The sequence below is a fragment of the Canis lupus genome, chromosome 36 (assembly GCF_048164855.1).
Source record: "Canis lupus baileyi chromosome 36, mCanLup2.hap1, whole genome shotgun sequence".
NCBI classification, from domain to species: Eukaryota; Metazoa; Chordata; class Mammalia; order Carnivora; family Canidae; genus Canis; species Canis lupus.
The window spans coordinates 4,666,183-4,737,732 of record NC_132873.1 but is presented as its reverse complement, the minus strand read 5'-3'; the positions used below and the strand labels follow the sequence as shown (position 1 = coordinate 4,737,732).

Below are 71,550 nucleotides of genomic sequence, written 5' to 3'. Positions count from 1 at the left end.
TCCGAGACTCTTCATATCAACTACAGCCAGGGCACCAGAGCCCTCCTCAGCTCCTTGGTGGCAGAGAATTAGTCATTGTATCATGTTCTGTGCAGAGCAGAGTTCTTTGCAAAAGCTAGGATCCCAGGCCGTCTGGCATCATTTCATAAGCCGTCCAGTAGGTACCCAAAGGATACCATCTTGCCCAGGAGTATTTTCCCAGCTTGGAGACTGCTTTGGTTCCCATGACATTTGGGCACTCTGCCCTACTCTTTCAGCCTTGATGGAAAATTCCAGGGGACCTTTTCCTCTTACAGTTATATTTAGTCTCTAAGCAGCAAGCTCCAGCACCCCATCCTCAGGGTTTGCCAATTAGGTGGAAGATTTGATCTCTGTACCTTTCCTCCTCCCGTCAACTTGTTCATCTCCTAGTCAGTGAATGTGGTACCGGGTTTAGACCATTGAAGCCAGTTAATCAACAAACTGGTCACTACTCTTCGTAAGGGTGTGTCCAAAAAAAATTAAGGACATTATGACTCTCCAGAGCTGATAATTTATTTGGGGAAATAAGACACAAATATGGAAAGTGAAATAGCCCAAAGATGATAATATTTCCAGCATTTAAATAGCATGTTTGCCTATGAGAATGGGTACCAGGCAGTCTTGTTCTTTGTGAGTCTATGGAACCCAGGATCCTCCCCCCCAACCCGCCAACCTTTTTTTAAAAAAGATTTTATTTATTTATTTTAGAAATAGAGCGTGGGAGTGCTTGAGCAGCGGGGAGGAGCAGAAAGAGGACAAGCAGACTCTGCTCTGAGCACAGAGCCCAATGTGGGGTTCGATCCCATGACCCTGAGATCATGACCTGAGTGGAAATCAAGAAGTCAGACGTTTAAGCTTAGCCGACTGCACCCCCAGGTGCCCCCCCAGGGTCCCCTTTTATAGTACATCGGATTACAAAGGAAACCAAACGCACTGAAATGGCCATCCAAACACTAAAAGCCAAAACCAAGTTGTGAATGTAGTTACAGTTAATCTTCTGAACTAGCCCATTATGCGACAAGATCCAAATTTGGCCTTATAACCACCATAATTTTGAAGAAAGGAGGAGTATAGACTACCTCTTGGGGCCCAGGAGATGCATGAAACAACTGAGACGTGGTACAAAGCATCTGTGATTTCTACTGGGGACAGAGTTCCCAGGTACTGTTAATACTTCTGGGGCGGGGGGTGCCTATATTTGTAGTCGAGGCAAGTGCCAAATTCTAGTTAGAGGTTAGGCAGGCAAAAAGGGTATATGGCCAGAAGCAAATTTTGAAGACAATAGTGAAAGTGAAGTTGTTCTTGCTTTTATTAGCACCACCAGTTTTAAACAATGCCAGTGATACACTACATCCCCCCCGGGGGCCAGAGACTCCCACTGCCCTGCCCTCATCCCCAGTATGCCATGAAATAAAGGTATAATTTTGTCCCCAGCCGGGTTCACAGACCCCGGGAAGTCACCCACGGATCCCTTGGCAGTCTCTGACTGCAGGTTACTCCCGCGGTGTGGTGTGTCCTGGTACAGGGCACGGGCTTGGAGTCAGATGGGGCTTGGCTTGAGTCCGCCAAGCTGCTGATTAGTTATACGACCTTGACAGAAGTGCTTAGACTCTTTTTTTCTTTTCTTTTTTTTATTTTTAAAAATATTTTATTTATGACACACACACACACACACACACACACACACACACACAGAGGCAGAGACACAGGCAGAGGGAGAAGCAGGCTCCATGCAGGGAGCCTGACGTGGGACTTGATCCCAGGACCCCAGGATCATGCCCTGGGCAGAAGGTGGGCGCTAAACCACTGAGCCACCCAGGGAACCCCTCCTTTTTTCTTTTAAAGATTTATTTATTTTAGAGCTAGAGAGTGCAGGAGTCGGTGGGAGGGGCAAAGGGGGAGAGAGAGAGAGAGAGAGAGACTCCCCAAGGGGTGGGGAGCCCAACATGGGACTGAATCCCAGGACCCTGAGATCATGACCTGACCTGACCAAGAGTCGGCTGCTTAACCGACTGAGCCACTCAGGTGCCCCTGCTTAGACTCTGAGTATGAGTTTCGTTCTCTGGAAAATGGGGCACGATAACAGGGCCTTTCCCATCGTCAGTGGGTGGATTCACTGGGGTCAGGAAGTGGGTAAAGTGGTGAACGCAGTGCCTGGCGCCTGGTCAGGCTCTATCAACGGTACAGGAGCTGGTGGTGGTTGTAATGGTTGATTTTCCCAATAACTCTGGGAGGAAGGTTCTGTTATCCTGGTTTATCAGGTAAGAAAACTGGGTCTTTGCTTTTGCTGACGGGGTTCTGATGGAGCAGGGGATGGCTGCTACCTTGGGATCACCCACCTGCCCGGACCGTCAGCCTTTCTGATTGGTGGGTGTCCCTCCCACGATCAGCGCCCTCCTGCCCAGGGTGGGGACGGGGTCACGGACTCCACAATGAGCTACCCACCCTCTTCTGGCTGGAACCCACCCGGGATGGGCTGGAGAATCCAGTGCCAGCTGGTACATCCAGGTTCTGCGGCCCCAGTGAAGCTCTGCTCAGGTCCCTCCTCTTGCACGAAGCCACTCGCCCTTGGGAATCAATCCCTGGTCCGGGCCACTCACCTGGCACTGGCTAGCTATGTGGCTGTCATTTCTCTCCTGCCAGCTGCTCTCCTCAGTTAGATCACCGATGATTAAGGGCGGGGAAGTGGGTGAGAACTCCTCGGGATGGAAGGCGGCGTTTACCTTCCTCCCCGTCCAGCTGACAGCCTGGCACATAATATGTTCTCACTTATTCGATGTTTGCCGAATGAATAGACAAGTCAGTGGGTGAAGCGACCAGCCCGGAATCCGGCTCTCGGCGCACTTCGCCTCCCCCCCTGCTGCCCCGAGCCCACATGCGTCTGTGTCATGTATATACGGCGCCCTTCGCCCAGTGGCCCCCCTCCCTGCCCGTGAGCGTGGCAGGCGGGCTGGTCATACCCTCAAGGTAGACAGCGAGTCCGGTGCTGTGCCAGAGTGTGTGACTCTGGAGGTCTGACCGTATAAAGGGTTCCTTTCCCCCTTTACCTCCAGGGCAGCCGAGACCTAAAGTCCCGGTCGCATGGACCCCCAAACCCAGACAACCAGATCTAACTGGCCTGGGTCGAGGTCTCTAAAATTGCCACCACCCCTGGCTGAGCCCTGCAGCCCAACACTAACACGGGGGAACCCAGGCAGCCTGGGGGCTTTCATGTGTCTGAGGGGGGATCCCCCCACCGCTAGCTGAGGGGTGCTGGGTAAATGACTTAACCTGTATGAGCCTCCACTGTCTCCTCTGTAAAATGGGGTTAATGACAGTCCCTAGGCTCGAGGGAGCTCAAGAGGATCGAACGAGACCACGCGAATAATGCTCCTGGCATATCTCACCTGCGCAATCACTGGTAACAGCCACTATTATTATTAGTAATTATTCAACGGCACGTATGAGTGAAGGCAGAGGAGAGGGCTCGGGCCACGAACACGTCCCTGTCTTGACTCACTCCTGGGCTGTGTTTCTGTGTAGACCTGACTCCAACCCAGCGCGCACAGACGCCCTTGTGCTGGGCCGTGCTCGGGAAAGGCGGGCCCAGCGCCCTTACGCGGTGGGTAACACGCCGTGCGTGGTGCGGGCAGGGCGAATGAGAGGGGACGGGCTGTACTTAAAGCACTTTTACTTTATGAAGAGGCTTTCTAATGCAAAAAAAAATGCTCACACAGTCACTTTCCACGGCAGCTGCATTACCATTATTTTCAACCCTCTGAGGACAAAATGAGATTAGGTGTGGGGAAGGGGAGAGGCAGGGTGAGCATTCAAGGGCTGGATTTAAATCCAATTCTGCAGGTTGAGCCCGTGTTAATGCAATATTATAGGATTTGGAGGCGAGGGCCTCCGGGGCTTAATACAAGGTCTCTTCAACATCTGGGTCATTGGCAATGTCACCGCTGCCTTTATTCTAACTGTATCAAGGGGATAGTCAGAGAGCACTGATTTTTAATTCCCACAGTTGCCTGCCTTCAAGGCACCACACAGACACTCCTGCCAGGGAGCCTTTCTCCATCACGAGACCTGAAAGAGAAATGATTTAACCCATTCTGATGATTAGACAAGGCCCAGGGACGCACATCATACCTGGTAACTTTCCACTCTGAACCTCAAACAGGATCCTCAGGGAGCAGAGAAGGATGCACGGCTAATCCCCCCGGGCAGCCCCACACACGTGCTCCGCCTGCCAGGAGGCCCCAAGAGCTGGCGGCGGCGCCCGCATCCACCGGGCCCGTACTTATCAAAGTGGGGTGTGCTGGCGCCCGTGGGGAGTACAGAGCCTGACAACCCAGTCCCTTCCCAGAGGGACTTCAGGGTTTGGCATGTGACACAGGATAGAGGAAGATGCAAGTGTGACCAGAGCCCGCAGATGCGGCGGGGCAGAATTAACACCTTTCCCCTTTCCCTCCCCTGCTCTAGAGACGGGGGAGGTCTATTCTCACTTCCCATCCTCTACTGCAGCTAGGAGAGGTGGGTGACAGAGTTTGGGGGCACGAACTGTCTGCTGGTGGGTTTTAGGAAGACTTTTGTTCACCTAAGAAGAGAGGTGAAACCGCTGGAAAGCAAGTAATGGTTTCCCTGGAAGCAAATATGACGTCTGGATGTTCAGCAGCCCTCTTGCGAGTGTGAGGCAACCAGCCTAAGACAAAGGCCCTGTAGAGGTGCTGTCCCTCGCAGGGTGAGGCCTTCGGATCTAAGTCGGCAGATGCCTTTCTTGAGGCCCTTCATACGTATCCATCAGGCTGCAGCAAGAGCACCGTTGTCCTTACTTGGGCTGCTCCTGACTGATGCAGCACAGGAGGGAATCTAAAAGGAGGGATCTCTGCAAGGGCCACCTGAGCAGGGCCCCCCCTGTGATGTCCCGCCACGTGTGTGACAGCCCAAGGGGACCGCAGGGAGTGAGGGCTGAGTTCCCCGAGGAACCAAGAGATGGTGGGTAGACAAAACCCACAGTGACCACAGGCCCCAGTGAGCTGTTTGCGTGGCTTCAAGTAGGTTGGGGAGCAGCAGGGCACAGATCTGTTCTTGAGCGTATGTCTTGGGGCCGCCTTCCCTATGTGACTGAAATTGTGAAGAATATGGACGAAGGCAGGGCTTGCCCCGCTGGGCAGCCAGCAGGGGCTCTAGGGGACACCCCCCCCCCCGAGGCCCACCTGTGCCAGAGCTTTCTCTCACATTCATCTTGTCTCTTTTCTTCATCTGCCTTCCAGTTGGATGCATGACCATTTCCCTACTGTTAAAGACACAGCTCTGCTCTCTCTCTCTCTCTCTCTCTCTCTCTCTCTCTCTTTCAGAGGCAAAGAAAGTAGCAGGAGAGCTGGCAAAGCAGCAAGTGCCCGGCTGGTTCCATTATCTCTGGGCCGGAATGGAACCCAATGTGGCTGGGGAAGCGTGGCGCCCAGCTGTGCACGGGTCCGGCGCCCTGGGAGGCCCCAGTCATTCCCCCGTCCCTGGGAGGCTCAGGACCCCTGCCCGGCCCGGCCTCCAGCACGGCCGGCAGCCCCTCCCCGGGCTGAGCATCGCCAGCGGACCCCAACTGTGCCCGAAGAACAGAGCTTTGTGCAGCTCAGGAAAGAAACTTGATTTGAATGCTCTGGACTTGGGGGTCTCTGCTCCGTTCCCAGAAGCCCCGACTCCCACGGGAGTCCTTTGCCTTTAAACTGGTTGAGGACTCGGCCTTCTTCTTGCACCTGCTGGGACAGTTAGGCCGGGCCTGCCGGGCTGACCCTCCGCAGGGATCCCGCCCTTCAGATTCCCCCTCTGGGCTGCGTGGACAGGACCGGGCCGAGCGAGGCCCACGGTGCGCTTGCCGGGGCCTGATGTGTGCGCCGTGACCGTCCAAAGCGTCCCCTCCCAAGCTGGGACAAGCTGGGTCTGACTGTGCTGCGGGTCACCCTGCGAGCCACTCGAAGACCGCTCTGGGAGCACAGAGGCAGAAAAGGAGCAGAAAAGACAAGAGACAAACACCCAGGGGCACCCGGGGGCTCAGTGGCTGAGCATCTGCCTTTGGCTCAGTGCGTGATGTGATCCCAGGGTCCCGGAATCGAGTCCCGCATCAGGCTCCCCGCAGGGAGCCTGCTTCTCCCTCTGCCTGTGTCTCTGCCTCTCTCTCTGTGTCTCTAGTGAATAAATAAAATCTTTTTTTTTATAAATAAAATCTTAAAAAAATATATAGATATATACAGATCTCTTACTCTCGATGTAGCCAAGAGCTCTTGGCTCTTGGAGGAATACGTGTATGTGGCGGCAGCAAATGTAGCAGAAAGAGCAGGCAATTCTGGAGTGAGAAGAGTTTCAGGCTCAAGTCCCGGGGCCGTCACTCAGTGTCATGACCTTGGGTAAGTTACTTTAGCTCTGCCTCTCCGTAAGGCTTTTATAGAAGGGGAATTAAATGAAAGGACTTAGAAAGCAGGACGTGCCTGTTCCTCTTCTTCACTCTACAGGAGGTCACTTCAGTGCGGCCTGCAGCAAAGGGATGTCACAAGCACCAGGGGATCTGTCCTTCAAGCCCAGACATCCAGGCCTGGGAGGGCCCCCCCACCCCCGCCTCCAGGGCTCCTTGCTCTTGCCCAGAGGCAGATGTTAGAAGCTGACTGGGATGTTTTCTAAATTAATCGCCCCCAAACATTTAGGGTTTTCTGTTGCCCAGTGTCTGAACGGGTTGTGGTTGGAACGTCAGTCTCTCTCCTGCCACTCCCAGGCTTATTCTGGAAATGAATTTAAAGTCACATTTTTGAGATTCTGAATGTCTCATACCTCCCACCCCCGGCGCCCCGCCCCGAGCTATTTGGAGCATCCATTTGCTGCTGTTTATAGTTTATAACCCTGGGCTCTTGACCCGGCTTCGCCTGCAGCTTGGAACTCACTGGAAAGACCCCAGGGCTCTCTCATGTCATCTGGGTTCTCCGGTCTCTGGTTTTGTGTGTCGTGGTTTCTTGGTTTCTGATTTGAATTTGGCATCTCTCGGATTCCTTGGCTACTGACTGTGTACATCCCCCGGGTCTGGTCCTGTTTGTCCTTCCACGAGCCCGTCAGTGGCCACTCCACCTCTCAGGTGGTCCAAGCCCTTTGTGGAACTTTCTGGTGGGAAGGCTCTCATATAGCTATTCTTCCCTTAACATTAAGCAGGACTGCTCTCCTTTTAATTTAAATCTGTGAATTCAGGCAGCCTGGGTGGCTCAGCGGTTTAGCGCTGCCTGCAGTGGGGGGCGTGATCCTGGAGACCCTGGGTCGAGTCCCACGTCGAGCTCCTTGCAGGGAGCCTGCTTCTCCCTCTGCCTGCGTCTCTGCCTCTCTCTCTCATTCTCTCTGGATGAATGAATTAAAAAAAAAAAAAAAATCTGTGAATTCCAACTGAATCCTCTGTGCTCCAGGGAGACTTCTTTCCCCCGGCATAGGAGACACTCTTCTCTTTCTCCAAATTGTACATCATAGATATGCTACATCACATGATTATATTGTACCTAATGTACAATGTTATGCGATATATAGAATAATACAACATATAATATTGTATGCACAAGCTTTCTTGTGAATCTAACACATTGGTTTTCTTTTTTACATTTTTTAAAATTTAAATTCAATGTGCCAACATATAGTATAACACCCAGTGTTTATCCGATCACATGCCCTCCTCAGTGCCTGTCACCCAGTCACCCCATCCTCCCACCCACTCCCCTTCCGCAGCCCTTTGTTTCCCAGAATTAGGCACATTGGTTTCAAGGATGCTTGGAGGGCAGCCCGGGGGGCTCAGTGGTTTAGTGTTGCCTGCGGCCCAGGGCGTGACCCCGGGGTCCTGGGATCGAGTCCCGCGTTGGGCTCCCTGCAGGGAGCCTGCTTCTCCCTCTGCCTGGGTCTCTGCCTCTCTCTCTGTGTCTCTCAAGAATGAATAAAATCTTAAAAAAAAAAGATACTTGGAAAGCTGGAAAAAAAAAATGAGGTAAAATAGTGGCTCATGCTACCCCCTAGTGGCAGAGCGTGACTACACACATCTCAGCCCGGGTCAAAATTGTCTCTCCTCCTACCAAAACCAGAACGTTAGAGGCCGCACAGATGGACATAGGATTTGGGTTATTTCCCTTATGTTATAGGTTTATGCGTATTTTCACTGCAACCTGTATCTACAGATACCATGACCTTTCTCTTGAGCTCTGTGATTTTAGTCCTCTTTTTAGGGATAACAGACTATCACAGCCTATCAAAAACGTGTTATTTATTATTTTTTTATGGAATCACACAATACTGTGTGCTATATTTACATGAAGAAGATATTTTTTTTCCTCTTACAATCTATATATTTTTTTTCCCCAAAAACTTTCTGTAAAATTGAGATAGATGTGTCTCACACCCCGGGACATTTCAGATGCTGACAAGGCATGCTCCCGGCGGCGGGCACAGCCAGCTATGCGCCTCGCCAAATGCTGCCATGGAGTCAAGGATTCTGAGCATCTGGTTCCAGATCCTTAGGGGACGTCTCGGGGAGCCCGACAGGTGGCTGGGCAGCCCGACTGGGGTCTGCGGCGGCGTGTGGTCCTCTCTGTGGCTGCGTGGGCTTCCCTCGGCCCCTTTACCTTCATTCCTTAGAGGGTGGCCACCTGGTGCCCCCCACCCCGGGCCTGCCGACCCCCAACCCCAGGGGCCCAGGCCCTGGACTCGGGCCGCAGGCCTAACGATCCTCCAGCTGCAGACCAGACGCTGCGGCACCTGACGTCTGTCCGGGGCCTCGGCCACATGGACAGCCAGGGTGGCCGGGGAAGGAGTGCGTGTGGCTGTGTTCCAATAAGACTTCCTGCACACAAAAATGGAATTTCATATAATTTCCATGTGTCACCAAATATTATTCCTCTTTTGATTTCTTCCAGGCTTTTTAAAATGTGAGAATCATTCTTCGCTGATGGTATGAAAGCAGGAACCTGGCTGGAATTGGCCGGCGGGCCCTAGTGCGCTGACCCTTGTGCTGGGGTGAGTAATCCTTCACCCTTTCCTAGCTGATGGCGACTTTTCTGACAATGATAAAGGCCCGGATTCAGGACTCAGTTCCATCCGGTTGTCTGGATGGAATACAATTCATGGTTAACGTGGTTAACATTTTTTGTCCACTCCAAATGGGCACGTATTCATGTAGGTGTTTCGAACCGCTTGACTGAGTCAGCCTTTAATTTCCTCCAAAGAATTGGTTGATCCATGGAAAATTCCGTTTGAAAAGCAACCTCAGGGATGTCTCATGAGAGTCTGATTAAAAACCTTCGCGTCCTCAGTCTGCCACCTGTGGATCCTTCTCTTTCCCTGTCCACACTTCCCTTCGTCTCCTTCTTTCTTCTTCCTAATTAGCTGATTGTCTCATTAAATGTTGCCTCATGTAGAGGTTGGGAGCCCTCACTGACGTCCGGTCACCCTGTGGTCCTCCTGTGGCCTCTTCTATTTCCTTTGAGATGAAGCGGCCAGGCCCGAATGGCAGTTAGGGTCACGCCCCCGCGGCTCTACTAGGCTCCACTGGGGGGTCGGCGCCTCCTTCCTGCCGAGACGCCCCACTTTCCTTCCTGACCTCTAGCCAACACTGAGCAGCCAGCGTCAGGACGCTCTTCGTGATGACTTCAAGATTCTTAGGAAGTTATAACTGATTCAGGGCCCATCAGCGATCATTAATAGTTTAAATTGCCCTTGCGAGCATGAGCTGCCTCCCCTGGGCTGTTTAATTTACCAGGTGTCCCCTGGCTGTGCTTGTCCCGTGACCAGACGTTGTCTCTGCCCTTTTTTAATTTTTATTTTATTTATAAAAGTGTTTCTTTTTTACTGTGTGCATATTACATATAATAGTTTATTTTGCTTTTTGTTATTGAAATTTGTCATCTTCTTTTTAAAAATAAATTTATTTTTTATTGGTGTTCAATTTGTCAACATACAGAATAACACCCAGTGCTCAGCCCGTCAAGTGCCCCCCTCAGTGCCTGCCACCCAGTCACCCCCACCCCCCGCCCACCTCCCCTTCCACCACCCCTAGTTCATTTCCCAGAGTTAGGAGTCTCTCATGTTCTGTCTCCCTTTCTGATATTTCCCACTTATTTTTTCTCCTTTCCCTTTTATTTCCTTTCACTATTTTTTATATTCCCCAAATGAATGAGACCATATAACGTTTGTCCTTCTCTGATTGCCTTCCTTCACTCAGCATAATCCCCTCCAGGTCCATCCACGTCGAAGCAAATGGTGGGTATTTGTCATTTCTAATGGCTGAGGAATAGTCTCTGCCCTTTTGGTTTCCATGTCTTTCTTCAGGCAGGAAAGGCAGCCCTTACATTCGGGAATGAGCTGGTGCTCTGGGACTGACCTGCCCGGCAAGGCACTCAGGATGGATTTGATGGGATCGCAAGTGTTTTGAGCCCAGGGAAGTTGTCCCTGGAGGATTTTTGAGAGGCCAAACTGATCCTGGACTTGTGCTTAGAGTCGGTTTGCTTCTGTTCAGGCAAAACTCAGGCGTTTCACTTTGCCTAAAATTTTCCAAATTTTGGGGTCTTCTTGGGTTTTCATAGATTGCCGCTCTGGAGAACCTCTGAGACAAGGTTGACGAGACAAAGTGTTTAGCCACTCTCATTTGGTGGTTGTTGAAGGTCCTTAAATACTCAAATTAAATTGGTAAAATTTGAATATGGATTAATTAGACAGTGATAGTGTATCAATGATACATTTCCTGAATTGGATAATTGCCACCGTGATTACGGAAGCGGGATGTCCTCGTTACTTGGGAGTTGCATGCTGGGGGATCTAGGGGTGAAGGTTCATGATGTTGCACCCGATTTCAAATGGTACAGAAAATATGTATCTAGACTTTACATTTGGGAATATATATACACACACTGTGTATGATAGTGCCTACGTAAGCACACACGTGTATATAGAAAGACAACGTGGAAATGGCAAAATGTTAATGATGAATTAGGTAAATGGAAGACGATGAAGGAGGAACCGAGGTAAAGAGCACACGGGAGTTCATTTGTAGTATTTTCACAAGTTTTTACATTGATCTGAAGTTCTTTGGGAATAAACAGTTTAATTCACTGAGATGGTGGGTCAATGGTAATAACAGCACCTGAGACATTCATAGACTGCTGGCCTTCCCACCGTGCTCCTTGGGTGTTCTTGGATTTGTGTGCCTGCCCCAGTACATGCTCCTACTCTTCCGTTCACTGTCCCTGCTGGTCTGCCCTGGGTCTGCTAAGGATCATCAAACATGGGCTGCGCTCCAGAATGTGCCAGGTGCTGGCAGGGACAGGGGAGTGGAGAGTGAGCAGGTGTGTCCCCATCCTCAAAGAGCTACTGTCAAAGAGGGACTCACAACAGGCTGTAAAGGGGATGTGTAGGTTGCCAAAGGAAGCGTGTCATAGGGTCTAACCCATTTAGGGTCTCAGGGAAGCCTTCCTGGGGAAGTGGTATTTGAGCCCAGAGCCATAGGATAGTGGGAATTAGCTTGGCAAAGAGAGCGTGACAGAGGGACCAGTGTGTGCCAGGGCCACTGGATGCCTGTGTTTCAGGTGTTCAGAGAAGCCCAGCCTGGCTGGAGCACAGGGCAAGGGGGAAGAGGAGGTGGGAGAGGCAGGTAGAGTATTGTAGACCACTTTGATAACTTATTTTTCTTTATTCCGAGAGCTGTGGGAAGGAAGTAGGCAGTAACGTCATAATTAGAAGGAAAAATAAAATAAAATAAATTGCAGTAGTCTGGTGAGCAGCAATGTCTTCCTAGAGCAGATGGAGAGAACTGGGTGGGTATTGGATATATGTGGGAGGCGAACTTGGCAGGACTTGGTGATCAATTGGACTGTCCCATTTGGATATCCCTTTATTGAAAAATTCCTCTTTTTTTTCCTTTTGGTTTATAGACCTGGTTAGGAAGTGCGGTTTTTTTCCTTCTTTTTTTTTTCTTTTCAAAAAGCATTTGCAAATATTCCCCCCCTATGGCATTGACTAATTGCCTTGCTTGTGTGCGCCAGTGGTGAATATTCCTTGCACAAAGATGACGGTTTATCTCATTCAATAAGATCATGCTAATTAAGAATTGGGACCTACCTAGCTCACACATTCTGGAAACTTTAGGTATGGGAGACAGAAATTAATGTAGTTTTAAAACAATCTATTGCACTTAAGAAATTGCACATTAGACAATAGGGTTTATATTGGAAGATAATAATTTTGACAGGGAAGAGGACTTGCATGATGCAATCACAATTCTGACAAATAAATGCCATTGTACTTTTTCATGCCAAGGGGGATTTGCAATTATAGTAATATATGGTTCTTTTTGATTTATGGCATCATGTTAACCACGGAATTACTTAGCAAAATCAGCTTGGCTTGATGTAAGATATTTTCCTTGCCTAGAAAAAAATTTGGCCTGAAGAAAAGATGACATTAATTTAGCAATAGTGGAGTTATCATTGAGTTATCAAAATAAATCTGAGGACATAAATCAATTCTACTGCACGCAGAATGCTAAATCGATAAGTCCAGAAAGACTTTATTGATTCCACGGCCATCACTCGGGCCTTCTTCATTAGATTCCTCAGCCATATGTTTAATTGAAATGATAATGCAGATAACTTTGGGTAAATCCACAAATCCTGACTTTGATATGGGATTGTTCAAGGTAATGAAAACAGTTTGGCAAGGCTGGCGTTCTCCTTCATATTCGGGGGGTGGTATACTCGGGAAGACTTGACCTGTTCCTGTCTCCTAGAGCTTCTAGTCTGGCCAGATGATGAATGACAGTTTTAAGTCACTCTTTTTAAATTTTAAAAATTTATAGTAACAGATGATCATAATATAAGGGGACATTAAAAAAATTACTCAATTACTCATAGTTAGCACCACCCTAACATATTGTCAGTTGGTGTACTGCATTGTAGTATCTATTTCTGTGGCTTGTCTCTCTCACTTAAAAAATGATGAGCAGGGGGGTCTGGGGGGTTCAGTTGGTTGAACAGCTGACTCTTGGTTTCAGCTCAGGTCATAATCTCATGGTCGTGGGATCAAGCCCCTTGTTGGGCTCTGTGCTCTGTGTGGAGTCTGCTTCAGATTCTCTCTCTCTCCAGATCACACACACACTCTCTCTATCAAATAAATGAATAAAATCTTTAAATTTTAAAGATTTTATTTATTTATGATAGACATAGAGAGAGGGAGAGGCAGAGACGCGGGCAGAGGGAGAAGCAGGCTCCATGCCGGGAGCCCAACATGGGACTCAATCCCTGGACTCCAGGATTGCGCCCTGGGCCAAAGGCAGGCGCCAAACCACTGAGCCACCCAGGGATCCCCTAAATTTTTTTTTTAAATGATGAGCAATTGAAGGCAAGAATCTTTTATCTTAGTATCACTACATCTCGTTTAAATGTATGAGTGTATGGACATTAAGGAGGGCACTTGATGTAATGAGCGCTAGGTGTTATATGCAACTCATGAATCACTAAACTACCTCTGGGACTGATAATACACCATATGTTAATTAATTGATTTTATTTTATTTTTTTAAAAGATTTTATTTATTTATTCATAAAGACACACACAGAGAGAGAGAGAGAGAGAGAGAGAGGCAGAGACACAGGCAGAGGGAGAAGCAGGCTCCATGCAGGGAACCCGACATGGGGCTCGACCCCGGGTCTCCAGGATCACACCCCGGGCTGCAGGTGGTGCTAAACTGCTATGCCACTGGGGCTGCCCTAATTAATTGATTTTAAATTAAAAAAAATAAATACCTGAATGTTTTCATATAGCTGTAATTAGAACTTTATCAGTTAGCTTTTGTTGATTAACAAATAACCTTAGAATTTTGTAACTTAAAAAATCAAAGATTTTATCTCCTCCTGATTCTGTGGGTCAGATAGGTGGTTCTTCTGTTCTTAGCTAGGACTGGCTAGTCTAGGATGGCTTCACTCACATGTCTGGCAGTCGATATGACCTTGGGATGATGGTCTCCTGTCTCTCATTATTCAGTAGGCATTTTACGTGATGGCAAAAGAATTCCTATCAGCAAGAGGGGAAGTAATTCTCAAGAACTTATGCAAGTACTTACCAAGCCTTTGCTTGTGTCACATTTGCTAATTGTGCCTTGACCAAAGCCAGTTACATGCTGAGCCTGTATTGAGAGGTAAAGAGATTATCTCTATATCTTGATAAGAGGAGCTACAAAATATTGTGGCCATTTTTTCAATATATTGCAGAAATAAATAAAATTGTATTTTATATGTTTTCTCCTTAACTAAAGATATGCTTCCACTTGTTACATTTCTTAAAGAGATTTTCTTTATTTATTTTAGAGAGAGAGAGAGGGTAAGAGTGGAAGTGTGGGAGGGGAGAAAGAGAGGGAGAAGCAGACTCCCCACTAATCAGGGAGCCTGAGGCTGGGCTCGATCCCAGGACTCTGAGATCATGACCTGAGCAGAAGGCAGACTCTCAACTGACTGAGCCCTGCAGGTGCCCCTTGTCATATTTTTTAAAAAGCTAATATACTGATACTTACTATGTGCTAATTGTTTTAGATTAAGACATTTAATCTTCAGGTAACCCTAAAAAGTGGGAAAAATTATTATCCCCATGTTACTAATGAGGAAGTGGAGGCTCAGAGATATTAAGCCACTCACTCACGGTCACACAGCTAGTAAGTGGGAGAGCAGAGATTTTAACCTTAATGTCTCTGGCTCTACGGCCTTAAGCTTAGCAAATTTTTGACGATGACTACTACTTGCCCTTCATTGGGTGTTTAGACACTCTTAATTTTTTGAAATTGTAGGACACATGCACAGGAAGATTTTCTAAACTCTGTGTGAGATTGGACCTCTTTACCCAGGGTTGACTTCGGCCTTATCAAAGAGTCATGCCATCTCCCAAGCCTACCAAATAAGACTGCTTCTGACTTATATTAATTCTGATATTCATGTTTCTCCTGAACCATGGGAGTGAAGGGGTGCTAGCCAGATTCTGTCAAAACCTAAATTAAGGGTCTGGGCAGTATTCTGTGACCATACATTGATTACAGATACAAGAATTTGGCAAAAATCTATAAAACATTGTGTGTGGGGTGCTTGGGTGGCTCAGTTGGTTAAGCAACCAACTCTTGATTTTGGTTCAGGTCATGATCTCAGGGTGGTTAAGACTGAGCTCCATGTAGGGCTCTGCACTGGGTGTGGACCCTGCTTGGGAATCTCTCCCTTCCTCTCCCTCTGCTCCTCCCTCATGCACACTCTCTCTCTAAAAACAAAACAAAACAAAACAAAAAAGAGAGAGAAAAAAACATTGTGCGAGTCCATTGGCTATATAGAATTTAGAATAAAGAATATTGTATAATTTTTATTATTTATAACTGAGTGCTATATATCCTGTATCTCTCTCTCTCTATCATGTACCCTCTCTCTCTAAAAACAAAACAAAACAACAAAAAAGGAAAAAAACATTGTGGGGTGCCTGGGTAGCTCAGTGGTTGAGTGTCTGCCTTCAGCTCAGGTCATGATCCCGGGGTCCTGGGATCGAGTCCCGCATCAGGGCTCCACATGGAGTCTACTTCTCTCTCTGCCTGTGTCTCTGCCTCTCCCTGTGTCTCTCATGAATAAATAAATAAGATCTTAAAAAAAAAAAACTAAAAAAGGAAAAGAACATTGTGTGAGCCCATTGGCTATATAGCATTCATAATAAAGAATATTATATAAGTTTTGTTCTTGATAATTGCTATAGGTCCTGTATATGAGTGGAGCTTCTATTAGACTATATATGTGGTATAGCCATATAGGCACACACCTTTTTTCCCAGCATGCCATAGATATATTTCCACCACTCTTACCTGTCACATATAAGACTTTGGGGGATTTTCTGGAGTCTGAGTGCTTGAGAACACCACCTTTCCACTTATCTTTGGTTTGCTCACAGGAAGCCCTGGAATCATTAAATTCAGCGATTTGAGGAAGTCCAAAAGGCAAAAACAAAAAACAAAAAACAACCGAAAAACCCCAACCCTACTCTCCTACGATCTGAGGCCCTTCCTAGGAAGAACTATATAGCAGAGGACAGAGTTAGCAGTTCTTGGGTCTCCTGCAAGTAGAAGGTCTTATCTTTTACATAGGAGTATTTTAGGATTTTTGTATTTACATTTATCAAAGTGACAATAACAACAAGCATTTATATGCTTTCACATTTATGAAGAACACTCACATTTATTAGCTTATTTAATACTTCTTTTTAAAAAGATTTTACTTATTTGATAGAGAGAGCGCAACAGGGGGAGTGGCAGACAGAGGGAGAAATAGGCTCCTCACTGAGCAGGGAGCCTGATGTGGGGCTCAATCCCAGGACCCTGAGATCATGACCTGAGCCACCCAGGTGCCCCTTGTTTCTTACTTCTAAACAGTTCTCTGTTTCTAGCACTTTACGTGCAGCTGGAGAGGGGGAATAATTAGTAGAGCTTTAGACACTAGCTAGCTCATTCTCTCTAGGATGTTGTTGTCTCTCGGACACGGCATTAAAGGCGTTTACTTGCTATTTCCTACACTCTTTACTATACCCTATCTGTAGTGACTTCAGGGCAGGAAATAAAACCTCTTAAGGGATTATTAATGGTTGGAGTGGAAAGAGTAATCCCACTTGTTAAAGTAAGTATGATGTGGTTGTCTTTGAATCTGTTTCTGTCCCTGGGGTAGAGGGTGGAGAAGGGTATTGGGAATATGAGGGGAGTAGAGGCAACAAGCAGCTGCCTCAAGGATTATGGGGAGAGTTCCTGACCATTTTCTAGTACTGCACCTGTTTTAGCTTTCATTACGATGGAGGAAAACACCCTCCGAATGAACTATTTTCTTTTGTTGATGTGATCAACATCACAGCTTGAAGGGTTTGACTCTGGAAAATTCTGCATAGAGTAAGGTATGAATTAATCCAAAAGCACTTGGAGACTCATTTGTAATAGTTCATGCCTGTTAGCAGCAATTAGGTGAGTTCTCTGCAGCACACAGGGCTTTGGGAGTGTGGCTCTTACCCAGTTAACATGACTGATATGTAGGGCCACATGGGATCTCTTGGACAGAAAATGGGTGTTTGGGATCAAAAGAACTGATGGAATGTTCTCTGATGATCAAAGTAAATAAGATTGTTATCAAATCTGAACTCTGCTCTATGGTGTGTGAGCTTGGATTGTCTACAGTAGCATCCTCGGTATGCTTGGGAATGAAAAAATTCAATTTCAAAAGTAAACACAGTTTGAGAACAAAAATAGTTCAGAGGACAGCTTATCCATAGAACAAAGCCCAACTAATTAGGGCCGACAAATACAACGGAAGGTTGCAGAGCTGAAGCAAGTATTTTGTATAGCCAAAGATTGCCAAATATATTTCTTCACCAAGATTTACTTTTTTTCTCCTTAGCTATTGATTACCTTTGTGAAGGAGAGAATATTGACATGTGCAGAAAACCGTAACAAGTTGAAATAGTTTTAGATAGAGTATCTTTGGCAGGTCTTCGTGTTCTGATTTAAGTGGGAACCACAGCGGGTTCTGAAATAGCTTCTATAACCAGTTTCATCACAGACCTAATCATCCCAAACATCATTCCCTGTAATTTGACTGAAAAGCAGTGAGACAGCAAAAGCTCCAATTCTTGAAAAGGATTTGGCAGCCAGCCAGCTTATGCTTATTAGAGACGCTCTTACACCATCTCCTCCCCTCTCTCTCCACCCTGACCACGACTAAATAAATCCAGAGGCTTGCATTGAGTATGGAGGTGAGAGGGGCAAGGGAGAAGACCAGAATTGACTTCTGTGGAAAAACAGTTTAGTTAAAAAAATATTAAACAAGGCTTTACTGTCCTATAGAACTTCTGTCAAAATATTGAGAACTTGAAAACTAAGTCATTTTCTTTTTCTTTCTTTCTTTCTTTCTTTCTTTCTTTCTTTCTTTCTTTCTTTCTTTCTTTCTTTCTTTCTTTCTTTCTTCCTTCCTTCCTTCCTTCCTTCCTTCCTTCCTTCCTTCCTTCCTTCCTTCTTCTTCTTCTTTCTTTCTTTCTTTCTTTCTTTCTTTCTTTCTTTCTTTCTTTCTTTCTTTCTTTCTTTCTTTTTCTTCTTTCTTTTCTTCTTTCTTTCTTTTTTTTTTTTTTTTCCAGAGGACAAGCAAGGACACACCTTCAGGGCCAGATTATAGTGATCTGGAAAGAATCCAGCACTTGGTGGGTGGAGACCGGGCTCCTAGAACTTCTCCACAGTGTGAACTTTGACAAGACTCTTAACCTCGCTGAGCCTTGGTCCCTTTATTAAGGCTTTATTCCCCAGCCCTACCTTCCTCCCCCCTCCTGGTAAAGCTTTCTACTTTTAAGATTGAGATCCTTTGAAAACTTTGCTCTAACATCAGGCTGTCTGAATTTTATATTTTGGATTTTTTAGCAAACATTATGGGATTTAGATATTGGGGATATCTGGGAAGGCCAGACGTTTTGGGAATTATAAGAAAAGTACCATCTTTTGGGTAACCAGCCCCCATTCTAATTATGTATGCTCTAGCATTAAATTAAAAGAGATACAGAATTAAATGTATACAAGTCACCTGAGTGTAACAAGTGCCTTCTTCTTCTGCATGTATTAGAAGTATATTAGATATAAAATAGAGGTCGCCTTCCTTGACACCTCCATTTGTCTTCCCTGTTCTCTCTCCATCTTTGTGCTATCTCCTGGGACTGCCACCTCCCACTGGCTGCACCTTCTGCTGGAAACCACCCTTCGTCCTTCATTCCTTCAATATATCAGTGAAAAAGACCAGATGGAACAGATCTGCACTATGCATTTGCAGGTATCTGGGGGTGATTGTGGTGCAGGGCAGGGGAGAAGTTCAGTTCAGACATCAGTGTTCTTAAAGAAATTTATCACTAATAAATTTACCCCCTGTGGTGGGTGTGTGGTGACAGGGAGGAGGATGACTCCATGGAACAAGTTAACAGCTACCTTTTCTTCCCTTCCCCCTTGTTAGGTCCTGGAATGTTTGTTTTTTAAAGATTTTATTTATTTATTCATGAGAGACACACAGAGAAAGAGAGACAGAGACCCGGCAGAGGGAGAAGCAGGCTCCCTGTGGGGAGCCTGATGTGGGCGTTGATCCCTGGGGCCCGGGATCATGCCCTGAGCCAAAGGCAGATGCTCAACCCCTGAGCCCCCCAGGCGCCCCTGGTCCTGGAATGTTAGAACAGAGGAGGGAGGAGGGCATTTCAGGACATGAAAAGGGAAGGGAGGGGGCTGCAGAGAGCAGGTTGCCTTATTCGTGGTTTGCCTGGAGTTGGCTCTGTTAGCAATAATCCCCCAACTAGAAGAAGACCTTTAAAAATTCCTTTGGCTTCCAACATCTGCTTAAGCCAACTGCACTGCAGCACGAAGTCTGCTTGATGAGCTTGGCCTGAGCCCCACATTTTTCATTTGTTAGTTTTCTTTGTGAAAGCTCTTTGGGGTGTTTAACCACCTAGTGACAGATGTGGAGATTTCACAACTTTTAGGCCCCTTGATTTTCTTGATGGCACAGAGACTCTTCTGCTGTCACTCATCTGATCCAGCGTGCCTTCTGATCATATAGAAATTCCTTTCTATCACAACCCCCAGATCATAATGCAGAGGCTGATTAGCCTGATTATCAAGGCCCATCAGCCGCATGCTCTTAGTTAAATGCTACCCACCACGAACCACAAAGCAGAGCTTTGCAGGGTTAGCTGAGTGTGTTATTACAATGATTTCATTTAATAAACTTCCTTCAGCATCTTAATCCTCAGTCAAGTATAAGCATGAGAATCCCCATTAGCCATGATTAGGCGACGTTGATGGTTAACAACGTTTTCTCATTCCACAGGATTCATTTTCATTAAAAGTCTAAATTGATTTAAAAAAAAATTCCAGCAAGAGCACCTGATTGACAGTGACTTTATGGGTTTTCATGATGGAGGCCTGTTATAAGTGAACTGTGTCAATTGTTCTGGTTTATGCAGGGATTTCTCTCCTATATGGTTCCCAATCCTTCAGCCTCCTCTTCTGTACTACCTGTGCATCAAACTTAGCTACATGTTCTCTGCACATGCTCATTCTACTAATGGTGCAGAATATTCCCCCAAAGGGGTGGTATCAGGAATGGTTTTCTGTCTTCTCTTCTGATAGGGCATGTGGTAGAGCCTTGCTGAATTCTTGGCAGTGGTCAGGGTTTTCTGGTCCGGCTGGTGGATTTAGATCTGATTTTGAGCACCTTTTACCCACCTCCCCAATGCTGGGAGCTCTGCTATTGTGCCCCCAAATTCAAACAGTGCCAGGTGCATAGTAAGCTCTCCACGGATGCCTGAGGGATGAAAGAATGAGGCCCAAGTGTCCCAGGTTCCAAACACACCACTATTCTCTCTCCTTTCTTGAGAGTTGTACTCATCTGGGTCCTGGGGGAAGTAGGCGCCGAGACAGGATTGAACATGTGAAGATTTCATTAAGGGAAACGCCTATGTGGGAAGAAATGGGGAGAGAGCTGGGCAGTCTGGGAAGGCAGTTATGCAAGTCTCTCTTGAGCAAAGGAGAAGGAGGGAGAAAGGTGGGTGGTCATGTTCTAGACTGAGAGCAGACAAAAGAAGTTGCAGCAAGGATGCTGGGGAATCTCAGAGCCAAGCCAGCTACCACACTAGGAAGGTGCATCCTGGTTGCCTTCAGTCATTGGCGGGGTGAGGCCTGTGGGAACTGTGGCCTTGGTGCAAAGGTCGCACTAGATTTCTGAGCATAGCAGCTGGAGCCCTTGGCGAATTCTACAGCTTGGATCGGAGGTCTGCGAGGGTCCTTCCCATGGCTGCCACAGAGCCAATGGACAGAGCCAAGCCAAATGCCACTCACCAATATCTGCCTTTGGGTCTGCCTTCTGTTGGGCTGTGGCTGCTTCCTGTCTTGGAGATACCTTTCTATAGACATCTGTGGTTCACTCCAAGGCCATGTTGCCCACGAGGCCATTCACTGCACAGGGACTACCAGTGCGTTGCCCCGGGCCCTCCACACCTTCCTATTGTTGAAGGCGCCATGTTGATTCTCTGAGAAAGACATGAGTGGTTCTGCCAGTGACAGCTGGGGATGGGGAACGGGCTGTGGTGTTGGAGCAGGATTGCAGGAGGCCTTGAGTGTTGTGCGGAGGAGGGCAGGTGTCATCCTGAAGGCAGTGGGGAGCCACTGAAGAGTTTTTAGCATGGAGAGCAATATGGTCAGATTTGTGAATAGGAAAAACAACTCTAGCAGGAAGGATGACTTGCTTGGGAAGGAAGATTGCAGTGAGGAGAAGGGAGCAGAGAGACCAGTTAGGAAGATACTGCAATCATTTGGTTATGCTGATGGGTAAAAAGGAGTACCGGTATCAACTTCCCCATCTGTAACTTCCAGCTGCCCCACTGGGGCCTCATCCTTTCCCTCTCTGTCCAGGACACCACACCCAGGAGAGCCTTTCTGGGTGCTCCCACCTAGGACTGGACCCTGTTAACTACATTCTCCCTTCTCTTCCCCTGGCACCAGCTAAACTAGGTGATATGATCATTTTGTTTAAGATCAACTGTTCAACTGTAGAAAATCACCCCTGTAGCTCATGCTGTGGGATCAGGCCCATTCAGCGTACATGTTCTTTCACGGTTCCGCGCTGGTGGGAAGCTGGTGTTTCATGCTTTGCTTTGATCTTCATTTTCACTATACTTATATTCCACTGGCTCTGCTAACTCCTTCTCAATCTTTCTCCTTCCTTTCCTTCTGGAAGTTCTTTGTGGAAGGTGAGATCTCACTTATTCTCAGTGGTTTTAGAAGATCCCTTCTTAAGGAGGGAGTGTTTCACATGACCACACAAATCTTCTGTTGTAAGACCATACCTTCCACCCTAGCTTTCCCCCTTTGTCTCTTTTACTTTTTAAAAGATTTTATTTATTTATTTTACAGAGAGAGCACAAGCAGGGGCAGCGGCAGGAAGAGGGAGAGGGAGAAGCAGGCTCCCCGTGGAGCATGGAGCCCAACCTGGTACTTGATCCCAGCACCCTGGGATCATGACCTGAGCTGAAGGCAGATGCTTAACCAACTGAGCTACCCAGGCTCCCCACCCTTCTTTGTCTCTTAATACATTCACACCCCAAGTTTAACAGAAGAGGGCACTCTCTGTGGAGAGAGGAACTGCTAGACTTTCCAGTTCCAAGTCTTGTCTCTGGAGGTTTGTCTTTCTCTTGAGGGGCTGTTATTGTGTCATCACCCACCAGCCTCTGGGCTTTGTTCCCTGATTATAGAGAGAAGACGCAGATTTCTCCCTAAAGTACAGCTGAGACCAGACTGGTATGTGATTCAGACACTATCAAGCATTTGTTGGGTTATACACAGAGAGCTACTTATTGTGGGTGGCCAGCTGTGGCTGCAGCTGGAGCAGCTCTATCTCTGGTGCCTCTCTTTGTAGTTTCCAGCTCACAATTTCCCCATCTCACATCCAAGAGCCTCCAGACTCTCTACATTACTGAGAATCCAGCCTAAGAGAGCTACATAGGAAGGAAGCCTCTTATTTCAAGCCTATCTACAGAATTTTAAGGTCTTGTTCTAGGACCAGTGGCTTTGTGAAGGGCCCGTCCTTTAAAGTAGAACCCACATTGCCACTCACAGCAGCGTGTCCTCACACTATGGTCCTACAAGGAATCTAATCAGAACATGATCACCCAATGACCTCCTGCAGAGATATTTGCAGGAGGCCCTTTAACCACAGCATAGTGATCTCCTGTCCCATCCCTCATGGTGCTCATGCTTCAGCCTGAGCTGCCTGTTAAATGTAGATTGCTGGATTTTGGCCCCAGAAATTCTGATTGTAGGTCTGAGATGCTCCAGTGATGAGCCTAATGCAGCTTAAACCCACAATTTGGTTTCTCTAAGCTTGTGTGTCTGGCTCTGTGTTGCTATTTAGCAGGAAAGGCTCAAATGTGCACAGGCTTTAGCTTCCAAGGAGAACTATAGAGGCAAGGTCAGGGGTGAAGAACAATTGCAAATTGGAAAATAAGAGTGTAGTGTTTGCCTCCAGATTCAGGGAGCTGTGGGCATATCTTGTGTTTATAGCTACCACTTGGGTATTATATTTCCCATTTGGAATCTCAATCTTAAAGTCGACAGCCTGTGAAAGAAGTTTTCAGTAGGGAGAAAAGGGAGATGGTGTGATTTGGGGAGTCAAAAGTGATGTTACAGGGTTTTGCACTAAATTTGATAATTCTCTGCACTGAAAAGAACCCCTCTTCTTAGATTACATTTATTTGGTGCAAACCCACATCCTGTAAGTATCAGTATATTTGTGCTTTCAAATACCCCACATAAAAGACCAGCAGTGATCAGGAATAGCAGTGAACAACCTTGTAAACTCTAATGCGATTAATTAATTAGTAAATTGCTACCAATTCTAAATGAGACATGCATCCATAGCTGGTGTGAATATAAAGCCCCTAAAATAAAAAATTACTATTTTCAAATTGGCATTTATAATGAAAACCAAATTGCTTTATGTAGAATGTTTACTTAATTGTATTTGCTCTAATGGGATTTTATCTGAATTATCTGGCATGTGAAGGAAAGGAACTAGATTCTTAGTTGAGAAAAAAGAATAATGGGAAGGTTTTCTATAATACTTTTCAAGGATTACATGGAGAAGACTCATCAATTTTATTCTACATCCACTATACAGAGAATTAAAAAAATATAATAGCACTATACTATACTGAAGATTAAATCTGTATTTTCCCTTTGTTCTAGCAAGAGAGGGCCAGAAAGATATCTTAGTTGTCTTAAGGAGAATAAGTCTTGTCTTAAGGAGAATCACTAAGAATACCCCCCACCCCACCCTCATGAGGTCTGGGACAACTGTAGATATTAAGAAAGGGGACAGGTAGTTCCATTTTCCAGAAAAGAAGTATGACCAGACATTCTGGGGCCAGGGTCTGGAAGGAGAAACGAATAATGTACTGGGAGGAGTCTTGAGGCAGGGAAGCTGCCTGTGGCTCTGGGTCTATGAGGTGATAAAAACCGAGTGCACCTGGTCTGAATTCTAAGGCTAGTTTTCAGACCAGGAAGTAGGGGAGGATGGAAGCAGAAAGGGAGTGCTGTGATGATGGGCATCCTGCCACCTGGCAGCATGTTCTTGGCTTGTTCCTCCCACCTGCTAGGGCTCTGCTCCCTGGGCTCTCCGGAGTCCTTGCAGGCAGTGATACCCACCAACTCAGTTGGGCAGGGGAGGCTCAAGTGACCACCATACTTTGAAGAGAAGGTAAAATGTGAAAGGGTCCCCTGGAAAAGTGAGTGAGTCACTTTTCCAGGCCAGGAAAGCCTGGCCATCTCCTTAACGTAAGGTTTCCTTGTGGCACAGGGTTTTCTGACAGTGGTTGGTGTTAGTCATTGAGATAAAGACTGGTAGACTTCCCTGGGGCCTTTAATATAGGAAAGTCTCATCTATTTAGGGTGGATTTTGGGTGGTCCTCTCAGTGGGGAATAAGGGACGGGGGATGGGAGAGGAAGAGCAGTCAAGGATACCAAAACAAATTTACTTCTCACACTGGGATTACTGTTTACTCATGTGCTAAAATCTGGATGGGTCCCATCATTGTTCCTGCTTCTCCTGGTTTGCTAGAATTCCCCCAGGGCACATTAAAAAATACGGAAATCAGGTGCGTTATCTTTTATGCTTGGTTTCATAAAAATTAATTATGGGAAAAATATATGCTGTGACGTGCTCTTTTTATCCCACTGAGAGAGGAATCTTTGTAGTACTTTCTCTTGTGAATAGAACTCAATAATTCTCCTTTGTGTAGTAAAATGGTATTATAGTCATGCTCGATAGTGGTATTGCATGTAATTACAAGCCTGTTGAGTTCTGCATTTAAGCCCAGTTTGGGGGGATGTGGAACTCGGCTTTTTTCAATCTCACAGGATTAAATTTGGCATTCAAGTTTTTGTATAAAGCTGGTGCTAGCTGGTTAATGCGCATTCTGACCACCAGTGTGAAGAAAAATTAATTCCATTCAGGGTACTCAGCCAGCATGCACTGGTACTGTTGGACTAGGGTTGTGGAAAAGGATGGTGTCCTTTCTGTTTCAGGACTCATGCCTGGTTGGTTCATAGTCATGTCATACCGGCTGTTAAAATATTTTGCATATTGCCTCTGATTTATATCTTTACCTTTCTCACATACAGTTTGGATTACCAAGACGTGAGCCAAGATATCTTGTCCAACCTTGAAATAGTGTCAGCTGACATGTCTAAAATTTATGGGCAACTGATGAAATGCAATGGATTTATAAGAAGCTACCTCTGGGCTTCATCAGATGAGGCAACTGAATACTGTTGAAATAATTGTTTTCTTTACAGTCCATTAAATTTTGAATGGGCAAACTTCCAAACTGAGGTTGGTAATACCTGGGACCATGGGTCCATCATATCCGTGACATGTGACTATTTCTCCCTAGGGTCCACTGTTATACCCATGCTCACCTGGTCCAACCAGATCCTCCTCTTCCATGACTCTGGGATGGAACAGCTCTTGTGGGGCTGGGCATGTGCCTTCATCTAAGATCATGAAAACTGACCCCTTGATTCCCCTGGAGTTCTTAGTTCTGAATGTTATACCCTATGCTGAGTTTCTGAGACATATGACTGCTCTCAGTAGGGCTGAGAATTGGGAAGAAGATGGAGAAGGGTAAGAAGGTTTGGGACTTAAGTAACAGTGGTGAAGTTGGAGATTGTATTTCTTGTCCAATTTTCCTTGGGCCATTGTAAATTCTTCTTGCCCAAGTGAAGTCGTTGTATGTTGTAGACCTGTCCTGACCTACAATTTCAAACATGTAATTATGATTTCTGTTCATGATAATAATAAGTAGGATAAAAGGTGTCATATAGTAGAGCAGTGGCCATGTGCCAAGCCCAGGGCTAGTGCTTTCACATACATTTTTCACTTGATTTTTAGAACAACAGCCCTGTAAGTAGGAATTATTTCCTACCTCTTATAGATAAATAGCCTGAGGCTCTAAGAGATTTAGTAACTTGCTCTAGTTTATTTAGCTTAGCTCTGTCTAGCACCAAGCCCACAGTCCATCCTTGCCACCATATGACCTTCCAAAGAAACCCAATGGTCCTACTTGGTCAATGCATTTTCTAAAATGAGATCTGGGTAAGTGTTTCATGTGCTCCAGCTTTGTATGCAAAATTCATGTTTCCTTTAAAATTCCCCTGCTCACTCTCCAGTCAAGGTTATCTTGGACACAGAAAGTTCTTCAAATATTCAGACCACCTGTCACCCATGGAATGTTCTGAACCTTGACAGTCTCTGCAGTGTCCTCCCCTTGCATGAAAATAGCTTTATCTGGCTTATAATTAGAAGTGAAATAATTTTAAATGGCTTCCACACAGCTCAGCTTTCAAAGAGGTTCCAGTTACATATAACTTCACATAAACATATAATCAGAGGCCAGAGCTGGAGAGCACAGTTCCTGCCTCTTAATTGGCATGAAGCAGGGACATCTGCTCTGCATGAAGCCTGGGTCAGGCTGTCCCTCTCATCTGTGACCTCTTGCGGTTGGGAGGGACTGGCCTTAGATTATATAAAGACTTCACTGGGGCATTGAAAAATGGAATGGAATCAACTTGAACAGAGAATCTAATTGGTTTGAATCCTTCCTGAACTGTCAGTAATCATTTTGGGATTGATAGCCCATCTTATAAAATAAATGCTTGCTTTCCAGGTAGAATTTCTTGCCTTGGTTGCAAGTCCAAACAATTTCACTTAAAAGGCTCTGTCAGAGATCAACCTGATATGATTCTAACTGCGTTCTTATTTAAGATGAATTTTTCAAATTAGAGAATACGAAACACCACATTTATTCGGTAAGTTTCATCTCAACCTTCCCCTCCATCTCCTTGACACACACACACACACACACACACACACACACACAGCCTCTATGATTCTTATTACTAAATTCCAAAACTGGGTGGGGGTTTTAGAAGTGGGAAAATTGTGCAAGGTACAGAGGGCCTGGGTCTGAGTTTCTCCTGAAACTGTCATTGGTTTTCCGGAAGTCCAGTTATTCCAAATGTACCTAGAATATAGAGGTCCTGAGATAGTTTACTTCAGAAATTTTTGAGTTTCTGAGTAAGGCTACTTAGAGCTGAAGGCTCCTCTGCATGAGGTCTTGGGGCACGATATGTGCTCGTGAGGGAGGCAAACAATTCTTTTAGAACTTTGACCTAGGATTCTAGCGACCCCTGCTCACAGCATTTCTTTCTGTTCTCAGCAAGTCCAAGTTCTATCCATTCTTTGTATCATGGTTTGGAGCCATATCTTCTCCGTAGATTCTTTCTACCAAATCCAGTCCCATTGATTCTGTTAATTAGTTAATGTCATACATTTTAATTTAATATTAGAATGAGTAGCTACTCATGCAAAGCATTGGTCTAGATATGCTGTGTGGGGCTAAAAAGAGGAATCAAATTTTGATTCTTCTCTGAAGAGTTTATAGTTTCCCAAGAGAGAAGTCAGTATGGCAGGGGATGGGCAGGGACACAAATAAACAGGTAGTTATTATATGGTACACTAAAGTACAAAGTGATACAATGCAAGGAAAGAGGATACAGAAAAATTCCTCAAAGGACTCCCTCCCTCCTGAAAGGGTTCTCTCCAGTTTGAGGGTTCCTTGGGATAAATGATGTTTACCTGAGCCAGGAGAAGTCTGCTTAAGTCTGCTTGGATTTCTCTTTGTATTTATTTCCCAGTTGATGGGAAGAGAGTTTTTGAGGCAGATGTTGGCAGCAGGTTTAAAAATGGGGTAGAGAGTTTGGTGAGCCTTATTCACAGGAATGAACAGGAAAGACAGGAGTCCAGTGGTGCTTTATGGCACCAGCTCAAGAAGATGTAAGAACCAGTGAGCAGGGGTGGGGGGCCAATCAGAAAGGATGGTGGGCTTCCATAAGCCTAGGATTCCTCTCACATTTATTGTTTGTTACTTCCTCTGCCCAAGCTTTCCTTCTTGGGATTTAGGGACTGAAGGTAAAGCCCTTTAGTGAGTGAGCTCACTAGTGTCTCTGTCTCGAGGAGCAGGGAGGAAGGAGGGCCTGAAGAGGGTGGGCCAGGAAAGGGAGAAGTGTGGGAGTCTGCTGGGTAGGAAGAAGATCAAGAGAGAAGGTGAGCAGGCAAGGTCTGGTACCAGGTGGGCAGGAACGTAACCGGGTTTCAGCATAGGAAGGCTTCTGGGGTCTCCAACACAAGCGGAAGTGAGTGGCAGGGAGGTTGCGGAGTCAGAGAATTACTCCTGGCTTGAGGGAGGGAGGCAGGTTGACCCCATGGAGGAGGTTGAATGACACTTGAACCCTGAAAGAAAATTCAGATTTGGCACATAAATTTTAAGGAAGAGAATGAGTAAAACAAAGGACAGGGAAGGATATGAAATAGGAAGTCACTGGGTTTGGTTGGACAAGAAGGGAAGGAGCGAAGGTAAGTGTGGAAAGATAGGTGGGGGCCAGATGGCAGTAGCTAAGGGGATTGGGCCTAATAGAGGAGGGTCATCGAAGGCTCTGGGAGGGTGTAGAACTGTGCTGTATGGAGATTGATCTGGCCGTTATGTGGAAAGAGAGGTTGATGGGGGGAGAAATCAGGAAGCTGTTGGCTGTGATCTAGAAGAGACTGAGGTAATGGGGTCTGTATCAGTCAGGGTTGCTTTCCTCCGCTTCTATCAGTAGCTGTCACAAGTTAAATGTTTACTTCTCTCTCATATAAAAGAAGTGGTTGTAAGCGGTCAAGAACTGATGTGTAGTCTCTGTAGTTATCAGGGATCTGGTGTTCTGTAGCTGTTTGTCATCCCTAGGGGGCTGCTATCGTTCCCAGCAGCAATCCAGCAGCAAAACAGAGGAAGGCTATGCAAGAACATGCCTTTTAAAGGAAACTGCCCAGAAGCTCCATGCAACACTTTTACTTAGTTCTCATTGGTTGGAACTTGTCACATGGCCACACCTAATCAGAGAAGAGTCTGGGAAATGGAATTTTTAGCTGGGTGGCCTATGTCTGGCTAACACTGAAAGGTCCTTTTTTAAAGAGAAAAGGGGGAGGAAGAGGGTGGGGGAAGGCAACTGGTAGACTCTGCCTCAAGGCCTGGGTTTAAGCAGTGGCAGAGAGAAGGGAGAGGACCTGGAGAACGTGCGAGACACTCAGTGACATAATGACTGGGCTTGACAACTGATTAGAAATAACATGAAAATGAGAGACAGTTGGAGCCTGAGTAAAGAGAAGCAGTGGAAATGATAGTTAAAATGTGCCAGACACTGTTCTAAGTGCTTCACATGGATTTTACATTGATTCCTCATAACAACCCGAAGAGATAGGTCCTAGTATTATTTCCATTTTGTAGATGAAGATATGGGGCACAAGGAAGGTAAGGTGCTTGCCCACAGTGATACTGTCAGTAATGGAACCGGAATTGGAACCCAGGCAGCTGCTTCCAGAGCCTGTGCCCTTAATCACTATGCGTGTGGTGGCAAAGAATAGAGGAGATGCAAGAACCTAGATTCATACACTTATAACATGTCTTTTCTCCAATTTTTTTTCCCCTTTCCCTTGAGTATATTTAACTTCTGTGGTATTGGTAAAGAAAAGGAAAATTAATTCCACCTGTAGGCTTGGAAGAACACTAGAAATGCTGACAACCTGTCCCTTGTTTTGGTCATTGACAATTTCAAGCCTTGGTCGGGGTGGGCACTGAGCACTGGCCATGCCTTGTGGGGCCTCGGGTGGTTTTGGGAGCTGCATCCTGGTAGATTCCCCAGTTGGTCAGGAAGTAGACTGCTCAGAGCCTACGTTACCAGGTTCAAATGGGGCCAGAGGGAGAGGGAAAGCCAAGCAGGAAGCTGGTGGGGCCCAGAGCCTTGGGTAGCTCATCCTGGGAAAGCCTGGATACTGAGTCAGGAAAGTGGATTCTGGACATATTCAAAACAGGGAGCCTTTAGAATGATGTCTGGGGCAGGGGGAGGCTGTGGGCAGCTCTGCGGTCCAAGGGCTTGGGGATATAGCTCTAGAAAGGACAGAAGGGGGACGCTTGGGTGGCTCAGCGGATAAGCATCTACCTTCAGCCCAGGGCATGATCCTAGATTTCCAGGATCGAGTCCTGCATTGGCCTCCCTGCATGGAGCCTGCTTCTATCTCTGCCTATGTTACTGCCTCTCTCTCTCTCTCTGTTTCTCATGAATAAATAAACAAAATCTTAAAAAAAAAAAAAAAAGAAAACAAAAAGAAAGGACAGAAGGGATTTGTTTTGTGGCCAAATATAACTTGGAAACAACATTCTCTGTCTCCCATTGCTGTTTTGCAGAAAGCATGATTGAGGTCAAGTCTGTGCCAGGGCTATAGACCAAGAATGGAGTAATGTCTGCAGAGAGAAGAGCAATTAGCAAATTCCTTAATTAGAGTTGGGTTCCTATTTCTCCGGTCAATTCTGATCACTCGCTAGGTTTTAACTCGGCTCCTTTGGTCAACAGCATGCATGCAGTCACAGAGTTCAGAAAATCAGGGCCCACTGATCTTGGGTAAAATAAGTAAGACCTGGTTTCTCCTTCTGTAAAAGTATTATCACAAAAAACTTATTTCCTGAGACTATCAGGATCCACAAAATTAATATGTGAAAGTGTTGGCAAGATCTCAAGTTTATTTATTACGTTAGTGATAACGATGCCTTATTAGTCATTAATGCCTGCTAGTAAATGATTCTATGCTTAAATTTCATGCTTCATTGAATCCCACTGACTTCCATTTCTCACTGAGGTGCTGTTCAGCACTGACACCTGTAATCAAAGCCTGGAGATTTACTTAGGTACCAAAAGATTAATCTTGACAAAATTCATGAAGTTTCTAATTTTTTTCCTGTTCACTGGGCATTAGCCATCATCCCTGGGATGTGACATCCTTCTCTTATTCTGATGGGAATTTGTATTTAAATATATGTTTAGAAAATATCTTGTGGGAAAGCTGCACTATGTTAACTGTGGAAAAAATGCTTTCTTTGAACAAAAATTTCACACGAATGAACCTCGACGTTTTGATATATAGTGCCTCCATCTTAGGTTGTTACTGAATACTTCCATCTTCTATTCCATGTTTCCTTCTTTTCCTGCAACCAAGATCTAATTACACTCATCTGTAATTATTCTGTTCTAAAAATACAGAGGAATAAGATGTAGTTCCATCCTCAGTAAGCTCACCATTTAGGAGAGAAGACACACTTGAAAATAAATAATTGTAATATGGTGCGGCAAATGCCATTAAATAAATATATATGGTGTGCAGGAGTGGCATTTCATCCGGAAAAAGCAAATGGATCTTGGCATTTTCATAGGAAGAAAATGCACTCTGGCGTTATCCCCATCTAAGTATACAACCCCAGAACTCATTCATCACTCAGTAAAACTGACTCTCCTTGCCTGCATATAATGTTAATTTAACAATCCTTTTAATTTCAGAGATTGAGAAGTAATTGGATTTTTATTAGTTCAGTCTCTTCCTTCTTTCATCTCATCGTACTTCTTAATCCCTCATATATGTATTTATAATGCAAAACACATTAGGTCATCCCTGCTGCCCCATTCTCTCCAATGATTTTCGTATGTGCTGTTTCTATTTTTTCTTTAAAAATCTTTAATGTGCATAATTGTGTTCATTTCTTTAAAATCCAACCTTGCCCCATCAGATTTGCAAAAACCTGAAAGCTTGAATATACTTTGTTGGCAAAGCTATGAGGAAACAGCTGTTTTTATACATTATTGGTAGGAATAAAAGATGGTACAATTCCTATGGAGGGAAATTTAGTGATATGCACCAAAACTATATGTGGATTTCTCCTTTGCTCCAGCAATCCAACTTCTAGGAATTTATCCTGATGTATTTCTAGCAATATGAAAATACAAATATATGAATTTATTCACTTACAAATATTTGTATTTGTAATATTATATTTCTGTTTTACAAATATGCAAAATTCAAATATCGCTATATAGTATTTGTAATCACAATGACATTGGACACAACCTCAATGTCCAAACGCAGAGAATTGAAAACACTGTGATACTCCTTTCCAACTAGGGCCCAGCAGAATGGGTCCCGCAAAGAAGGGCGGCGAGAAGAAGGGCCATCTGCCATCAATGAGGTAGTGACCAGAGAATACACCATCAACATTCACAAACGTATCCACGGAGTGGCTTTCAAGAAGCGTGCCCCTTGGGCACTCAAAGAGATCCAGAAATTTGCCATGAAGGAGATGGGAACTCCAGATGTGCGCATTGACACCAGGCTCAACAGAATAAGGAATGTTCCATATTGTATCCATGTGCGGTTGTCCAGAAAACATAATGAGGATGAAAATTCACCAAACAAGCTCTACACGCTGGTTACCTACGTACCTGTCACCACTTTCAAAAATCTACAGACTGTAAATGTGGATGAGAACTAATCGCTGATTGTCAAATAAAGGTATAAAACTGGAAAAAAAAAAAAAGAAAAAAAGAAAAAGCTATGATACATACAGTGGAGTGCTATGTAGCTATAAACAAGGAGAAAAATCTTTATGAACTGATGTGGAGTGATTTCTAGATTTTGTTCATTGAAAAAAGCAAAGTGCAAAAGAACATATAGTATATATATATATAAAACATATATATATATAAAACATATATATATATAACAACATATTTGGTATGCTACCTTCTGTGTAAAAAAGAAGGAAAATTAGAAAACACATACATTTGCTTATCTTTACAAAAGAAACCTTTTGACCTTCATAATCATGTTCATGTTTTCTATTCAAAAGTAAAATTAATAAGGATGGGAAAGGGAAAAATCCCTAAAACTGAAAGAAAACTGAAACACATCACCCAATTGTATTTCAGATGAATACCATAATCATACTGAAGAGAGAGAGAGAAAAAAAAAGACTAGTCCAAGTTACTTATAAACACAATTTTATATACCCTGTCTTAAGAAAAGGCAGGTGGGGATTGTGCACACAAATGCTGAATTCTTTTTAGTAGGCTTGTTTTTTTGTAGTGGTAGGGAAAAGCAACTCTGAAATAGTTTTATATGTGTAATGGGATTGAGCCAATGAGTAAATGTATTGTTGTTGAGAGCCAGGGTTCTTACTAGGAAGGAAGCAACATAATATAGAATAAGAGAAGGAAAAAGCCCTATTGGAATGGATTGAAATTAAGTTTATTAGTCTATACCATATTTCTAAAACGTATGCATGTATGTATGAATGTATATATATATATATATATTGTTTTTAAAAAATGTTTTATTTACTTATTTGAGAGAGAGAGAGAGAGAGAGAAAGGAAGCAAGTGGAGGGGGAGTTGAAGCAGATGGTGAGGACAAGCAGACTGTGCTGAACGTGGAGCCTGACATGGGGCCCGATCCCATAACACTGAGATCATGACCTGGGCTGAAATTGAGTCAAATGCTTAACCACCTGAGCCACCTGTGAATGTATATTTGTATGTATAAATGTATATATAATGCATATATTATCTAGCTTTGTCTGCTGAAAGGGCTGAAAAACAATAGCACCTCAGTTACATTGAGCACACCTAGTGTCCAGATATTGGTCTCTAATACCATTCCCCACTAAAAGGAGACAGGGATTCTGGGAGAACCATCTGATTCCAGGGCTGGGGCAGAATAAGTGTAAAACGAACTTGGAACACTTTTTTTAATGCTAGAAATTAAGAAAGTGCTCAAAAAGAGATGAAAGCATGTCATAAGGACACATGACCCCGCTTGAAAGGACTCTAATGGTTAAATCTGGGACAATTTGAATACCAAAATCATGAAGTACAATAATGAGTCATAAATCATTAAACACAGGAATTCATGAGTCCATACCAATAACAAATGGATACATTAATAATAAATATATGGGGGATAAAAGAGGGCTCTTGTTTGTAATGAAATGCTGAATGCCAACTGGTAAATTGGGAGAAGGTGCCAAAGTTGGAAAGTTAGCATTTTGTAACCATTATGATAAAGATGAGATCAAGCAAGAGCCATCAATGCATGCTAAATTTAGGGAGAGATTTAGATCAGGAGCAGGATATCTAACTAGGGGTGGTGGAAGGGGAGGAGGGTGGGGGGTGGGGGTGAATGGGTGATGGGCACTGAGGGGGGCACTTGACAGGATGAGCGCTGGGTGTTATTCTGTATGTTGGCAAATTGAACATCAATAAAAAATAAATTTATTATTAAAAACAAAACAAAAAAAGAAAAAAAAAAGAAGCAGGATATCTGTATGATCTTAAAGTGTCTCTCCCAGACAGACTTCTAGTTCCACAGGAAAAAATAGCAATTAGGCAGTGGACAAATATGACATCTTGACTGATCAAAATTTCCATCAGCCATAAGAGAAGAATGACATTATGTGTCTCTAAATGCAACAGCCTGAGAAGGATACAGCACCTATGCAGTATTCTGGCTGAGAATGTGTGACCTAAATCTTGAGGAAACATTAGACAAACTCCAAATGAGAGGCAGTCTATTAAAAATGGGGGAGAGGGAAACTCTATACTTAAAGAACATTGTTGTGGATGACCAAGAAAGACCCTGGAAATGTTCCAGATTAAAGAAGGATAGGGAGACGTGAGATCTAAATGAAATCCCTGACCCTAGATTGGATTCCGTTCCAGAGGGAAAATGCTGTAAGGACGTTGTTGGATCAGTTGACAAGAACGGGGTATGGGCAGTAGATTAAAATATGTTCCAATGTTAAATTTACGGAAGATGATTACCGTCCTATAGTTACAGAAGAGAATGTCTCTGTTCATAGGAAATATAATAAATGGCCATGATGTATGTAACTTTCCCTAAAATGATTCAAGGGAAAACAAATACACACACACACACACACACACACACACACACACACACAGAGGCAGGGATTGAAGGAAAGAGTCTGATCCAGGTAAAAGAAAATTGGGCATTCTTTTACTATTTTCATTCTTGTAACTTTCCTCTAAAGTTATTTTCAAATAAAAAGTTAAAAAAATTCAGTCTTGCATATTTGGTGCTGGGACTTTTATCTTCCTACAATTCTGTTCATTGATTTTCGTTCTGGGGACCATCTTGATGTCTGACTACTTGTTAGAATATATAACAAAAGGAATTTAAGAAAAAAACCCACTTTTTTGTGGGGGAGTAGTAAAGCCCTTTATTTTATTTTATTTTGTTTTATTTTATTTTATTTTATTTTATTTTATTTTATTTTATTTTATTATTTTATTTATTCATGAGAGACCCAGAGAGAGAGGCAGAGACAGGCAGAGAAAGAAGCAGGCTCCCTGCAGGGAGCCCCATGCGGGACTCGATCCTGGGACCCTGGGATCACGATCTGAGCCAAAGGCAGATGCTCAACCACTGAGCCACCCAGGTGCCCCAGTAAAGCCCTTTTTATGCAAATAAAAGCTTCTGTGGAATGTCAGGCCATAGAAGAGATGAAAGAAGGACAGTTCCGTCTTACTGACACTTATGTGCACTTGTTGGGAGTTTTTAGGGTCCTGTCTTCTTCATCTCCCTGAGGTTCCTCCAGGGAATGGAGTTTGACAACCACTGCTCCTCAATAAACTGGACCTGGTCTGGCTGAGCTCAGTATCCCCAGTCAAAGCTGAGAATGACCATCCTGTGATTGGGTGAAAACCTCAGGATTACTTAAGAGCTGTTGACTTGTGCTTTTTTGAACATGTCCTAATGTGTGCTTTCAGTGATAAATGACCAGTTGCTTTCCTGCCTCTCCACGAGGTTATTCTATCCCTGGCCTGTGATTCATACTTGACAGTCAGCGGCCAGGTCCTCTATGTCAAGCCCAGCACGAGATTGTTTCAAAGAATTGAGTTGTTTCTGGAGAAGTGTGTATAGATAAGACTTGTGTAAATAGCATCACATTTTCTCACAGCTGCTTCATGGTTGTGTGGAGTTCATTTTCAAATAGCTGGGGTGCCTCACAGATGGGATTTATGTTTATCCAACCACCCTCTTCCTTTCCTTTGCTGTCAGGTGGCTAAGAGTCTTTCACATATTTGGTGGAGAGGAACTTGACATTTAAAGAAATCTTTGGCAAATCCTCTTGTAAAGTGACTTAGCGCCTCCCCCCGCCCCCCCCCCGCCAAGTTAACTGCTCTCCAAGTAGAAACCTCCATATATTTACATCTATTTTAAAACTCAAACCTGAGTCAACCAAGATTTAAGAGCATTATTTATGCAGCAAGCCTTGGAAGATTGTATATAACAAATTCATTTTAAGAAGACGTGGCCATTTTAATGATTTGCCTCAACCTCAAGTCTTTTTGAAGGACCCAAGACTCAAATTGCTACCTGTCCTATTGTTCTTTTCATGGGAAGACAAGTCTCCCCACCCCCCACCAGTGAACTGGGCAAAGTTGAGGACAGAGGTTTCATCTCTCGTGACAATTTCTTGTTAATTGGTAGTGACTTTCTGGAGCCCTACACTGAGACGGATTCTGGGGCAGCATCTGGGCTTGTTGAGAATGAGTGCCTCGAACCATTTGTGATGTCTGCTTTGGGTATGGGATGGGGAAGTTATCCAGATGTATACAATATACGTGATGCTCCTGGCCTAACGTAATTCCCAGGAGCTCTGTTTAGTTGGAAAGCGCATGCTTCCCCATTGACCGCCAGCCCTGCTTTCTTACTAATCCAGGCACCTTGGGGTTAGACCCCACATTAGATATGGGAGGAATTGGAAAGCCCTCCCTGAAGCTTTGAGGTGTTTTCCCTGCACACCCATGGCCCTCAACATCATACACAAACTCTTGGTGGGTGGGATGGTAAAAAGCAATAATAAAATGCACCCCCTGTATCCGTTTGAGTTCAATTGGTTGGCACATCCTTCTTGAAACTTTAGAATCCCGGTCTTTCTTTTTAAGATTTCAGAACCCTGAAATTCTTTGTACGTTGCACACTCAGTGATGTTTTCTTGTAATGTCAGTGGCAAGAGCAGTTGACCCCGGCAAAGCCCAGCCTCTCTTAGAGCCTTCCGCAATACTGAGGCATAAGAAGCAGAACAGAATTTAGAGACAAATGGTCTATGAAGCTATACCCTGATCCTCATAGACGGGTAGAGAATCCCTGCCTTTAATCTCTGAGCGTTTTGTACTTCTTAGGTTAGTGGGTAGGGCTGCTTGGGAGCCTTCTCACTGATGTCCCCCTCATCTATTCCCTCCCTTCATCCCTCCCCTTAGTTGATAAGAACCTTTCAACCAAACGTTTAATCAGTAAGCCTTTTTTTGAAGACCAGTTATTATGTCTTGCTTTTCTTTGTTGTCTCATAGTTCCTGGTAGCTTTGTAAACTGAGACCCCAGTGTGTGTGTTTGCAAAGTGAATTGTTGCAAGATCTGTTTTTGGATTTATTTTTCAAGGTAAGAATGAAAAGGCTGGCTGAGCAATGTGTCTGCAGGCGATTCCAGAAAGAACTATGTCTTCTCTACCAAGTTATGCCTTTCTTGCCCTCCTCCAGGTATTCGGATTTGGGTTATTTTTGCAATCCACAAGGACAACTGCCCGAAGCCCAGAGGCTGGAGGTGTTCTTACTGGGAGGCAGGGAATTAAAGGCAGCACTCAGAAGGATTCAATGTGTGTTTTATCTACAAACAGCTCTGAATAAGGAAGACTTTGTGTGAATGTTGTCATATTTCCCAAGAACACATGTTTGAATTAGCCAGTGCTACCCTCCCTTCCCTGGAGCAGAAAACCGCTCCCCATTTACACTCCCTTTTCCCATCAGACCCTGTTTACACTGACGCTCTCCTGGCTATTTCTAACTCCGGGCCAGCCCAATAAACAGGAGCTCAGAGGCAGAAATACCTCCACCGAGAGAAGTTGTGGGTGGAAGAGGGTCCCCAGATAGGAGCAGAAATAGGTGCGGGCAAGGGCATGTGCTCACTTTCAGGGAGGAGGACCCACGTTTCTATTTCCCAAACTGTGTACGATGGCTCTTCCCTGCTTCACTTTCTCCTGCATCCTCCCCCTTCACTGAAGGAATCTGAAGATCTTTTAATTAAAAAGTTGAAACTAGAAAGAACAAATGACATGGATTGATACGCTTTATTTCTTTAATCAAAAGAAATTGAAAACACATTAGAATTTGAGTTTCAGAGAATTTTCATGCGATTCTTCTTTAACCTACCATCCCAATTTTGTTCGAGCCAGGTGGGTTGTCTTGCCATGACCATGGTATGAGATACTTCTAAGAGTCCAAAAGAATACTTTAATCGTTTATGAGAGAGATAAACAAAATCCTGGGGGTATGTAATCATTTTGGATCCAGATAACTTAAGTGTAGTGACCAATTGCACCTTGAACTCTGACAGATATTTCAGAGCTCCTGTAATGGAGCTACACATACTACATCCCTGCCTGGCCCCCCTAAATCCCCTCCTGTCTCTCCTCCAGCACCCATCAGCACCCCCTTTTCCCAGGCCCCAGGCCCTTTGCATTTCCCACCTAAGGGGTCACCTCTGGGTTCCCTCTCCAGTGGGAAGAGGCTCCCCTCCCAGCCCCTGCAGACACAGGGCCGGCTCCTCTGCAGGCCCCATCTGGGAGTCCTCGCTGAGAGCAATCCATAATGATTCTTCTTATTCTTCATTTTAGCCCCCTTTTAATTTCCTTCAAAGTGTTAATCAAAACGTATATGACCATTTTACGTGTTAGTTTGCTTGCTTGTGAAGTGTAACCTCTTTGGAGGTAGGACTCCGTCCATCTGGCCAGCAGTGTCGCCAGCCACAAATACCTTGGAAGAGATGAGCTTGTGATCCACATTGAATCCCTAAGTGGAGGTGGCAGGAACAGAACCCACGGGCCCGTTTGCTGCCAGGAGCCAGGCTGGCAAGGAGGGGGGTTTCTGACAACAGCCTTCCTGCCCCTGCAAGCCAGCCAGGCTGGGTCAGGGGGTGCAGGGGTGGAGAGCCTCCAAAAAGAAAAGTTGAGCCCCCTTTGATCCTGGGTGCTCTCTAACATTTTAGTGGTGAGGTTGAGAGAGTGTTGGGCTCGAGGTTGTGTCTTTTCTGGCAAAAGGTGAGAATGTGGGTCATAATTACCGCTTTCAATATTAGCTACTATTTTTCAATATTAGGTAATACCTAATAGGGCTTAGAGCTTTGCCTGGAAAAATGTGGCCTTTTTATAGCAGACTTTCATAGCCATGAAGGCGCCTTGTCAGCCAGATATGGTGCTGGAGTCAGGAGACACAGGGATTAAGGGGACAAGTGACTCAGTGTCCCGAGAGGAGACTGGCATGTCAACAATGATAACACAGAGTGATGAGTACTGTCACAGAAGGAAGCGTAAGTGCTCCTTGGGGAGGGCAAAGGGGAAGTGGGGGCGTGTCGGGGAGGCTTTCCAGAAGGGTCAACCTTAGCCTGCTGCCTCCTTGCAAGAGGATTTGGTGACCTCTGCTGGGGGATGAGACCTCTGGTCTGAATGGAGCCAATTGGTACAAGGGGAGAGGAGATTTGCGCAGAGCCAGGACATCTTTGTCTTTTCTTTTCTTCCTTCTTTCTTCCTTTTTAAAGATCTATTCATTTGAGAGACAGCATAAGAGCAGAGGGAGAGGCAGAGAAAGAGAGAGAGAGAATCTCATGCAGATTCCCCACTGAGTGCAGAGCCTGACTCGGGGCTCGATCTCAGGACACTGAGATCATGACCTTGAGCCAAAGTCAAGAGTTGGGTGCCGAACCAACTGATCCACCCAGGTGCCCCAAGCCAAGAAGGCTTTCCAAAGTAAAATATTGGCTTTAGGAGATAAAACTTGAAGGAGACTTGATAGAAGGTGGAAGGACTTGGACCAACAGCATGTAGAAACAGGCCAGGGAGTGGAGATGGCTGGTAGGATGGGGATGGGGAGAATGAGGAGAGAGTAGCCCCTCCATACCTGGGGGTGGAAATGGAGGCCTAGCTAAAGGCTGAGTAATCAGCTGCAGATTTGGGCTGAGCAATTCTACTTCTAGGACTTTATTCTCAGGAACCGATCAGATACCTTCATTGATGGGAAGCACTGCAGCAGCTAAACACAGTGATTGATTAAATAAATAATTTATGGTAAACCTAGAATATGATAGAACCATTAAAAATGATTGTGTAGTTTCTTTTTTTTTTTTTTAATATTGGGATGGAAAGACATTCGAGGAAAGACATCAGACATACTGATAAGTAAAAAGACCAGATCACACAACAACATTAAAAACATGTAAAGGATTGGAAGTGAATAAAAATGCTCACAATGGAGAAGATTAAGAACAATTGTTTATTTTTTGCTTTACTCTTTTATGTGTCCTCTCTCCATGAGCAGGCATTAAATTTACAACCAGAAAATCAGTAAAGTGATTTCCATTTTGAAAGGAAAAATCCACAGGGTTTTAAGAGAGTCGATTAGGGCTAGAAACCCAATCGAGTAAGTAACTGCTAGAAAATGCTGCATTCCTCATCCGTGATTTTCCAAGGAGATCCTCCTGGTAGGCAGGGGCTCTGGATCTTGTGGTTTTGACTTAGGGTGGAGAGATGAAATTTCTCAGGGCCTACTCCCCAGTACTCACCTGGGGTGGGGATGTGCTCCCCATTTAGTGCTCTACAATAGGTATAAGAGGAGGAGGCACCTTCCTTTCTGGCTGTTGGTTAGAATCTCTGGGGACCTGGAAATAAAACCTGTGCCAAGGCCCCACCCCTCAGGCCAATTAATTAAAACCTGATCTCTAGTGATCAGGCCCAGGTAACAGGCTCAGGTGATGCTCTTCAGCAGCCAGGGCTGGGTACACCCCCATCCGAGGATAATGAATGAAACATAAGCATCAGCACACATTTGGACCAGTGTTTTTAGGGCATGCCAGCGGCGAGTATTATTGATCTTTGGAAAATAAGATCCTTGGTTCAATCCTTCTGTCCCTCCTTCTAGGAAAGTCTCGTAGCCCATGAGCGAATAAAGGCTCTTGAAAATCCCAAGGTAAAAGAAAAATCTGGTTGACTTGTTTCACCTGGTGTTTCCATGGTCAGGCACGCCTGACCATGGAAACATTTGTCATGGGTGACCCTCTGGGGTCACTGTGAGCTGGCAACGGTAGCCTGGAGTGCTTCTTGCATGCCACACGGTGTGACCCTGCTGCGGGCACACTTCCCCACCGTGTCCCTGGCAAACTGGTAAGACCAAAGTGGACCTTTGGACACGTTGCTGTATACACAGGTGAATGGGGAGTTCCCTTTCTGGACCTTTGGGGGTAAGCCTGTGGCCTGCTAGAGCACTTGACCTGGGAGGGTGAAGAGGGGGGACCCGGGTTACGGAGTCAGGTGTACGCTGGAGGGAAATGAGGTCCAGAGAGGTAGTTGGCTGCCTCGTCTCAAATCACAAAGCTGGGCAAGAGCCCGAAAGGGACTAAAATTCAGACTTTCTGCTTCTCCTTCAGACTCTCCTCCCTGCCCCCTCCCCCTTAAAGGCATTACCTCAGGCGTTTTATGATCTTTGAATAAAGGAGTCCTGCGAAGATTAATGGGAAGTTCCGGCCTTCTTATTCCATTTTGTGTTCCTATCTCCATCTGCCAAGAAGACACCCAAAGCTCTAAACATCATTTGGTTGTAAGGAATGTTTAGAATTGAAAAGCTGGTTTGACACAATTAAAAGCTTCCAGAAGGCTGTTATGGCACCAATTATTTACTTAGCGATAGCAAGTGATTTAAATTTCATTATGGAGTAGAAAATAGGGAGATAAGAACAAAATATGGTCGGGCCGACCGTGACCTCAAAACCCCTGCTCCTTTGGTTCATGAAAGATAGCAGAAGCAGAACATTCTGATTCGAGGATCGTTTTGTTAAGTTGTGCATTCTCTTAAACGAAATTGTTTCTTAATCTCTTCCTGGGCTGCTAATGGGCCATTTATCAGGGCCATTCCAGGGCAAAGGCAGTCTGGGCCAAATAGGGCTGCTGGTTGGAGGAGGGGTCCCTCTGTATTGCAAGTGGTTGGACGAATGACTCAGTACCTCCCTGCTTTGAGCAGAATGAGGTTTATCTTTGGAAGATCAGAAAGATCCCCCATCAACAAGGCAAAGAAAGCAATGTTCACTCCTTCATCTTCTGACTTCTTTTTATATATTGTTGAAACTCTCCCTTTCTTCCCCCCAGCCCTCTTTCAAGGACATTCTTCAGGGTAATTTAAAAAATTGTTTTGACATTTATTTGAGAGAGGGAGAGAGCAAGAGCATGCGGGAAGGGGCAGAGGGAAAGGATCCCAAGCAGACTCCCTGCTGAGCACAGAGCCTGACACTTGCCTCCATCCCAGGACCCTGAGATCATGACCTGAGCCGAAATCAAGAGTCAGTGGCTCAACCGACTGAGCCATCCAGGTGCCCCCGGGGTCATTTTAACCACAACATTTCCAATGGTTCAACTTCTTGTTATGTTCTTATAGGCTGTAGGCAGGGGTGGAGGGCACAGCAGGGTGGAGGATCTGGTTCAAGGGATTGTCAAAAGGGCACTTACCTACCCATACTTAAATACATATGTTACATATGTATTTGAGGAATAATTTGCATATCGCAAGATTCACCCTTTTTAGTGTATAATTTTATGAGTTTAACAAATGAATATAGTTAGATAACAACCACAGAATCTATCTATCTGCATATATATAATCGCTCCTTCTCTCCCCAGAGTTTCTGTTTTGCCTCTTTGCTGTCATTGCCTTCCTCTTTTCACCTCGGGCTCCCTACCTGTTTCTTGTTTCCATAGTCCTGCCTCCTCTGGAAGGTCACACATGGAATCACACAGTATGTAGTCTTTTGGATCCGGCTTCTTCCACTCAGTGTAATGCACTTGAGAGTCACCTGTGCTGTTGCATGCATCAGTTGCTGAGCGTTCCACGGCGGGTGTGTGTTTCCTCATTCGCCACTTAGAGGACATTGGGGTCGTTTCCAGTTCTCAGTGATTATGAATGAAGTTGCTATAAACATTTACATATGGGTTTTTGTGTGGATACATGTTTTTATTTCTTTTAAATAAATACTGGGGAGTGGTATTGTTGGATTATGTGGTGTGTTTATGTATAACTTTAATAGAACTTTGCTGAATTTTTAAAAAGATTATGTATTTATTTATTTGTGGGGGGGGGATCATGCACAAGCAGGGGGAGTAGCAGAGGGAGAGGGAGAGCAGGCTCTCCGCTGAACAGGGAGCCCGATGTGGGGCTCCGTCCCAGGACCCTGGGATCACGACCCAAACCAAAGTCAGATGCTTACCCAACTGAATCACCCAGGTACCCACCTCCTCCAACTGTTTAAAAAAGATTTTTTAGTTAAGAACTTTAATTTTATCAGAACTTTATTTGTTTAACTTTATAAATAATATGTTTTTGATTTAAACAGTTACATCAAAATACATTGATTTCATTGTTTTTAACTTTATGAAAGGGTATCATGCTGAGATAATCTTTGGGTGGATTTTTTTTTCACTTAGTTTTATAGTTTTAAGATATATTCCTATTGTGACATCTGGCTGTGAATGTAATATCCTAGCACATTCTACTGATAGGCATATGGCTGTTTCCAGATTTTTCTATCATCTGGTTTAACTACTGATGTTCTTGTATATGTCTCTCGTGTTAGTTCTGTGTCGCTATGTGACAGCATTAGCCCAGACTTAGTGGTTGAAGATAAACCACCTTGAGGTTTCTGTGCATTGAGAATCTAGGTATGCCCTACTGGATCTTCTGCTTCGAGTCTTCACTCGCCAGCAGTTGAGGAGTTACACAGGATCGAGGGCCAGTCTCAGGGCTCAACAGGGGGAGGATTTGCTTTTGAGCTCATGTGGTTGCTGGCAGCGTTCGGGTCCTTGCAGGTTGTCAGACTGAGTGCCTCAGTGTCTTGCTGGCTGTCAGAGGTTACCCTCACCTTCTCCCTAGCGTGGTCACTTCATCAAAGCCAGCAAGGGGAGAGAGCCTGCTAGTGTGGCAAACGTTACAGTCTTCTGTCACATCATCACAGGGTGACATTCCATCACCTTTGCCTTGTTCTGTTGGCTCAAAGCAAGAGTGGGTCCTGCTCATCATACTCAAAGAGGGAGCTTGCCCAAGGGCATACGTATCAGGAAGGGACAGTGGGGCCACTTCACAGTCTGCATCACTTATTCCCTAGGGGATGGTTTTCCCTTAGGTTCATAGGTGGCAATGGAATTGCTATGTCTGAGGGAACTCTTCTATTCCCAGTAATGCTCTTTACATAAAGACTATCATATCTGGAATGAATATAGTTAGGTCAGCTTTCTTTTGGTTAATGTGCTTAATATTCCCTCCTTTTACCTCTGACCTTGAGACCCATCCTCATGATGAAGTGGTAATTCTGGGAGTTTGAAGGAGAAGGGATATGGAAATAACTTACAGGAGTCAGTTGGTTCCCCTGTGTTTTCTCGTTTCTTCTGAGGACATTTGCACCAATCTCAATGTCTTAGCAGGAGGGGTACAGGCACTGTTTGCCACAAAGTGATGAGGTGAGTGCTGGGGGAGGCAGGAACAGAATTCTACAGTTCTTTTTTTTTTTTTTTTTTTGTAAGATTTTATTTATTTATTTGAGAGAGAGAGAGAGAGAGAGAGAGCACAAGTGGTGAAGAGGGAGAAGCAGCTGCCCATCAAGCAGGGAGCCTGATGCAGGGCTCGATCCCAAGACCCTGAGATCATGACCTGAGCCAAAGGCAGATGATCAACTGACTGAGCCAGCCAGGCATCCCTGTACCAATTCTTCTATTCTTTCTTCTCACAACCCTGCTGGGCTGGGTCCTGTCCCAGACAAAGCCAGCACTCCCCAGATGCCAATTCAAAACAGCCCCTGTAAACTCAAGAGCTTCCTTACTTTTTTCTTTTGTGATCGGATGGGGCTGGAGGAGTGGGAACCAGCAGTCATGCTAGTTCAGCGTCTTGGCCTGAACTGGAGCTACTCGAGGTGTGATCAATGGACCAGAAATATAGGCATCCCCTGGGAGCTTGTTAGGAATGCATGCTGTCAGGCCCCACCTTGGAGCTACAGATTCAGAGTCTGTATTTGAACAAGATCCCCAAGTAATTCTCACGCACATTAAGGTTTATGCTTTACCCAGCATAGGTGCCGAATAAATATATTTAAATCGAATCAGGCACCTTTTTGACCAAGTACCTCTGAGTTTGCATGGTCATGCTGTGCCTATAAAATGTTGATTTTGGTTCTTTGATTTGAGCTTTCTCTGCCCTAGGCCAGAATTCAACAATGTTGAGTTTGCCTACCATGCAGATAGATTTTTTTTTTTTTTAAACAGAATTCTTTAGTTTAAGAAAAACAACGTTGTAGTAGCACCATCTACCTCTAGGTTTTAGCACTCATTGCTGTTGTAATTTTATATTTACTGGTGAAGAGCTGATTGATGTCTGGCTCCTGCATGGCATTGTAAGCTGCAGAAAGACGAGGAAGGTATCCAACTTTATCAGCCATCATTTCCCTCATGCCCAGCATGGTGTGTGGCATATAGCAGGTGCTTAATAAATATCAGTCCAGTGAAAGAAATGACTTGAGCACTTATAAGAGACCTATTTAATTGATGCTTGTCTATTGTGTGCTCACAGTAATGCTTATACTTGCAAAGAGTTCTACTGTTAAGAAATATATGTATGATTTTAGGAGTGCTTCTTCTGATGTTACTATTTCTTGTCATTAATATTAAATCCAGCTACTTGAAGTTAAATCCAGTTTACTTGCAGTCTTATGTTTATTTTTTTAAAGAAGTTGAATGCATACTGGCATTTAAATAAATGCTAACATTTAGTATTTACTAATTTTTTTTTAAGTTTATTTTTAGCAATCTCTATACCCAATGTGAGGCTCAAACTCATGACCCTGAGATCAAGAGTCACATGCTCTTCTGACTGAGCTGGCCAGGCCCCTCAGTATTTACTAATTTCTAAAATCAGTGTCTACACTGTGTGTGATAAGATGAAACAAAAAATGTTGCCTTCAGGGAATTTTATGTCTCCTTGATATTCTTAGAAGAGAACAAACACATTTATTATATGATATAAAAAAGCAAGGGGGTGCAGGGGTCACAGTATGTGCCAAGAATGAATCCTATTTAAACTGTTTCTTCTGCTCTTTCTCTCCTTTCCGACTCCAGTTTAGGCCCAGGACAGCAGCCCAACTGTGTAATATTAAGTTTACCCCTCCCCCTTCTCTGTCCTTTCTGCCAGATTTTTAAAGAGGGGCTGATCGTGAGAGAGTCTTGCCTCTTCTCAGACCAAGAGAAGGGAGAGGGAAATGTGTGTTGGCTTAAGAAAAGCGTTGACAAAAATCCAACTTTTTATTGTGTAAGGCACATAAACATGCATTGGAACAAACACTTTATGTAATTTGAATATTACATTCTATCAGTAAAGGTAGAGCATGGTTTCCATTATGCTGGATACTGAGGTGCTTTACTGCTACAGTTCCCAAAAGATAGGTTGGTTCCCCAAAAATGTAATCCAGTTTACAGAACTCTAGATGGGGGCGGGGTGGCCTGCTTTCCCATGTGTCTTGTTTTTTTTTTTTTTTTCTCTCTCCCCTCAACAAGCCTGATTACACACACATAATCACTCCATGTGCGGTGGCATTAGACAATTAAAAAAATTAGACTTTTAAAAGATCTTGCCTAGCTTTTCTCTGGAAAACTTGAAATGAAGTATTTTGCTTTAAACTTGGCAAAGCTAAAGACCAAAGTGATGTCTGTGATCAGGGAAAGTCTAATAATTGAATACTATTACCGGACCAGTAGCACCACACATGCGTTTTGCTTGTCAAAGGTGATGAAAGATACGTGGAGGGCCGAAATCAAGCAACATAATGAGAGCACCATGGAAATGATTTTGTTTTGAACATTGCTGAGTTTTAAAGCAAAGTAATTTACTTCAAGTTTTTCATTCAACATTGAACTGTCAGTTGTGGAGACTCTTTTGAAAGCGCTTAGTTTTTAATTCCTAAAATGTGCATTCATCTAACAAATGTAAACCTTAATGAGACATTTGGGGGGGACTGCACTTTCATTTATTCTAATTAGTCTCTACTTTCAAAATCGGTTGCAAATTTTTCATTTCCTGAATGAAATATCAAAAGAGAGAGAGATAGAGAGAGAGAATAAAACAAATTATTACACTCTGGATGAAAGCATTTATTATTTTTTTCTGGGGAGTAATTATTAAACACAACACAAACCTCATCGAATCTCATTTCTACACATCATTAAAGAGTTTCTGGGCCAAACAATGACCTTTTGCTGAAGAGTCCGTAAAAATTACTAGTGTGGAAAAAATGATCATGTGTTCAGGGAGGACATTGTTACACTCTTGCCTCCCTGACTCTGTGCTCACGTTTTTCTTTGCAGAGTTGGGAAAATAATCAGATTTTTAAAAACCTCCCCAAACCTCATTTCACCAGCAGAGGTCACCCTTTCTCCTTTAACGTTTCTCAGAAATGTAGGAGCCTTCCGCTGGAAGTGCAGCCAGAGGGCTGGTGGAAATCTATGCATCGTCCACACTGGCTGTACCTTTTTGCAGAAGCACAGTTGAAACATTACGTACTTGGACTTCTCAATAGATAACTTGCATACAGATACAATAAATATAATAATCCTATTCTTTAGGTTCATCTACTTCATCAACTGTCTTTCAATGCTTACTGGTGCCAGCTCAAATTCCGCCCAGTTTTCTGACTCTTGGACCAAAAGGTAGGTTCCCAGAATCCCCCTAGAGGTGATGAGTCCTCAGAGAAAATCCCCTGGTGAGGTTCTGCAGGGGAGAGGGGAAGAATTAAATTGGGTGAGGACCGACCAAGCGTGGAGCCTGACATGGGGTCCTGGAAGGTGAGCTAGAGAGGAGTAGACCCCAGGCCTGGCTTCCGCCTGTAGTTTTCTTTTGGAAACAGAGGCCTATGTTTGCAGTTCATTTGAAGACTTACGTTGGACTGCAGAATGAAGTTCTCGGTGGATCATTTACGAGCTTCTCGAGAATGGATCAGTCCGTAGGTACCATCTAGAGAAGGTAGATCTACGGGGATCTAGGTGGGTGATGGAATTATCTCCATCCTATTGCCTGGTCCTGAATGGGAGGGGGGTGGGGGGATGGTAGGCATCTGGCCAAATCAAAAAAATGGGAATTCCTTTTCTCTTCCTGCCTTTATGGGGAAAATAATAGGCATTTTCCCTCGGGGTCCCTGGGAAAATTGAGCTTATTGGTTTTACAATGGATGGTGAAGGTTTTTTTTTTTTTTTTTTTCCTAAGTTCCTTCTCTCCCTCCCTTTCTTTTCTTTTTTCCTATAAATCAAAGTTTTAGTTGGAATTTTAGAAGTTGAAAAATAGGGATGCCTGGGTGGTTCAGTGGTTGAGCATCTGCCTTCCGCCCGGGGAGTGATCCTGGGGTCCCAGGATCGAGTCCCATGTCGGGCTCCCTGCATGGGGCCTGCTTCTCCCTCTGTCTGTGTCTCTGCCTCTATGTGTCTCCCATGAATAAATAAATAGAATCTTAAAAAAAAAGTTTAAAAATAAGGTGGGTTTTGGGGGTTCTCTGTGGCTGCTGCTCTTCCCTTGAGCTCCAGGTAACACAACTGCAGTGCACGGGGGATGAGGTGGTGCTTCCTTAATAGAACTATATCTGTCCCTTCTGGGAAGCAGGGCAGCTGAATGACCATGACAGTGGACCTTCATTCATGCATGTGAGGTGACCCATCCCAGGGAGGAAAATCTGCCCGTGATGTCGACATCACCCTCTGCAGTCCTCCTCTTTCTGCTCACTGGGCTTCCGGACCTCCCAGCTGGTTCTGTACAGGGTCACCTGCTACCCGTTCGACGTGTTTGCAGGAAGTATATACTAGAGCCGGCTGATACTGTGGCTAAGGAGGCAGGGATTTTGCAGGCTGATTTTTAAACCATTGGTAGCTTGAGATCAGCTGTGGCGGGAATATTTACAACACAGAAATTGGCAAACACTACAAATCAGGCCCTGCCCCTGCTGGTTTACCTGTATGCCACAACTTGCATGCCCGTCTGCGTGCCAGTTGAAACATGCTCACATCATTTCTTTTCCTTCTTCCTTACTTTTTTTTTTTTTTTTTTAAAACAGTGACACCCTTTGGAATTTTTTGATGCAAATATTTACCAGGAAAAAAAAAAAAGAGAGAAAAATAGCCTGACTTCCTTCTCCTCCTCCTTCAAAAGCTTTGAGACAAAAGTTTTTATCAAGTACAGATTTCTGCTCTTAATTTTAACCAGAGTCTGTTCAAAAGACAGGCAAGTTGTCCGAGCTTTCAAGCACAGTCTGATTCCTTTCTTTAAGCCCACACTAGCCCAATTTCTTTTTAAAATCCCCCATTTTCCTCGTCCTGCGCTCTCTGGCTTCCTGAGGGTAACTGTCCCCTGACTCTGTCCCTACGCCAAGGCATCAGACTCTTTCTTCCCTGGTCCTTCTTGGCTCAAGGGGCCACTGTAGGTCTGCAGGCCCACCTGGGCCGTCTGCTCTCCTCCGGCCCGCCTGTGAGGAGCCAGGGCTGTTTTTGATTTCCCCACAGCATCATCCTCTTATTTCTTGACAGGTCAAATCTGGACTCCATGGCATCGCACCTGGACTCCTGGCATGGCTGAGGCAACATTCGGGAGGGAGAGGAGAGTCGTTCGTTCACCGCCTGCCTTGCCCAGACAACGAGCGCTGCTCCTACCCACTCCCGGGAAGGTACAGCTGCGCGTAGGTCCAGGGGCCGCACGTTAGAAAAAGGCCTGTGGATTCTAGAACCCGCGGGCTAGAGGTATTGTGGAGAGGTCGCCCCACCCCTGCTGGGGATGTTGTCATATTTACTGCCATATTTACTGCCATAAACCTGGTGCCTAGAAAAGTAGTTAATCCTCATTTGTTGCCTGACCCGTTTTATCTCCCTCCCTCAGGCAGAAACATATTAGTCAACCAGGCTGCCATGACAAGGAGCCACAGACCACGGGGCTTACACAATAGACATCTATTTTTCTCACAGTTCTGGAGGCTACACATCCAAGATCAAGGTTCTAGAAAATCTGGCTTCCGGTGAGACCTCGCTTCCTGGCTTATATATGGCCGCCTTCTCACTGAGCCAGCTCTCATGTTCCTTCCTCTTCTTCTAAGGACACCTTATTAAGATCAGGGCCCCACCCTATGAGCTCATTTAACCTTAATTACTTCCTTATAGGCCCTCTCTCCAAATGCGGTCCCACTGGGGGATAGGGCCTCACATCCCAACGCTGGGGTGGGGGGTGAGGGCGTCCAAGTCCACCCATGATAAATGAGAACTGGTTCTGTTTTAAAAATATTTACAGAAAAAAAGAAATGCCCTCCCAATCTCCCTTAACTCCCTCTTTCAGAGTCAACAACTCTCTTTAGGAAATTCTCCCACGTGGCTTAAATCCTGCTCCATGCAGGGGGAAGCCATTGTTTCTTCTGGCTTCCACGGGGAGGGCCGAGAGCGAATCCTAATTCGGTGTATCTGTGGTTTCTATCTGTGTATCTACACTTATTCCTCAAAATTTATCCACTCAAAATTAATTTTTATTCATTCAAATTTAAATAATAAACATGTGCGGTAATCTAAGAAGAGGCAAACGGAGCCAAGTCAAACAGTGATGGGGCTTTGTGACTCTCCCAAAGTGAGAACTTCAATTCCTTAAAAACCCTAATAACACAGTGGGTTTGAAAAATCACTATTACATTATCCTTTATCCTTCCCTTCTTCCACTAATTCCTTCTCCAATCCTGTTTCTTCTGCTAGTTGTTGACATAAAATAAATCAGGGTGGAAGCCAGACAGCATGCCTCTTTACTCCTCATTCCTATTTAGTTTTTCCTTCATAAATTTGGGTTTTGTGCCTGTCTCTTTGTGGGGTAAGTTCTTCCTTTGGGCTTTTTTTTTTTTTTTTTTTAAGATTTTATTTATTTATTTATTCGTGAGAGACACAGAGAGAGAGGCAGAGACACGGGCAGAGGGAGAAGCAGGCTCCCTGTGGGGAGCTCGAGGCGGGACTCGACCCCAGGACCCCGGGGTCACGCCCTGGGCCTGAGGCAGCCGCTCAACCCCTGAGCTGCCCGGGTGCCCCTCTTCCTGTGTTTATCAGATGTTGTGGGGCTGGGGGTGGCCATGGGAGCTGGCGAAGGGGTGTCCCTGTAATAAGAAGCCCAAGGCTGCGTCCACGGCTACTCTTCTGTGCACAGTTGCATTTAGCAGGAAACTTCTGGAAGCAAGATGCTCGAATGCAAAGAAAGCGAGGGCCTAGGATGAGGGTGTCAGGCGGGTCTGCGAGTGTTATTTCGTGGGGGTGGGGGGGCCCTTCTTCAAGTCCCACCACCTAGACTAGCGTGTGCGTCTCTCGCTAGAGTAGCCCGGGAGCCGGGGAGAGGGCGCAGGGCCGCGGCTAAGCCGAGCAGGCGGCGGGGTCGGGGTCGGGGTCGGGGTCGGGGTCGGGGCCGGGGCCGGGGTCGGGGTCCCGCGCACTCGCACTGTGTCGCCTCCGCACGGGGCCTCCGGGGACGCGGGCGGCTGTGCCCACGTGGCCGCAGGTGCGAGAGGCTTGCGGGGCGCCGGGCCTGGGCCCACGCGGGCACGGGGGTGGGGGTGGGACGTGGGGGGTGGGCCTCCGCGCCCCAGCCCCGCGCAACCCCGCGTCGCCGGACTCAGGGCGGGGGGGCAGCTCGGCAGCTCGGAGGGAAAGCCTTTCGTTCCACAGATGAGGTCACGGAGGCCGCGGGGGCCCCCCCTCTTCCCGGGGTGCCGGAGGCGCTCGGGCCTGAGGACCGTGCACTGGGCGCCGCCCGCTCAGGTGGGCCTCCCCGGGCTCCCCTGCCGGCGCCACGGGGCCACCTGGGCCGGGAGGGACTCCGCGGCCTCGGCTTCGGCCTCCACGGCGGGGGGCGGGGCGGGAGGTCTGCGGGGGGGGGGGGGGGCGGGACGGGCAGGGGCGGGGTGGGAGGTCTGGGGGCAGCGGGAGGGGCAGGGGTCGGGGCGGGATGGGAATGGGGTGGGGGCGGCGCGGGAGGTCCGCTGGGGGCGGGACGGGCAGGGGCGGGATGGGAGGTCCGCGGGGGCCGGGACCCGCAGGGGTCGGGGCGGGAGGTCCGCGGGGGGGTGGGACGGGGCAGGGACGGGGTGGGAGGTCTGCGGGCGGCGGGAGGGGCAGGGGCGGGGCGGGATGGGAGGTCCGCGGGGTGCGGGACGGGGCAGCGGTGCGGCGGGAGGTTGGCGGGGGACAGGCCGGGCAGGGGTGGGGGCGGGAGGTCGGTGGGGAGCGGGATGGTGCAGGGGCGGGGCGGGAGGCTCGCGTGGGGGGGGCGGGATGGTGCAGGGGTGGGGGCGGGAGGTCGGCGGGGAGCAGGACGGGGCAGGCAGGGGTGGGGGCGGGAGGTCGGCGGGGAGCGGGATGGTGCAGGGGCGGGGCGGGATGGGGCAGGGGCGGGAGGTCCGCGGGGGGGGCGGGATGGTGCAGGAGCGGGGCGGGGCGGGAGGCCTGCGGCCGGGGAGGTGGATGGCGGGGCGGGAGGTCCGGAGGTCGGCGGCGGGAGGTCGGTGGCGGGGCGGGGCGGGTGGGCGCGGGCGGTCGGGGGTGGGGTGCGGTGGGGGGCGCGGGGCGGGAGGGCGGCGGCGGCACGTGCCGAGCCCGGGGGAGGGCACCGCCACCGCCCCTCAGCGCAGCCCCAGCTCGGGACGGCCCGATGCGCGCACCGGGGGGCCCGCCCGGCAGCCTCTCCCCGCCCGGCAGCCGCCGTCCGTCCGGGCTCCGCTAGTGGTTTCGGGGCGCGGGGACAAGGGGAGCGTGGTGGAGGGGGCGGGCGGGCAGGGAGCCGCGGGAGTCGGCGGCGCCCGAGGAGAGGAGCGTCCCGCGCGCACGGGCCGCGGCGTCAAAGCGGCGGTGACCTGCCTGGCGCGGCGTGAACAAGGCGGACAAATCCCCGGGAGCTTAGGAAACATCTGCTCCTCACGTCGGAGGCAGAAACTTGACCGTAACGCGGGGAACGCCAGGATGGAATCGCTCCCTTTCTCCGCAGGCATCAAGGTGGGCCCGGCCCCGAGAGCCAGGCCGCAGCTCAGGACCAGTTCTGTGCACTGCGTGCAGGTCGGCTTTGCCCGTCTCCTCTGTGAGTCTGGAATCTTCCCCCTCTGCCGGGCCGACCGGTCGGGGTCCCCTCTGCTGGGCCTCAGTGGGGAGTATTTCAGTGAATATTAGAGTATTTGAGTCAGTCTTTGTTTCGTGCAGGGAGCCTGATGGGGGCCGCGATCCCAGGACCCGGGATCATGACCTGGGCAGAAGGCAGAGGCTCAACCACGGAGCCACCCAGGTGCCCCTTGAGGTCAGTATTGGAGTCAGGAGAAAGGGCACGAAGAAGGTGAACGGGCATCAGGAGTAGGAGCTGGTCAGCGGGCGGGGTCAGAACCCCTGGGTGTGGGGGCCTGGTGATGGGGAAGGGGCAAAGAGCAACCAAGAGTTGAAGTCAGGAGTCCAGGAGATCAGAATTGGGTTGTTGATCGGATAGCAGGAATCTTCTCCGAGGAGCATGAGGAAGCACCATGGCTGAGGCCTAGCGTGTGACCTGCTGACTTCCAGCAAGGTCTTACACATGAGGACGGCAAATAGGTGATGACGTCTTACGTCTTGCTTGCCGATCCCGACTGAATGGTGATGGCCATGTGATGTGCGGTGTTCAGGAGGGTCGATCCTGGGGTTGAAAGATGCTGTGTTCATGGGTGATGTCTGCTGTAAATAGGTCAAAGACTACTTACTGCCGTATATTTCCTATTCCTACTTTGATGGTCTCTCCTGATATTCCTTATTGCATCCACCTAGGTGCCCGGTTCACCCATAATCTGAGTTCCGAACAGGTGCTGTGCTGCTGGTCCTAGTCATGGGACTGCCGTGGAGATGAGAAACCTCCTACCATTAACTCCCTGGAGTGCAGTCTCAGATCTGTTCTCTTAATATACTATTAGTTTCAGCAGCGAAGGGTATCGTGTGTATAAAATCTTTTAGGCAGAAAATAATAGGTAGTTTCAAGGTTTAGAGGCTGTGCCTGGTTGTAGGCCACTGTCTGCCACGTGGTCATGGGTCCTTCTCTTTGAGGAGCATGAATAGCCTGGGAACCTTGTGGATGGTGATTAGTGAGGAAGCAAGGTGGTTCATGCCATGCTGCTTGCCCTACCTGGGGATAAACTCGGGCTTTTCCAGATTAATAAGGAGCGGATAGGTAATAAGCAGTTGGTAAGTGAAATGAACTCTGTTAGGCACGCGTCACAAGGCAAGTATGACCCAGTCCCTGCCCTCCTGGGGCTTCTACTTGAGGGAGTGTATGTGGCAGTGGAGTTGAGGAAGGATGGGTAGGAAAAATTAGTGATAAATGGAAAATGGCTGGTGAGAAGGACCAGTGTCGTGGACTACTTAGTGCCTTTGGTCGTGGTGGTATGGACTCAGTTGTGCTAGGTGGGGGTGGGGCCCGGGAGGGAGAAACCCATATTTCTTCTTCATTACATCTGCACACATGAGGTTGATCAGAGTTGCAACTTCGAACTTATAGATTTTTTTTTTTTTTTTTCCTGAGGGCAGGTGTCAAAATCCACTCATCTAGGAAACTGTGTAGAGGTAAGCACCTGGGATTGGACCTGGATGGTTCTCTGACTGCTTCATAGCATGACTTTGGGCAAATTACTTATCCCTTTGAGCTCCATTTCTTTTTCAAATCAGTGAGGCGGGGTAGTAGTGTCTGCTTTGCCATCTAATAGGATTGAAAAGCATTACCATGTTTGAAAGTGATTTATAGATTGTAAAGCCCTATATAAGTGCAAAGGTTTTTTATTGTGACATTAGACACAGATAATCGTTAGGTACCACATGCATACCTATTGCATTAAAATATGAAAAACGGATCTCTCGTGAATGGGTTGTTGGCTCCATGTTTTATTTAACCGATCTAGAATCCATGGAAGCATTCTCTTCCGCTGTTTGATGACAGGGAGCTCCCAGTCAGCAGTGACGACCTCTGAGAACTCCCCTCTGGCCCTGCATGGGCTGGTTGTCCCACGGAGAGAGGGGCTTGCATTTTAGGATGGATGGGCAAGTGAAGGGTGCAGTCTTGGATTGAAACCTGGAGCAGAGCTCATTGGCCCACGGAGGCCTTGCTCTCTTGGCTAGTTCTTGTCAACTCACTGAGCCAGCCGGACAGAGGCATGACCAGCACGGAGGCTGGTTGTTTGGAGCTTGCTTTATTCCAGCGTGTGACTCCCTTCCCTGTAGTGTTACCAGGACTCAGTTCTTGTTCGCAGACATCAGGGAATTTCACTGCAAATTCAGTTTAGCTAATTTGGGCAGAAAAGGGTATTGTCCCGTGTGAGTCAAAGGCTCTGCAATTTGGAGCAAATGTGCTTTGAGCTTAGATCACATGCTGTGCTGGCAACTCGTTTTAACTTTTAATTCTTATAGTTAGGAGAAAAAAAAAGATTTCAAATGTCATTGGCTGTAACGATTAGCTTCAGTGAGGGATTCTATCTATGGCTATTTGCTTCAAAGCCTTAATTGGCTGAAGCCTGTATATTTGATCGTTAACAAAATGGTCTCTTTTCTATCATGCTAATAATTTTGTTTAATAGAAATGCGGCTTTGGTTTCTTCCGGGGCTACGTTGCTATTTTTCTGGCACTGAGTTGTGTTGCTTTAAGGTTTTGCCACATATGAGACATGGCGGAGTTCCATCTTGGAAGTCTCCAAACTTGGGCCTGCTCAAAAGGATGGGACTGGAAGGAATATTCTTGGCCCAGCTGCAGGAAGCAGTTTGTTTAGATCAGACCAAAACAAAGAGGTTGGCTTATGTGGAAACTTTATACCTGTCCCACATGTTTTAGACACTTCTGAAAAAACAAACAGCTCCATATTTGCAATTACAAGGTCAAAAAGTCACATGTTGGCCCCAGTGCCAATTCAGTGGAGTCCTCAAACAGTCAACGCTGGTGTTGTTAAGTAAGAGTATATGTTGTGGCCACTTAACCAGGCTCCACACCTGGAAAAAATAAAAAATTCAAGAACGCAAGCAAAGTGAATTTGAAACCAGAGCGGGCTCTAGTGACTGTGTTCAGACTCTGAGCTCCTGAGCTGTCTCTACATTCCAGGCTTGGAGGGATATTTGAAAAGCATGCATCATTATGGGCAGAGTCTCCTGAATCCATATCTCAGGGGCAGGATTAACACCATGCAACACCCTGTGTAGACCCGGATTCTTCCTTGAACTATGTGCTCATGAAAGGTGTCCAGGGACTATCTTTTTCTTCCTCGTCTGTCGTAAACCAGCTGGTTCATCTCCTGATATTCAATATGCTCCCCCCCACCTTTTCAGATATGTCAATGCACAAAAGAGGCTCGTGAAGGGGAACAGCTGCCCGGATACCAGCAGGAGCTGCTGCGGCTACAGATTTGAGGCGCACACCTGCGTGGAGTTGGGTGACAGAGGATTTGTCAGGGAAGGGCGGATCATGCAACATCAGGGCTCTAAAGCCAGAGGGATGGATGGCTCTGGGGTGGCAAATTGGATCCCCTGCTGCTCACCTGGAGGTCATGGGATCACACCTGACTTGAATTAGTCAAAAAGATTCCAGGTTGAGGGTTAGTTGGTGGTTTATGAATGAAATGATTAGCTGGTTGTAGCAGGTCCTAATAAACAGATTGTCTGTATCAGTGACATCTATTCAATGAGCCACCAATAAGTGGTATCCCTGAAGCCCTCATGTGGGAGGGGGCGGGATTGATGAGGTCTGCAACAGTCCTGTGAAGGCTGTGACAAAATGGGAACAGTGGGAGAGTGGGCACTTAGAGTCCCCAGGGCCCAGCCATGTGCCCTCCAGTCTGGGGAGGTGGGGAAGATCAAGATGAGTACTTGAGGGAGAGTGAGAAGGAATGACCATAGGGTAGAAGGAAAACTGGATGGGAGCTGTGGCCCGGAAACCAAGTGAGCAACGTGTTCCAAGGAGGAGGAAGGGAGCAGCATGTGCAGTGATATGTAGGAGGCGCCCTGGGTATCGGCAGTTGGATTTAGCAGCATGGATGTCACTGGTGACTTTGATGAGGGCAATCTTGGTAGAGTGATGGGGGTCACCATCTGGTTGGAGGGAATATAAAAGAGAATGAGAGGAGGATATGGCAAAGGAGCACTGGGCCATTCTTACAAGGAGTTTTATCATACAGTTTTATTATACAAGGAACAGAAATGGGGTAGTAATTGGAAAGGAGAGTGAGAGAAGGTTTTTAAAATATTTTTTCAATTTTATCAAGGTATAATTGAAAATAACATTGTACAGGGTTTTTTTCTCCCCTAAAGATAGCAATAACGTGCCACTGGGAATAATCCAGTAGAGCAGGAAAATTGTGATGATGTAGGAGAGAACGGGGAGTGTTGTTGGAGCCGTATCCTTGAGTGGGATCCAGTGGACAAGTGGAACGGCTGGCTGCCTCTTCGAGCAAGGATGGTCCATCCATAGTAAGGGGAGGAAGGCAGGGTTTACTGGGACAGATGCTGGTGGGTGCGTAGAAGTGGAGGTGGGAAACTAGCATTTCTTTTATGAGTGTTTCCATTTTCTCTGAGAGGAAGTGAGGTTGGCAGCTTAGAGCCTGGAGAGGGATGAGGTGCTAGAGTTGAGGAGATAGGATGGTCATCTAGGAGGGGGGCAGGTGCATGGACGTGGGAATGAGGTGTGATGTCCAGGCAGCATGAGGACCCAGGTGAAGTCGTGGAAAGGAATTACATTAAGACTAGTGGGTGTTGGTTGTATGATTTTCTCCAGCCACATTCAGCTGTGGGGAGTGGTACAGAGCAAGGAGAGAGTGTGATTTTAGGGGTTGGCAGTGGAGTTCTACAAAGCGGGAGAGGGGCACCCTGAAGATTTCTTTTCCATTAAAAAAATACTGGTTACAGACTTATGAAACTGATTTAATGAACTCTTCATGGGTTGTGACTCATAGTTTGAAAACCACTGATTTAACCATGAGCATGAGGAGGGGGAGGGGCAGGGGGATAAGCAGACTCCCTACTGAGCGCAGAGCCAGATGCAGAGCAATCCCTGGACCCTAATGTCATGACTTGAGCCAAAGTCAGATGGTTGACCAACTGAGCCACCCAGGTGCCCCCTCATATATATTTTTTTTCTACTTGGATTTTTAATGTAGAGACATAGCCTCAGTAAGGAGTTCTTGGAAAAATCCATCAGACATTTGTTGAATACCTACCTGTGAGGTGCCTAACTAGTTTTTAGTGCAGGGGTTGAGGGGAGACAGAAGAGGGATAAAACACAGTTCTTGCCTTCAGGGTTGGAGAGGATGCAGTCCACTGTCCCTCATTCAGCAACTGGGTCAGTTCACTACCCAAAGATGGCACATATCGTGGTGTGCTACTACCTAAACAGTTGTGTGGATACCGAGGGGCCAGACATCACATTTGTCCACCTTAATGTCAATCTGACAGCACCTGTTCTCCACATGTGGTTGGATCACCCTACCCTAGGACTGTCAACTCCTTTAACCTGAGCAGTGAACTATTTTTTTTTTAATATTTATTTTTTATCTTGGGGTGAGAGTGAGTGGGGGGGAGGGGCAGAGGGAGAGAGAGAGTGTCTCAAGCCGACTCCCTGGTAAGTGTGGAGCCCAAAGTGGAGCTTGATCCCAGGACCCTGAGATCATGACCTGAGTGGAAACCATGAGTCGGAGTCTTAACCAACGGAGCCATCCAGGCGCCCCTGAGCAGTGAACTCTATTAATGCATCTTAAGATAGTATCAGCATTTTAGGGAACCTCGGTAAATTGTTGGCTACATTGTCCTTATGGTCAAATTCCACTCTCAGAAACTTAAAAAATCTTAGTTCTCATCAATTTTTTATTATATATCCAATTTTTTAGGGGGGCAGTGTGGGGTAAACTACACGCCTTTCTCTTGGAGGTTGGAGACTGTTTTTGAGCTGCGGATACACACTTGCCTAATGGGGATAAAGTCCGGGCACTAGTTCTTCAGATCTGGTTCATCTCAGAACATATGGCCCTGCAGGAAACAGTTTGCAAGAGTCTTTGATGCAAAGGGAAAAATATTTAATTTCTTCATCTTTTTGTTCTATTTCTGTTCTTTGATTCAAAGGGAAAATGAATTAGGGCAAAAGTGATGTATTTTCCCCCCGTCTTTTAATTATATTTTAATTCAGTGTAAAAGGACTTCATTTCTCTCCGCAGTATTCAATGTTTATGGTCCCAGACATGGCGTTTGCATTCTCTGTTTATGGTTTGGAGGCTTTGTGCTAACATACTTGCCACCGATGCGGTTGGACTTGCCTTTCCAGGCAACAGTTAAACCAGCAGGAGACCACTTGTGTGCAATTTGTTGGAATGAAATCTGCATTTTGGGATTAGATTACTTAGTAGTGTCATTTTGCGTTGAGGCGACTTTGTGGGTGGTCTCCAATAAAGCCTTCACGTACAGCGAGTGTCAGCCCTGATTATCTCCAAGCAAGCTTATAATGACTGCACAGCTTGGTATTTACAAGAAAAAAACAGCTTCCTTTAAGTTTTAATTCAGGGAATGCAGGGGCACGGATGAACCCCTGCGAGAGGGTGGCGGAGGGGCCACTGTGGAGCCGTTCTGGAGGGGGTGCATCTGAACTCTGTTCCTTCTGGGAGACCAGGGTAATAGCCACCAGTGTCACTTGGGGCTCACCAATTAGGGCATGTGTCTTTAATAACGCCCGAAGGAGCTGTCGCGTCTCAGAATTTGGGAGGACGGAAAGATTTGTTGAGGACAGATTAGTGGCGTGAACCGTAGGGTTGACTGAGATGTGAGTATATATGATAAATAACAAATGATGTGCTGGACCCACCCTCCTATCACCCTGGTGGTGGCAAGTCTCCAGGGCAGTGGGTTCTTCGGCTAGGGTGGTTCGGCCTTCAGGGGATATTTGGCAGTGTCTGGAGACATTTTCCGTGTCACGATTTCCTGCATCTCGTGGGTAAAGGCCAGGGATGTTGCAAAGTGTCCTGCGTTGCACAGACCGTCCTCCGCTTCTCCTACAACAAAGAATTATTGCGCCCCAGCTGCCCGGGTGCTGAGGTTGGGAGACCCGCTCCCAGGTACAGGAGCGGTGGGAGGAATGCACTGTTGCCCTTCCCCATCCTCTTCTTTTCTTCCCTCGGTGCCCTCTGGTCCACTTGGACTCCTTCTGCTTCTCTGCTTGCCTGGAACCCTCATGGTCCTGGAGGGAAAAGACTCCAGTTACGTACTGGAGAGGATGTCTGCTTTGGAGCCAGACAGATCTGGGTTAAATCCCAATCTGATGCCTTCAGTTTGGGTGACTTTGCGGGCAAATTACTTAATTTCTCTGACCCTCGATTAAAAAAAAAAAAAAACCGAAACAATGGGGACCGCAGTCCTTACCCCACTGGGTGGTAGGGAGGATTAAATTCATGGAAATGTATCAGGACCTGGTCACTAGGTAGTAGGTGTCTCATAATAGCTTCATCATTGCACATTTTTCCTTGCGGTTACTCAAGTTCAGTTTCCCTACCTCTAGACATTATCCCGATGATTTCTTTTTATTGTGGAAAATTTACAAAAAAGATAAGCAGGAAGAAAATGCTAAATCACCTGTATTCTTATGCCTTACACACAGAGATAATCACCACTAATGCCATCTGTATATGTATTTCTAGACTTTCTCTCTCTGTGTGTGTATTTGTGCTCGTGCTGTGTGTACTATTTAGTGACTTGCTTTTTAGACTTCATGATGTATTGGGAACATCTCTCTGTGTCAATACATATAGATCCACATCATCTACATCATCGTTTAAAAAAGCTGCCTGGTATTTTATTGTGTTGATGAGCCATGATTTAATCAATCAATCCCTTAAATTTTTGGACATTTAAATCGTTAAAAGTTAGCGCACAGAATGTCCTGTCTGGGTTGTGGCGTTCGTGGTTTGTAGTTCTAGAAAGGCAGCCCTTTGCACGCGTACTTCCCACTGTACAGACATCCCCAGGTCGTCAGTTCAGGAGGACAGCACACGGTACATGTTTTCTGCTCCCACTGTGAGAGCACTGCTCCTGCTGTGTGGGTTTAATGTCCTTTTCTTTTCGTGACACAGCATCAGACAGTGGCTCAGCGCTCAGGCCCTGGAGTCAGGTGGCCTAGGTTCAAATCCCAGCTGCCCTGTTTGGGTCTGTGACCTCACTTACTTGAGCCTTAGTTTCCACAACTGTAAAATGGTGATGCCAACTGAACCTGCACCACTGAGTTGTCCTGAGAATTAAATGAGATAGGATATGTCAGGCACATCGTGCCAAGTACTCAGTGTGTTTTAAGTTGCATCAGGCGGAAACAAATGCCTGACAAGCTGAGTGCTACCTGAAAGTCTTTCTCCTGTTGTTTAGAAGTCCTTGCTCTCTGTGTTAATTATGATCTAACAGTACTGAGTGTCCCCCCCCCCCCCCCCAGGATTAGCAGCAGCTGGAGTTCAAAGACCTACCTGCTCCTGCCTGGGGCTTTGGCTTTTAACTGCTGTGTATTAGTCTCCTATAGTTGCTGTAACAAAACCCCACAAACGTAGTGGCTTAACAGAACACACATTTATTATCTTACAGTTCTAGAGGTCAGAAGTCCAAAATCAGTCTTACTATGCTAAACTCAGTATAATAGCAGGGCTGCCTGCCTTCTGAAGGCTCTGGGGGAGAACCCATTTCCTTGCCTTCCCTAGCTTCTAGAGGGTGCACGAATTTCTTGGCCTGTGGCCTCACATCACTCGGACTCTGACCCTCCTGCCTCACTCTTATAAGGACACTTGTGATCTTGTGATTACATTGCGCCCATCAGATAATTTCCCCATTTCAGTGTCTCTCACCTTAATCACATCTCTCCCCTTGTCCCTCTGGATACATAAGGTGGCCTAATCTGAGGTTCTGGTGTGTGCTCTGCTGGCTGTCATGGAAGTTCTTCCTCCTAGGATCTGCCAGCAGTCCTGTCCCCTTGGCCAGGCTCCCACAGGCCTGGAGCACGCCCATCTCTATTGCCCCTCCCTTCCCACTGCCTGGCTTCGGAGCACCCCTGGACCCTCCCAGCCCCCACATGGTGAATTCTTAGATATGTTCCTTGAGGTTGCCTTGTTCTCTGAAGTGTAGTTAGAGGAGCCCTGCTCACTGTCACAGGTTCACCTGCCTCCCTGACCAGAAGCGCCCCCAGCACTGTTCCTTGACCTCGTCCAACCTGTGCTTCCCTCTCCTCAGCTCCGAATGTGTTACGTGTTTAGTATGGCCCAGGGGCCCCTCCAGTCCTTGCTGGTCCACAGATCCTAAGACCCTAGGCTCAGGAAGGACACTGCAACACTCTTGCCACAGCTGGACCACCATTGGTGGGCTCTCTTGAGAGCAAGGGGACGAGTGTCCCCCAACATGAATTCGGGGTCATGGGCTGGTGAGATCTTCGAGACCCACGGCTGCTCTTATGGTCCTTTCCTTGGCATCTCTCCGCTACAGACCCTCTTTGACAACCTTCTGAAATGTGACCTTGCATCACTGGAACCCGTTCAGGCTCCTTCCTGCTAGTCCTTCCCCGTTCTCAGTGCCCAGCCCTACCTGGCCGAAAGCCTGTTCTCTTGCTCTTCTCCTGCCATAATGAGGCCCCATTAGGGAGGACGGAGTCGCCTTTAGGTTAGAGTCCCACTCCTTAGTGACACAGAGTCTGCTTTCCCACGCAAGCCCGGGTGGTGGCCTAGGAGCACGGTGCTTTGTTTTCTATGCGGCAAGAAAACAAGCTGCATTTTGATACACAAAAACAGGTTGACTATTCCAATCCAGGCTAGCCCTCCTTTCTCACCCTTGGGCAAACGAGAATGATGGCCTAGCCTGTCTCACTTCCACACATTCTTAAGTCTGGCTTTTATTTTAGCTTTTCTAAGCTTGCTCAGCACTACAGAGCCATTAGTCAGATATAAGGAGAAGAATTCCCCCACGATCCCACTGTCATCCTGAGAAATTAAATGATTTTTACTTTTTCCATGATCCCTTCCAGTTTTTTTTTGTCTTCACGAACATATAATTTAAATAATCGTAATCATAGTGTAGCTATCATTTTGTATTCTGCATTTTTCCACTTAGCATTAATTATATCATAAGCATTTTTTCCATGTTGTTGCAAAGTCATCGTAATTATCATTTTTAATGACTGTGTGAGAATTCACTGGGGGTGGGGGGGAGTAGATCACTTAACCGTTGTTCTGTTGTGGGGCCTTTTGCGGCTCCTTCCGTGTTCTGCTTCTGCTTTGGAATTGCCCTCCACGTCCTGTCCCTTGGCCGTCCTCCGTGTGTGGGAGGCAGAGTGGGGAGGCAGGGGGTGGAGGGGGGTGGGGGGGCAGGGGCAGGAGAGAAACACCACCGGGAGAAGCAGACTGGAAGGAAGAGGAGGCCTGCTTTACCTACACCTGCGTTAAGACTCCTAAAGACAGGAGCTGGAAACCTGGTACCTGTGGAGCCCCCTCACCAACGGCTGTTTTTGAGAATGACTTTCATTTACGTTCTGGGAGTGAGTTTCGGTGCCTGGAGGAAGGTGGCCTACACAAAACTGATGGAGCAAACAGACTTAACCTTTCAGTGTTGAGGCATCAAAAACCAACTCCAGATGCTAGTCTAAATTCGAAAAACATAATTTTTGTTAATCAGATATTTAGTACTGATTAGAGCTAACATGATAAAGCGAGAAGATCTCAACTCTTCCACTTTTTGTTAGAGTTCCACGAGCTCTAGACACAAAAGTTACTCTATAAAACAAGGGTCCCTTGGCAAAAACTGAGGAATGGTAATGCTACATGCTGCATCCCCTTCTTGGGTATTCACAATGCCTGTTCATCTAGTCAGTGCCATAAGGAAAACTGCCTACCTCTGGGTGAGCCCATTGGCAAGGGGGTCTGGGACACAAATGTAGTTTGTGTGTCCCACAGGTGCAGGGCCCTTCTGTGATATGGCAACTCCAACAGTCAGTCGACTCAGGAAACTGAAAATAAGCTAGATAGTTCAGAGAGAGCTGCCTACATAGATCTAGTTCATGAAGTGTCGGGAGAGCTGGAAGATCCGAAAAGGTATTGGGACCTGGAGATTCACAACTGCAGGACGTGGCTGCAACCCCAAAGTATAGACGTGCTGTGATCACAAATGGGACACAATTGCTTCTGCAGCCCTGGGGGTAACCCACAGGGTGCTGAGACCAGCAAGGGGGCTCAAGGCGTGGTGGGACCCAGCAGGTGGTGGGAGCACCGGAGAGGTTCTAACCTCTGGTACCAGGACGATGGAAGTGGCTTGAACTCTGACAAGTGGATCTGTGGAAGGACTCTGGAGCCCACAGCTGTTTCCTGGAGGGTGTTGCCCTCTGTGATGGGCAAAATTCTGGTCCCCAAGATCTCTACTTCTTGGTGTCAAGCCCATGAGTATGTCACTTCACTTGGTGAAAGGGACATTGCAGGGTTAATAAGGTTCTAATCAGCTGACCTATGACAAGGAACTTACCCTGGATTACTTGGCATGGACCGTGCGTGATCTCATGAGCCCTTAACAGTAGAAGAGGAAGCCACAATGAGAAGTCAGAGAAGGCTGAAGCATGAGAGGATTTAATCTGTCATCACTGCCTTCGAAGACGAAGGGGGCCATGAACCAGGGTGTGTGAGCAGTCTCTCGAAGCTGACACCCAGCAAGGAAATCTCAGGGACCTCAGTCCTACAGCCTCAGGAAACTGAACTCTGTTACCAACCGGAATGAGCCTGGAAGTAGTCTCCAGTAGAGTCTCCAGAGGAGAGCCCAGGCTGGCCAACACTTCGATCTCGGACTTGTGAGTCCCTAAGCAGAGAACCAGGGGTACCCACTCAGAACCATGAGATAAGAGTTGGGTGTTGTTTTAAACCAGTGAATTTGTGGTAAATTTTATGGCAGCAATAGAGAATTAATACAACCTCCCATCTTTGAATCACCTGTCATTTCCTTACATTTGCAGAATCGAACTGGGAGCTCATTGGCAAGGGGGTCTGGCAGATATAGTTTGTGGGGGTCCCAGCTTTTCCATAATCTAGCACACAAGTTGGGGAGTAAGGCTAAAATCACATGAGTGAGTCCCTGGCACAGCATATGTTAACATTTGGTGGCATAAATATTAGGAAAACCCCTTGGGGGGATTTTGATTATGATAGAGTAGTGTTGGACTTTTGAAATGGGCACTCTGGGGCCTCCCATAAAATGAATAAAAATGATACATTGATGCCAATCTTGTAAGACAGCCAAGGGGGCACAGCAGGGTATTGTGCAGAAAACCCCACAGGCTGGAAGTCAGGTTCTAACTCTGTCCCTCCCTAGTGGGTCGCTTTATGCGGCTCACCATCCCAGGGTCTCCACTTCTGCGTGTGTGGAGCAAAGGGAGCTGACCGAAGCGCCTGTCAGGTCCTTTCAAGCTCAGAAGTTCTCCTGCGTGGAGAATAATTGTACTTTTTAAAGTGACTGTGGATTCTATTTAAAGGTTTGTAGTCATATTTATGATTGATTTGATGCTGAATTCTTGATTAGCAATGAAACTCCCAATCACGGGATTGTTGCTAAGGGAAATTATGATTCAGTTTGCAGTTATCTGCTGTCCAATATGAGAAAAAGGGATAGATTTAATAATGATCATCTTTGGCTCCAAGTGAATTGAGGAGCCTCCAGTGTGGGCATGGGCTTTTCGATGCTAGAACAATCGGTGGCCACGCTGCATCACTTCTGCGCTGGCTGCCATGGGGGAATGAGAGCCGTGAGCCATATGATCCCCAGCTTCTAATCTAGTTGAGATAAGACGAATGTGAAGAAATGATTGGACAATGACAGGAATGAATAGAACCATGTTTTAATTACATTGCAGGTTAATGTCAACTTCCTAGAATGGCACTGGGCTTTTTGTAACGGAGGCCTTTCCTTTTATCTTTCTAGATCACAGAGAGAGGCACAGACCTCTGAGCAGCAGTGGTTTAGAGCTGGGTTTTGTTGGCCTCTGCAGTCTGCTTGGCTCTCCCTGAGAGCTGTTCAGTGAAGCCACGAGTGTCTCTCCTGACAGTTTCCCAGAGGGTATGAAACATAGCTCACCACCCACCTTGAGCAGGTTGTTTTTTGAGGCATTTGAAAGTAAAACAAAGTACCCTGCCATTAATGGAAAGCTAGAATTTTCTATCCACTTTTGACAAGTTGGTTGATGCTGTCGCGGGCTGTGTGTGCCTTTTCAGAATGCATGTTTTTAACTTGTTATTCCTGGGTGGATTAATTCCTAATGCTCCTCTTTGATATGCGCTTGATGCCGTGCTCTTGTTACAGCCCTATTCTGGGTGTGTTGACCACAGCACAGAAGCAACAGTCCTGCCTTCCAAGAACCTGCGCATCTGCACAGGTGGCTGAAATGTTCCTTTAGCACCTGGATGTTCAGGGGTCATGGAGATACAGGTTCTGAGCTTTAAGCCTCTTTAATGTTTGAAGCGCCTCCTATGTGCTCAGTGTTTCTTTCCTGGGAGACTGTGTGGTTTTGGAAACTTTCAAAATGGGGCACGGAACAAATTTTGCCTTCTCTGTTTTTCTGCAATAGTATGGGACCGGAGCATGGAACTGGGGAGTGGTGCCTGGGATAGAGTTCCGATTCAAAAACAAAACCTTTTTTTTTTTTTTTTTTGGCATGATTTTAACCTTTCTGAGACTCAATTTTCTCATCTGTGAAATGGGAGGAAAACAACCTGATAGGGCAGCCGTGAAGATTAAATCAAATAATACATGTTACGTGCTTAACACATGCCTGGGAAGTCATTAAGCAGTGGCTGCTTAATACTGCTAAGCTAATGTTATCATCTTCATCATGATCACGGTCATCATCACCATCACCGTGATCACCACCACCATCGCCATCTCCACCATCAGCAGTGGCTACAGACCATCATCCTGCCTTCCCAGAGATTCCTCCCAGATTCCTGAGGTGATCTCGGGCCCCCGCTCTGCTCTAGAATTGGCTGTAGCTGCTGTACCTCTGAGGAAGAGCGTGAGCCCCACATTCTCCCAACCATGATGTATGGACTCTTCTTTGTTTTCCCTCCTTGCTCAGTCTTCTTGGCTGGAGTCCTGCCTTTCAGCCTAGTGTTTGCCAGCCCCCTCTCTGGGGAGGCTTAGAGCCTCCCGTGGTATCATCCCTGGTAAGGCTCTAGCCGTGGAGTGGTCTTCTGAGTCTGTAGCTGCTGTCTGTTGGACTCTGAGAATTCGCTCTTTCCTAGACTCATGCCATTGTGGGTTTAGGCCAGACCTGTATTGACTTCACTCCTTGAGGCATGGTTGTGGGAAGTTTGAGGGGTAAAATAAAGCTCAGGCTTTCTTTAGGTGATGCTTTGACAGGTTTGCATGGGGGGCAGGGGGTACGTCCTTCCCAGCATGAGCCTGTCCAGAGGCTATGTCATGGGAGTCACTGCTCAGAAAAGGAGAGGGGCAGGGGAGCTCCAGGGGAGAGAGGGATTAGGTGTCTAGATGATGTTGCTCAGCAGCCTGGCCTGGGTCAGAGAGCTCTGAATAGCAGAACCGGCTGGGGGTCTTTATAGTCTCGGGGTTTATCTTATCTACAGCTAGCAGATTTAGGCTATGCAGAACAGGAAGACTCTAAATAGCTAAAAATCTGCTTATTTGGGCTAAATAAAAGAATTGGATGTGTTAAAATTTGAGTTTAGAACCAGGGGTTTTTGAGCTACCATAGACTGTGTGACTTAAGCAAGACATTTATTTTTCACACTTTTAAGGTCAGGGCGCCAGCACGGTCAACCTCTTGATGGGGGCTCTCTCTTCCTGGCTCGCAGATGGCTTTCTTGCCATATCCTCACATGGAAGAGGGAGAGGGAGAGCGAGAGCAAGCAGGCGCTCTGGTCTCCGTTTAGCAGGGCAGTAATCCCATCTCGAGGACATCACCCTCATGACCTCATCTGAACCTAATGGCTTCCCAAAGGCCCCACCTCCAGATACCATCACACTGGGGGTGAAAGCTTCTGCATGTGAAATTTGGGAGGGGGATCCCTGGGTGGCGCAGCGGTTTGGCGCCTGCCTTTGGCCCAGGGCGCCATCCTGGAGACCCGGGATCGAATCCCACGTCGGGCTTCCAGTGCATGGAGCCTGCTTCTCCCTCTGCCTGTGTCTCTGCCTCTCTCTCTCTCTCTCTCTCTCTCTGTGACTATCATAAATAAAAAAAAAAAAAAAAAAAAAAAAAAAGAAATTTGGGAGGGACGCAAATATTCAGTCCATAACACTTTTTTTTTTTTTTTTTTTTTTTTTAAGATTTTATTCATTTGAGAGAGAGAGAATGAGAGAGCACGAGCGGGCGCTGCAGGGGGAGCGGGGCAGAGGGAGAGGGAGGAGCAGACACCCCACTGAGCGGGGAGCCTGATGTGAGACTTGACCCCGGGATCGTGACCTGAGCTGAAGCACATGCTTAACTGACTGAGCCCCCCAGCTGCCCAGTCCATAGCACTTCTAATATAGAACTTTCTTTCTCTGTCAGAGACAATAAATGGGAGTGTATTTTGAAAAGTGAAGAACATTGTATCAGTGGAACACATCATCTTTATTACCACTTGAAAGGTTAACGTGAAGCTAATCGCAAATGGTTTCCGATACTACATTTTCTTACAATGCAAATGAGACTTTACTCTTTGTCCCAGTCTTTCCACTGAGAATGCCAGCCTCCACAGTAAATAAAGCCCACACCCTCTGTCCCCTCCCCATCTGTCTGGCAAGGGGGTGGGGGTGAAACCACAGTGTGTCAAGTGGGCTGTAAACATTTGAGCTGCTTTCCTTCAACTTTTGGGAGGGCTTCTTGGGGATGACGGCAGGACAGAGGGTTGCAGTGTAAATTACCATGCAAATTGCAATAGTGTTTGAACCTAAGACACCTTTGCCAGCTCAGTGACCTTGAGCTTCTGGGGCTCCCACTGAAGGGGAGACTTGCAAGTACCTTCCAAGCTGAGCCGCTGAACCACCTAAGCAGCCCCATATGCTTGACTCCAATGAGCGCCTATAAATACGCTTGAGCGGCTGCTAAGATACGACAACCTGAAGAGAGTGTGCCTGAAGGTGTGTCCCTGCGGACCTTTGAGCATGCTTCCCTTTAAATGCCAACAGTAGGGGATCCCTGGGTGGCACAGCGGTTTGGCGCCTGCCTTTGGCCCAGGGCATGATCCTGGAGACCCGGGATCGAATCCCATGTCGGGCTCCCGGTGCATGGAGCCTGCTTCTCCCTCTGCCTGTGTCTCTGCCTCTCTCTCCCTCTCTCTGTGTGACTATCATAAATAAATAAAAATTTATAAAAAAAAAAAAATAAATGCCAACAGTAGGGTAACTCAGGTTTTGTAGTGTGATGCTCTCAGTATGTCTTGAGATACAGGTTCGCCAACTGAAGCATTGCCAACGCGGATGCTGGGTCGGTCTTTTCCCATTTCCTCCTTCGCTCTTTCCATCTCATTTACTAGGGCAGCAAAGAAATGGACTGCTCGTGTGGGAGGTCTCCTTCCCCCCAAGGCTGGCAGGCTTGGTGGTACATTGTGCTGCCCCCAGCCTCTGATGAGAGGCATGACTTTAGGACATTTCCTTGCGGGCAAACATCCCTGACTTTGTTGGCTTCTTGTCTCCATTCCCAGGACTACATTGATGACCCCGAGGCTGCTGGCCATATCCAGGGGTGGTAGCTAGTTCAGAGCTCTCAACAGGAATGACTCCCTGAGGGCACAACCCTAATTTAGGACAAATAGAAGACCACAGGAAGTGCCCTGAGGAGTTTCCATGCCTGGTTATAGGGAAGTTTCTAAAGAGCCAATGGAGTTGATCTTGGCCTTTCTTTTCCCTCCACACCTAACTCCATGTTATGTGGCATAATCATAACAGTGGGAAGCATCTTCTCTTTGTGTTAAAAAACGGCACAACCAGGGCGCTTGGATGGCTCAGTCCGTTAAGTGTCCAACTTTTGATTTCAGCTCTGGTCATGATCTCAGGGTCATGAGATTGAGCCCCATGTCGTGGGGCTCAATTCTTGGAGTCTGCTTTTCTCTCTTTCTCTCTCTCTCTGAAATCAATCAAAAAACATTTTTTTAAAGGCACTACCACCACAGTTAATGTCTACTAATCTTTATGTGCTGGGCACTGTGCAGAATGTTGTAAATTCATGTCATTTAAATTGGACTTGTCCAAGTCCATGCCTCAAGAAGGTAGATGTATTAGGCAGGGTTCTCCAGAGAAGCAGAACCAATAGGGTGTGTAGAGACACACACATACACATGTATGTGCACATGTATACATACTCATATATATATACATAATTTTAGTTTTTAAGGAACTGGTACCTGCAATTGTGGAGGCTAGCAAGTCCAAGATCTGGCAGGCTGGAGATCCAGAGAATAGCTCATGTTGCTCTAGAACCCAAAGGCAGTCTGGAGACGATTCCTTCTTTGTCAGGGGACACTAGTCTTTTCTCTCTTGAGGTTTTTGACTGATTGGACGAATCTCAATCATATTATGGAGGGTAGTTCGCTTTACTCAAAGTCTGCTGATTGAAATATTAATGTCCTTGAAAAGAAATACTTCCATAGTGACGCTTAGACTATGTTTGACCATATACCAAGTTGATACATAAAATTAACCATCATAATAGGTATGATTTCTTTTTTACAGGTGAGGACAAATCTCAGAGAAATTAATTCACTGGCAGTGGGAGGCTGAATAATGGCCCCCAAGTATGTCCAGGTCCTAGGTCCAAAACCTGTGAATGTTACTGTAAATGACAAAAGGGACTTTGTAGATGTGATTGATTAAAGATCTTGAGATGCTGGCTAGTGCCTGGGGGGCTCAGTTGGTTAAGCCTCTGTCTTCGGCTCAGGCCATGATCTCAGGGTCCTGGGATGTAGCCTTGCATCGGGCTCCCTGCTCATTGAAGAGTCTGCTGCTTCATCTCCCTCTGTCCCTCCCCCTGCTTATACTCTCTCTCTTAAATAAGTAAAATCTTAAAAAAAAAAAAAAAAAAGATCTTGAGATGCAGAGATCATTCTGGATTGTTTAGGTGGGCCTGGGGTAATCACCAGGGTCCTTACGAGAGGGAGGCAGGAAGGTCAGAGTCCATGTCATGACAGAGGAAAGATTAGAATGCTGTTTTTTGAAGACGAAGAAGACGCCACAAGCCAAGGACTCCAGGGGGCCGCTGGAAGCTGAAAAAGATAAGAAATGGTTTTCCCCTGAGGCTTCAGAGGGCTCTAGCCCTGACAACATCTTGATTTAGCCAGGAAAGCTGATTATGGACTTTTTACTTCTAGAACTTAAGAGAATACGTTTGTGTGGCCTTAGGCCACGGAGTCCATG

At 46.4% G+C, this 71,550-nt stretch overlaps 2 long non-coding RNA genes and 1 pseudogene across 2 annotated transcripts; all 3 read left to right on the top strand.

The window, feature by feature from the left end:
• The first annotated feature begins 32,185 nt into the window (after positions 1-32,185).
• LOC140625652 (large ribosomal subunit protein eL31-like) lies at positions 32,186-32,566 on the top strand (annotated as a pseudogene).
• Positions 32,567-42,346: 9,780 nt separating this feature from the next.
• On the top strand, positions 42,347-50,497 carry LOC140625870 (uncharacterized). The gene is made up of 3 exons (XR_012025146.1): positions 42,347-42,479; positions 47,764-47,847; positions 49,708-50,497. It is a non-coding gene; the product is annotated as an uncharacterized lncRNA (long non-coding RNA).
• A 2,547-nt stretch (positions 50,498-53,044) lies between these two features.
• On the top strand, positions 53,045-56,811 carry LOC140625410 (uncharacterized). Its single transcript, XR_012024751.1, has 4 exons — positions 53,045-53,263; positions 53,383-53,476; positions 54,724-54,759; positions 56,503-56,811. It is a non-coding gene; the product is annotated as an uncharacterized lncRNA (long non-coding RNA).
• Positions 56,812-71,550: the final 14,739 nt, after the last annotated feature.